This window comes from Euprymna scolopes, chromosome 7 (assembly GCF_053919585.1).
Source record: "Euprymna scolopes isolate OS-2025 chromosome 7, ASM5391958v1, whole genome shotgun sequence".
Taxonomy (NCBI): domain Eukaryota; kingdom Metazoa; phylum Mollusca; class Cephalopoda; order Sepiida; family Sepiolidae; genus Euprymna; species Euprymna scolopes.
In genome coordinates this window covers 116,786,195-116,858,283 of record NC_136488.1, presented here as the reverse complement: position 1 = coordinate 116,858,283, position 72,089 = coordinate 116,786,195, and the positions used below count along the sequence as shown (strand labels likewise).

At 34.4% G+C, this 72,089-nt stretch overlaps 1 protein-coding gene across 2 annotated transcripts; it reads right to left on the bottom strand.

Moving 5' to 3' along the window:
• Positions 1-25,872: 25,872 nt before the first annotated feature.
• LOC145280243 (uncharacterized) lies at positions 25,873-63,967 on the bottom strand. Of its 2 annotated transcripts, none has more exons than XR_013868590.1 (5): positions 63,824-63,966; positions 60,253-60,327; positions 39,132-39,207; positions 37,587-37,602; positions 25,873-26,031 (listed from the first exon to the last, which is right to left on the bottom strand). XR_013868590.1 is itself a non-coding variant. In XM_080132021.1 (5 exons), the coding sequence occupies exons 3-5, from the start codon at positions 39,198-39,200 to the stop codon at positions 26,865-26,867; spliced, it is 603 nt and encodes a 200-aa protein (XP_079988147.1). In that variant the 5' UTR covers positions 39,201-39,207; positions 60,253-60,327; positions 63,824-63,967; the 3' UTR covers positions 26,045-26,864. The 2 variants fall into 2 exon arrangements, 1 of the variants encoding a protein (XP_079988147.1); XM_080132021.1 differs by lacking the exon at positions 25,873-26,031 and adding an exon at positions 26,045-27,382 and having other exon boundaries at positions 63,824-63,967.
• Between the last annotated feature and the right edge of the window lie 8,122 nt (positions 63,968-72,089).

The following is a 72,089-nucleotide window of genomic DNA, read 5'->3' as shown; positions in this document are numbered from 1 at the left end:
TACTATTATGTCTACTTCTGTTTAAAAATAAAAATATTCATTTTTCTTTTTCCATGTCACTTTTCTTCCTGATCTAGATTTATACATGCCACCAGCAATTTTACTCTCTACTTTATCGGTATCATGTGTTCTGACATCCTTATCATTAGTAGTCCCTATGTGTTCTTTCTCGGTCACTCTAGTTCTATTACTGCTAGTTGGCTCTGTAAACGGTTTTCCATGGATAAATCCTTTTCCATTGTTGAGTACGTCGATTTGGGACATCCATTCACACAAATTACGACATGTTAACTGGAGTTTCTTTTTCTACTCTCTGCTTGTGTATCAGCTGATGAGGAATCAATATTGATGCTCCAGTAACAGGGGTAAAAGGTGAAAAACCTGATTCATTAGGGGTGCTACGTATACCTAGTAGAATCACTGGTATCGCTTTCATCCAGGATTCTTTTCGCGCTATTATCGCTGCCTTAAGGGTACGATGTGCTCTTTAAATCATCCCATTACTTTGAGGATGATACGAAGTTGTTCTCAATTGGTAAAAACCTACTACCTTGGCCAACTCTTGAAACAATTCGCTCTCAAACTGACTATCTCTGTCAGTTACAACATGCAATGGAACTCCAAATCGAGATATCCAGGTATTGATAAATGCCTCTGCTACCGACTGCGCAGTTATTTCGATCATTGGTTGTACTTCGATCCAGCGAGTTGCACGATCGATACAGGTCAGCAAATATTTGTATGGACTGAGGTAAGGATCTGACTCATTGCATGTTAGGGGTAATGGGCCAACAATATCAATATGTACCGTTTGGAAACGTGCGGATGGTAAATCAAACTCTGGACTGCAGACTTCATGTGTATGTGAACTTTTGACTGTTGACATACAACACATTCTACACAGAATTGCTTGACTGTCTTATCTAAGTTAGGCCAGAAGTATCTAGACTTAATCAGTTCAATAAATGCTCCAGTTCCAGGGTGCACTAAACCGTGTAAACTGTCAAAGACAGACCTACGAAGTCTTTTGGGACAAACGGCCTGGGGTACTTGGTTGAAGTATCACACAGAACAGAGCCAATTTCACGTGACACGCAGTATTCTTTTAAATTAGCGTATGACTTTATTTCATCATCTCCTTTTTGTGCCTGGGCTATTTCAGCCAAATCACATGCATCTATTTGCACTGCTAAAGCAGTTCTAGACATACAGTCTGCTACTACATTCTTGTCTCCTTTAATATACACCACGTCAGCGATATATTCAGCAAGTACTGACAAGTGTTGTTGTTGTTGTCGATCTGACTTTGTGGGTGTCTGACTATAAAAGGCTCCACATAATGGCTTATGGTCAGTGAATAATGTCACGTGATGACCCTCTATGAGGTGACGGAAATGTATTACTGAAAAATAAACTGCCAGTAGCTCTCTGTCGAACGTAGAATACTTGGCCTGGGCTTGCGAAAATTTCTTGGTTTCTTATCTGTTAGCTGGTGTAATGCAGCACCAGCTGCGTATTGACTACTATCCGTAACCAGGTGGTACTCTGTGGCTGAAGACTGCGGATGAGCTAATGCCATAATTTCTGACAATTTGCTAATTATTGTTCTGAAGGCATGAGTTTCTTCTTCGTTTAGCTCAAATGTTGCTTTAGGGTCCAACCTCATTCGTTCGGATAGTGGTAGCACTATGGTTGCGTAATTAGGGTCTAACTTGCAATAAAAACTTGTCATTCCCAAAAATCTATGCAAGCTTTTCGAATCTTTGGGTACTAGAAAGGTTTTTAATTCTTTAATTTTTTTTGAAGTAGGCACCAAGCCTTCTTTGCTTACATGAAAACCTAAGAAGTCCAACTCTGGCACTCGGAATACACACTTAGCTAAGGAAATCTTTAAATTATTGTCACTAAGAATCCTGAATACCCTATCTAAGTCTTCCTTGTGCTGTTGTTCACTTTCGCAAAAACTAATATGTCGTCTAAATATACGAATACACAATTTAATTTTAGAAATATCTTATCCATAAAATGCTGAAATGTGGCTGCAGCATTCTTTAAACCAAATGGCATGTAATTAAATTCAAATAAGCCAAAAGGTGTTACGACTACCGTCTTAGGCACATCTTCAGGGTGTACTTTAATCTGGTGATATGCTGCAGTCAAATCGATTTTGGAAAAATATTGTCTACCAGCAAGTTGTGTACAGAATGAATTTATGTTCGGTATCGGGTATTTTTTTTGTTGTATTTATATATATTTTACAAAGTATCCACCGTCGGACTTCTCAGGCCAGGTCCTATTTAAATCATGTAAATTACTCGGTAGGAATCACATAATTTTTTTTTTTTGATAGGGTGAGTTGTGTCACGAAACAGTAAAAATATATTTTATCGGCACTTCTTTAGGCGGATTTATATATATTTACTTGTTTTTTTTTTTAGTTTTTTTTTGTGTTTGTCCTCGGACTTTGCTGTTACGTTGTCATCGTTTGTCCGTGTTCATATGGACGTCGGGCATTCACCAAATTATGGTGGTTACCATAATGTAGTTCTTGTTGGGTAGGTCACCATTTCGGCGGGTACCCCTTTTGGGGAGTCGTCGAAATTAATAAGACGGGAGTAGAAACCGACCTGGGAATATTAATAAAGAAACAACGGTTTTATATTCATTTCAGTGTACAAGTGGTATCGGGTTATAGAAAGTTTGTGATTTTCATTTTTGTCCCCTGACTCTGGAACCACTCGCGCCTCTTTTTTTTTGCTTTTAACATTTTTTTTGTATCTCTTTTTGTCTTTCCCACCAGAACTGTTCTCCGTCCTGATTGGTTACAACCTCTGGTCACATTTTGAGGAAAGGCGGAAGGAAGGAAGGGAGAAAGGGAAGAGTAGAGAGAAAGAGACATGTAATGGAGAAATAGTAGTCTTGGCTTCACTACAAATGCACGCTTAAGAGCAGAATTTTCTAAACGCATTTTCTTTGCGTTAGAAGACTCTCTAAAAGTGGTTGATGACGCTAAATAGAAGGGACAGTTTAGTAATATTCGAGGAATAGCACCATCCTTAAGATAGGGATTTTTTAATTTAATATTAATTGTCTTTCCAGTCCTTTCATCAAATGCTGATGCCTCTCGCTGTATGTCTTCAGGTCGAAAATGAAGTTCACATACCTAAACAAATAATTTAAAAGAAAATCGTACCATGTTTGACTTAATACAAAGAAAAAAAAAAAAAAATTACATGACAAAAAACGATAAAATAAAAAAAATAAGGTAAATGTGCAGAATTAGTCCACCCTCGAAAAATCCTTTTAAATTACCACTTGTATAGGTTTTCGGGGGTGCTGAAAACGAAAATAACGTTTAAAATTATGGAAAACTAGTAGTTTCCAAGATATAAAGAGATGTTAGTTAAAGAAAAGGGGGGGGGGTTAATTCAACCTAAAACGACCACCCACTTTATGGCCTACTTTTTTTTTTTTTACATGGACAACGAGCAATTTTTAAAAAAATTACATTTTCGCCTCAAACAAGGCGAAGTGCCTCTTTGATGTAGGAATGAACACAACTAAACGTAAAATGAGCACCTACTGTTGACCCCCTCTCCCCGACAAAAATTCTGTTTACACTTTTCGAAAGGGGGTGCTCATTTTACGTTAAACTGTGTTCATTGTACGTTGACTCCCAACCCCCAAGGTGGCCATACTCATTTTTCTTCACTTTTATTTGTTAAAAAGAAAGCGCCCTAAAAAATGATGGCCATAAAGTGGGTGCTCATTTTACGTTAAATTTTTATAGAAAAGTGATCCTCATTTTTTAAAACTAACATTTCTTCATATCTTGGAAACTACTCGTTTGCCATAATTTTAAACGTTATTTTCATTTACAGCGCCACTAGCAGTATCAGAATTTTGGGTGAATTTTTGACAACCCTAACACAAAACTGCGAATAACATATACAAAACTCGTAATTTCTCTGTTTAAAGTGGGTTGTTTATTTTCTTTATGGAATATACTTCCAAAATAAACTATTAAAATTGATTAAAAAATAATAGAAATACTATTTTTTTATTGCCGGCATTTTGTAAACACTTTTTTTTAAATAAAAAATATTTGTATTATTTTTTTAAACAATTTTAATAGTTTTTTTTTTTTTTTTTTTTTTTTGCAAGGAGGTCACAACTTATCAAGGCCCGGAAGCCACTCAGGGATAAGGGTTATTGCATGTACAATACGTTGTACGTTAGTGTTGAGATTTCATAGAGTGTCTACTTAATCAGGAATTTGTTTACGTTGAATTTGAAGACATCCAAGTTGTAGTCAGGTGGGAAACAGTCAGACGGAACAGAGTTCCACTGGCGTGCTGTTCTAAGAAAGAAGCTGTGTTCATGGAATCTACGTTTTGATTTAGGCACAGATAGAGAGTGGGGAAAATTTTTGACAGTGGCTTCAGCTAGACGGGTGTTTTTCGTAAAAGATTGGCGAGTGGGGACCAGAGATTAGAGCTCAGAGGAGCACTTGCCATGGAAATAATGGTAAAACAAAGACAGGCTCGCAACGTCTCTTCTGTGGGAGAGAGATTGCAGGGAAGAGAAAAGGGCCTCCCCCACTAAGCCACGAAGTCTATTTTGTACTCTGTCAAGGCAGGATAGGCTGTTTTTAGCAGCTCCTGCCCAGATATGGCAGCAGTATTCCATCCTTGAACGTACTTGGCTTTTATATAGATAGAGAATTGCATCAGTAGTGAGATATCTTCTGGAGTGGTAGAAGGAACCCACCATCTTTCCAGCGACCCTGGCAACAGACTTGATGTACGTGTTCCATTTCATATCAGGAGTAAAGGTCAAGCCCAGAAGCTTGTCAAAACATTGAGCTTCTCCTAGGCGAGAGCCATCCATTACAATTGATGCCAGATGGGAATCAGAGCGTTGATGGTGTAAAGATAGGAGCTTGGTTTTAGATGCATTAAAGGTAACCAACCACGTCTTCCCCCACTGAACTACACGCTCGAGATCAGAGGAGAGAGAATCAGAGAGAACTTTGTCATTTACAGCCTTTGATGTGTTGCCGTAGATGGTCGTGTCATCAGTCCTCCACCAATGAATGATTTAAATATGTGTTTAGGGAGATCATTGATGTAGATCAGGAAGAGAGTTGGGCCAAGGATGGACCCTTGAGGGACTCCAGCATTAATACTGCAGGCCTCTGATTTTTGTCCATCTACCACTACTCTTATGAGCCTATTAGAGAGAAATTATTTAATGATTGAGAAAACATTTCCAGTTATACCGCGGCTGGAAATCTTCTGAAGTAGGCCTTTATGCCATACCTTGTCGAAGGCCTTTGATATGTCAAGAGCAATTGCCCTAGAGAGGAAGCCTTTGTCAAGAGATTCTCTAATCCTATGAGATATAACCGTTAGCACAACTGCTGTAGATCTTGCAGAACGGAAACCATATTGCGTGTCACTAAGGAGGTTATTTCTGCTGAGGTGGTTGACTATTTCTCTATTTAGTATGGATTCCAGCAACTTACTCATGACACCCAGGAGACTTATAGGTCTGTACTGAGAGGAAGATGACTTATCACCTGAATTCTTAAATACAGGGCATACTGATGAGGTCTTCCAGGGTGTTGGAAACCACTTAACGCTTAAACAGTTGTTTAAATATGGGAGCAAGTTCAGGTTGAAGCTTTTTTAACACTATAATTGGGATGCTGTCAGGGCCAGTTGCTTTACTGGAATCAAGGTTCTTGATTAGCTTGGCGACCTCACGCACAGATATTTGTATATTTTCTAGCGTGTTTTGTGTTATAGGAGGAAATATGGGGAGTTGATGGCCTTCGTCGCATAGGGTAGAATTAGCTGCAAAGTTCTTTGCAAATAGTTTGGCCTTGTCTGATGCTGACGAGATGACATCTTGTCCATTGATAATGGTTGGGATAGAATGCACACTTCTGTTTTGGATCCTATTTGTTATTTGCCAAAACTGGTGGGAACCAAGCCGCTTATCAGCTACTTTGGATTTAACAGACTGGGCATATAGCTCTCTTGCATTTTTTATTACTCTTTTACAGTAGTTGCTGGCGTTCCTGAAAGCAGCTTTAGTCTCAGTGTATCTATTACGTTGGTAGTTATGGAAAAAGTGATTTCTGTGCACAATGGCAGCAGTACATTCTGGGGAAAACCATGGCTGGCTGTTAGGTTTTTGTTGGAATTTTTTGGATGGTATGAATCGGTCTATGCCTACAATTAACCATTCGGTTAGGTCGGATACTATAGAGGACACATCCTTTTTATACATTTTGTAAGTATATTCTCAAAAATTTTGACACCTACAGAGCCACGACATTTACCACAAATAATTATAAGCTTTCGGGATAACAAAAACGGTCATAAACTTAAAAAAATGTTTAATCGATTTCACGCTGATATAAATATTGCACAGAAAAATAGTTGAACTAAAAAGATAAATGATTTTTCTTATTTAGAATTATTTAAAAAAGAAATTCCGCTTTTACGATATCGCTTTTATTAAATTGTAAGGTGAAAGTATAACCCTAACGTCCTCTCTTGTCCGAGGGCCGAGCCGCATCCGTCGCTAACCTGGTTCACAGGAGCATACTTGTGATGTACTTCTGGCCGTGTTCGTCGCTCTCAGCTCACAGGAACATAGATGCAACCCAGCAGGGCTACATTCTTACTTGTCTAGTGGTGGACCCCTCAAGGGTGACCAGACTCCCATTGGTCACTGGAAAATATCTTTCTGCTGCTCAGGACATGCGAAATGTGCATGACCTTAAGTCCGTGTGGCAACATTGTCGATTTCGGCCGTCACTCTGGCTTCGTGCTGGATCCAGTCTATCTTTTTCATCATCTGACGTCAGAGCATACCTGAAATAAACTGCATCTTCATTCAGGCCGGCAATCAAGAAAGAAAGAAAAACTCTGGTTCATTTTCGTAAAAACCAACAAAATAATTATTCATAAATCGTTCTACACTTGTTTAAAGTCGAGTTCTTTGATCCGAGCTTCATGATGCAGGTTGTATAACTTAAGTTCCTCTAATTAATTTACCAGCTAAGAACAAGAGCTTTTCAACTTAGCTCTTATGAGGGTTTCGCCCCCCACCCCCACCCCAAGGCAGGGTGAGAGCGATGTGGATGCCAGCCAGTAAAAGGACTAACTCTAAAAAGCCAATCGTTTTTATAAAACTGGCCTCTTCTCCCCTCTGTCATATTGAAGATTACTTTTCTTTTTTTCTGAATCTCTTTTTTTCTCTATCCCATTATTTCATTCTTTTCACTTTCTATTTTCTTGTGACCCTCTTCTTCCTCTTTCATGACCATATCTCTCCCTAGGTTCGATTTATTTATTTATCTGTCCAACTAACTTATCACTGGCTAGGTGGTCTGGTAGTTAAATACAACAGGTGGACCCAAATGACAACATCTCCCAGACACCAAAGCAGACCTTTTGAACCCAAGTCATTGTACCTGTCTCACTCAATTAGTAGTTAAAATTCATGTTTTACCAAATCCAACTAGAAAAAAAATCTCTTGTACCACGAATCCTATTATCAGATTTTATATTCTCTTTTCATTGAAAAAGATACTATTTCTTCTCCGGTGGACAGAAATCTCATAAACATCTGTTTTTCCTCGACCAAGTGTCAACATGGCCCTCCCCTGACCATACCTCATCCTTTCCCATGGATTTTTATATTCGCCTACACATGCATTTTTTTTCAATTGATAAACTCCCTTTTTTTCACTTTACTAGTCCTTTTAAGGTGACTAAACCATGTACATGCAGAACAGTTTCTCTTTTCTTTCTTTTTGTTTCAGTCTTCTTTACAACTGCAACCCATTAGGCCATGTGCATGCAAAACATGTTTTTTTTTCTTTTCATTTTTTTTCATTTTCGGTCATTCTCTATGACTTAACCTATGTGCATGCAACTGAGGAAAGATAACCATGCTCAGTTCACTATCAAAGGAGGGCTCATACACCCTTTTTACAACTTGCTCATTTTCTCTTTCTCATGAATCATAAAACAATCAGAAAAATATTTGCGCTTTTGATATTTGTTTTTTTTTTTCATTCTTTTTCTTTTTTAATAATGGCCTAGGGACTGACTTTGGGGTCCCTGCTTGTAACCTTGGGTTTTGTTGATGGTTGCAGCTCATGCACACTATCCAGCTTTTGGTGGAGGGCACTCATTGGTATACCCACTCCGCCCAGGTGTGCTATTGTCAGTTGTCAGTGGTCTGTGGTTACCTGATTTCTTCTTACATTTAAAACTGGGGAATTCTTTCATTATTGACTCCCACATTTTTATCCAGCTATCTGCTAATTAAAAAAAAACAATCTCCAGATTTCTCTCACACTTCATTGAGTAAAAAAAAGGTCAGATCCTTTCCACATATCCATTTTTCTGATATTTCTCTTCTTTTCCAAATTTCGTTAGTCCTCAACTAAACTATTTCCTTTCAGTCAGAATTCCCAAATACAATTACAGAATTTCCAATACAATTAATTCTCTCTTCTATGAGATCGACAGAAGTTTCCAAGCACACTACCCACATACACATTTTCCAGTGCATCGAGCCAACTGATGGTAATAAGATCTTTCATCTCATAATTCACACGGACTCAAACAGAGATCTCTATTCATTTCTGGTGTGATTAACCCTCTTTAACTTTGTCTTCTTTCAAGCACTGTATCTCCGCATGACTAATTTATTGTTCATCCGCGGGTCTAGTTGCTCCCCTTCAAATCACTATCTTCAAAAAAATCTCACTTAATTCTCACGTGATTATCTGAAGCCAACAAAATGAAAATGGGTAAATGTGATATTCTGGTGACTGAAATAATTTCAACCAAACCTGGCACAGTCAAATCACATTTATGCCTCTATTTATTTATCTCTGCTTGCTCAATAGCAATCCATTCTTCAGCTATACAAAAATTCAAATTTACCATCAATACTGTCGGTTTTAAATCTGAGCGACATGTTCGGCACATAAAAATTATTAGCTCTACTTCAGTAGAGTGCTTGATTACAAAAATATCTAAAAATGAAGAATGCGATATCTTTACTCATAACATCATAAACCTTGAAGGTTTTTTTTTCTTTTCTTCAGACGCATCACTCCAGTCTACGGTATGTTCCCCGGATTTGCTGCTGCATTCGATATTCAACTTTTACAGATGGTCCAGTGGAGATATTTACACACTCTATTGTGTCGGGTTATATAGCAGTCATCACCCAGCAAAACCTTACAGTTGGATGTCAGGTGACTCACACTCTCTACTGGGGAGGTGCGAGCTGTTTTGATATGTTGTTAAAACATGTCAAAGTCACATCAAACTTGGTGACCGATCAATTGCACTGGAAGCTCTAAAAATAGCAGACTGGAAGTATGTGTATGTGATCACTTGTTCTAGTTAGCTGAAAAAATAGTCAGAGTTGGATTGAGGACGTCAACAGAAGAAGATGATCTGAAAGGGGTCTCTTCTCGAAAAGGGGGGGGGCGTTCCAAATGTGGGACATGTAAGAACCACCTAGGGAAAGATCAGCAATCGTTCCTCTGCTAGGCCATGCCTGGGACTGAATAAATTATATAAAAATACACTTAGTATTTCTGTTGAAACCTCTTCATTTACACAAAATCCTTCTTCCCAAGAATTGCTGAAAATCTTCCAGAGCCTAAGCAGCAGAACCAGGTATGCAACGTTTATGTATTCGTGTTATATGTCAACACACACTAAATGTGACACTATTAATGATCATAGCAGGGTTAAAAGAGCTGAAGAAAAGAGTTAATTATACACTAAGAAAATGTTAAGAACACACATGTTAACTTCAAACAGATAAGCTAGGGTTCAATTAGTGAAGAACCACCATAGACATTTAGTGACACGTACACACATTCAGATGAACCCTCCATCACAAGTACATATCTCTGTATGCCATGTTGGTACCCCATTATATAACAATAGTACCACTTTCAGAGGAAAGAAAGTTTACACCATTACTTACCTTTTACTGCTTGGTATATAAGCGGATTGAGTGACCCTTTTTATCCTTTGTGCTGGTCTGCCAGGATGCATATTTATTTATATTTATTTTTATTAGAAATTACTCATTAATTACTATACTGGCTGGCTTGAGGAGACAGTACACCATGTTTTATTTTAATGTGCCCCCTTCTGATTGGCTGTCATCCTGAAATTAAAATTATTTATTTATACTTTCAAAAATGACTAATGCAAGACAAAACTAATGGAAGAGAGAGATGGTTTATTTGACTTGGTCTTTGTTCCAAATCATTGACCAATAGAATGAGGTGGAGGGGTAAACAGAGAGTTATTAATAATTACTGTTTAATTATATCTTTCAATTTCTCAAGTTCACATATTGCATTATAACCAAACATTATATGGCTAACTGGAGATAACCCGTTATATGAGTTTGTTTTAGGTCTGATCACAGAACACCTGAAAAAGTTCAATGGTTATTCAGGTCACCCAGAACAATTCTCACAATATGACAGTTTAGCCCTGATCATCTGCACAGGGACAGAGTTTAATGAGGGTTTCTGGTTATTCTGTTTCAATAAGAAAAGCCCACGAATCCAGGAAGATAGGTGCAACCACATGCTATGTTGCGATTGCTTTTGTTGATCTGTGAGTCATAGCCCTCTCCCAGCGCTGAGGTTGGCATTTCTCTTCTGATAGATGTCCCCTGAAAAAAAACCCACCTCAAGTTGACTGTCTGGTTCGGTAGCAATATTAACAACCATGCAGAAGCAATAAGTAAAAACAACTACAGTCGTTAAATTTTCTTTTTTATAAAAAATTATGTTAACAGAAACTATATAACTACAAATCTATACCTATAAATTCGTTTTTCTTTTGTGTGTATTGATATTCATATTAAAAACCCTCTTTTCTATCTATTTAAAAAGAAAATACAATTTTCTTTTTAAATAGTTGAAGTTGTGGAATTGCATTCACAAGAAAAAGATCTAGCTAATTTGCATATTCTTTTAAACATTCATCTATATATTAATATGATAGCATGTGTGTTCTTTTATGTGTCATGTTTACATCCGGGTGGTTTAATTGTTATGAAATTCCTCCATTAAAAAAAAAAAAAATTGATGTCGCTGTTGAGGCAAAGCTAATAAAAATTATTTGTCCTTCTTGGCCAAGATCAAAGTGTGGTATATGTTCTTCAGACTCTACATTTCAATTTCTTCTCTCTCAGTGAAAGAGAAATCCTTTATGACTAAGACAATTTTTTGTTCTTTTTCTCTATGTTAAAAAAACGACCCTGGTGTCTAAATCTGTCCCGTGGGGAGGCATTCTAAATAGGTACTATATTTAATGTATCAAAGTTATAATATTACAAAAGTAACTGGAAAAAGTAATTTCTGATTTAATTACAAAATACCCTGATTAATTTTTTGTTGTTGTTTACTTGCCTACCTACAAGGGCAGAGTTAGACATGAGGTCGGTTAAAAATTGAGGGGGGGGCAGCTCCCCAAAAGGAGCACTCGGACCAGTAACAAACATAAAAATTGTATTAGTAATGAAGGATTTCTTCTCCATTAACCATGACCAAAATGTCACTGGAATGCTGAGACTGATACTACACTCAGAAATTCATGTTAAAGCAATGGTTGCCTAATCGCTAACCGTGTTAATGTTTTTATGTATTAAATTCGAAAAGCTGCTGAAGCAGTTTATGATTTAAGCATTACTTTATTTCATATATATTTTAAACAGTGGGTTTGGGGATATGAAGTCAGTCCCGGAAATGACTTAAACCGTTTGATTTAAACATTACTTTATTCCACGTATATTTTAACAGTAGTGTAGGGGATATAAAATCAGTCCCGGAAATGGCTGAAACTCAAACGAATCAAAGGAGATTACAATTGCATTCTTATGATGACTGAATTTAGGCATGGACATGTGTCAGAAGCAGAGATGCATCATTAAATTCCTGGCAGATGAGCATTGAGAATGGTGGTGACTATATAGAAAAATAAATTCTAGAGCAGAAAAGGTCACTCGTTTTGATGGTACCATTCCCATCTCCATAGCTCTTCAACTTTTTCAGTTAAAAAATAGGAGGCTTAACTTTTGGAACGACCCTCACATATATATTAGTATAAAAATATACTTATAGCAAGTAAGCTTTAAAGAAATTGTAGCAGCCGCTACAAACAAGCAGAGACTACTTCTCACAACTTTGAGATTTGAAATCCATTTCTCCCTGGCTTGTCCAATCACAAGCTAGCTCTCAGTCACATGACCGAGTACATAAAAGGCAAAATCACAAACCCTTTTTCCTTTTCTCGCTAGTCTGCCCAACAGCAAACATCGCTGGGGGGCTTCGGTCCCCAGACTGACCGTGAGTGCTATGAGCTAGCTATGGATCTTTTCAAGCTCCCATCTGTTTCCACATGCGGTACTCAAACGAACATTCTTTATTACGCTAAAGAACATACATCAGTACAACTCACGCACGACAACGCACTGAGTACAAAACAAGCTTCTCTTCAAACTACTACTTGCTTCCATGTGCCATACTCAAACGAACATTCTTTGTCATGCTTAAGAACTGTGCTCGACGATACCACTCACAGACACCCATGACAACATGTCAACGCACTGAAGATTTTGTCCTTTCTTTCTCTTTCTCCCCAACGACTACTAGCTATAAACACATGCGTGCATGAACACTGAATTATTCTCTCCTTCAACCAGCCAACATGATATTAAATCTATCTTTAAACACATTGAACACTTTTCTCTCTCTTTCAATGAACTCTCTTACTAATACGTTTCTCTCTTCTACCAAAGCTACTAACAAAAATGACAAATAAAGTTTGTTTATTAAATGTTAAAATGAGACTTCCTTTCGTTGTCCTCATATTTAACTAAAAAATGTTTAGGTTTGTAATTGCAGAAGTCAGTAGGGACATTATAAACTTGTAACATGGAGACTAGAGTTCAATCAAAAACTACTGTAGTCAACTGACCCTGGCTTCTATTTATAGTTGTAAGCCAAACAAAAGTGGCTTAGAAACGAATTCTTCTTGGTTTAGGATGAATTATTTTGATTGGTTGGACAATAATATACTTTTGTATTATTAAATTTTCAAAATAAACTGGAAATAATTTGTTGAGCTAAGTGTACATTGGTGTTTGGGCATTAAATGACCTAAAAAAATATCAATATTGTGTAAAACAGACATAGCTACCTATCCTCCCAAAAGTCAACAATAAAAAATAATGTTCAACTTCATATTAAATATTAAACGGGCAATTACCAGTCGGCTATTATTGATTACTTATGTATAAGGAAGCCAAATAACAAAACTATATTCTGCTTGTCATGTGATACCATTAGGAAACTTTTAATGCAGACTAATTTCAGAGATTGATTTTTTTTTTCAAGATTTTTTAGCACAGAATTGCAAACAATCAAAATATGCTGACATTTTCGACAGATTTGTCTTTCATCCAATCGTCATGGAAACGAGTGCAGTTGCCATGCCCCACTTCATGCAAATTTCTCAACAGTTTGGGACTATTAATGATGATTTGTGAGCGCCCACTCCATCACCACTATTCGTGGAAATGTCTTGAGCCTTCTCTCAGTCGGCCATGCCACCAGGACATCTGATGAAACTTCCTGATACTTGCATGGTGGCTTCAGGAAAGGTCATTTTATTAATTATTTGCCCCCATTCAATAAATAAATAAATAAATAAAATAAAAATTATAATTAGCTCTAACCTCAAAATCACTTTTAAAATATGACAGTATTGAACATTTTGTTCTATTAATCTCTATTGATAAAGATCTATCAAACAAATTATTTTATCAAATTATAAGTTTTAATCCTAGCATCCATTTGCGTTAACTCTAAATATACATGAAATTGGTTCTTAAGTACTTAACAAAACTGAAATTCAGAGTATCAGGATCTAAAACATAGCACTCCAAATAAAATATCAAACCAAACTAACCAAAGAATAAAAAGAAAAAGAGAGCTGATATTAACCCTCTTCCAACCCCTTTAAGTGGGATGCAAGATATGTTCATTTTAGTGTAAAGAGTTCAGCACATTTTGACAGTGAACGTCATTTAAAAATTTCTATCACCTCTCCAGCATTTGCTTCATTTTATGAATTGTCAGAAGAGACGGGACAAATATAAGCACAGATACTACACTTTGAAATATTTATTTGTACAAAATATTAAAAAAAATCAACATTTTAGGCATGAAGCTATTCAAAATGTGGGTATATGAGTGTTATTTGTCATCCTTTGTCAACATGACTCGGAAATGTCTATTGTTCTCTTAACTAGAATCATCAATCACCATAATACCACATTTACTCTAAGGACCTTCCAACTTAAAATTTCTCAAATCATTTAAAAACTTGTCCCACAGCGGCCTGTCATTATCCATTATGTAGGATACATACCATCGCAGGTTAAATAGAGTTTATTGCAATAATATCTATTCTTTTTTAGTGTTAAATGTTAACACAAATCTAATAACTTAATGAGTGAAAGATGGAATAATAACACAAAAGTTAAGAATATAGGCTGGAGCCGTGAGTGGGAGGTAGCAGGGTGGCTTTTTTAAAAAAATTTTTTTTAACCTTTATGGTCTGTGAAGTAAAAATGTTTTAGCAAATTTTGACTAGAAAAAACCTCACATAGAATGTATTTGTATAAAGTTAGATATATGCATATATTTATATATTTGTATGTGTAGCGTTCATTCCTAAACTAATTAACTGACCATTATGAATTTTGCTACTGATGGAGCTTGCAACTAAATCAATTTCTTTCCATTTCACAAATACTGCCAAATTGATGTTATATTCACGAGTAACCCTTTTGTTTCTAAAATTACCGAGTATTTTAGATGTTCTGTTGATAACACTTTTACTCGTTTTCTGCCAGGAGATGAGGCCAAAGAGTTTTTTTAAGTTCTCTGCTGCATATATCATTGCAATTTACTGTAGAAATTGAGGATGACGGTTCTCTCTAGTCACTTGATGCTTTAGTGCCCAAGATGGATCCAAAGTTTGAAACCTCTATACAGAAAGACAACCTTTACAGTATTATATTTTTAATGTCCCTCATACGAGAAAAAAAGTAACATTAATTGAAATTAATTTTAGCAAATTTACAGCCTTTTATCACCTTGAGGGACATCTGGCACCTCTCTGAAATCAATTAAAACTTGTATAGAACCATGCCGTCCCTCTTGACTATCACCTACCCCAAAATTGTGTGCTGTGGTTTTCTTCTATTTTAGTTGTGTTTACAAGTATAAAAAAGTTGACTGCCAAACTAAACTAGCTCTGCCCAGGTTTTTATTCATGTATGTTTTCCCTGGTCTTTCTCGACCAACTCACCCTGATACTTCAACTATTCTACATCTGTTATACATAAGCACTTTCATCTATTTTTTGTAATGTGATCAAACCAGCAAACTAATTTGTTTTGTACACTATACTGTCCAAATTTAATCTTCCTCTGAAACTAAGCATATCTTTAAGACTCACATTACACACCCATCTTATCATTCTCAGTATTATGTCGCTCCATGTAACACATATCCTAAACCTTTACTGATCTATCAGTAGAGGTCCTGCTAATCAGGGTTGCGAAGTCGGATGGTAAATGTCCGACTCCGACTCCTAGAATTCCTAGGATGCCGACTCTGACTCCTTTGATATCTACGACTCCAACTATGTGGAAATATATTCTGCAGATCCATATACTCACATGAATTCAGAATGCATTTTATAATTACTTTTCATGTATATTATTTTTGATGTCTAAAATTCATTTGTATGATAAATATACTCACATATACCAGTTTCATTTATTTCTTTTTTACTAATCTTAACAAGGCATATCACCACTTTGACATAAAACGATACTATTTGGGATCATGTCTAGGAAAGATCACCAAGATGTTGGTTTATGTAAGATTTTAACTTCTGCATATCAGTACAACCAGGAAAGCCGGTAGCAGGAAGGGAATTCCAAAGTCTAGCTGTTCGAGCGAAAAAACTATTAGAATAGAAAAACTTTCTAGCATCTAAGGACCTCAACAGTGAAGGAGTGAGATCTTATTGCTAAGCGGGTTTGTTGGTGATATGTATAGCGAGGGGGCACAAGTGCAACAAGTTCATCAGAACACTTTCCATTAAAATATTTGTAAAATAGGAACAGAGATGCAACATTGCGGAGATGGGACAAGGGCTGGATCTTAGTTGATAGTGGGACCAAATAGATTGACAACTCTTTTTTGAACCCTATTCAAGAGGGAGAGGCTAGTGATAGATGCACCAGCCCAGATGTGACAACAATACTCCATGCATGGGCGAATAGTGGCCTTGTAGGATACTTTTAGGTATGAATAGTCTTCTAGCTCAATAGAGGGAACCCACCTTCTTTGCAGCAGATTTTGTAATGTCCTCTATGTATTTGTTCCTGTTTATATTATATTAATTATATTATATATATATTATTATATATTATACTATTATTATATTATATTAATAAATTATTTATATTATTTAAATGTTAAGCCGAGGAGTTTGAAGGTAAAATTCTCAGATAGGGGGTTATTTGTCATTGATATAGGCGGTTGGAGAGGTGTCTTGTAATTATTAAAGGAGAGCAGCTTAATTTTACTAGCATTAAATGTTATCATCCATTTGCGTCCCCATTCCATAATGGTCTGGAGGTCATTTTCCAACGATACTGCCATTTTCTTAGATTTATGTACATCCGTTCTCCCATCATGCATGTGAGGGCGTTGTATCATCAGCAAATATACACAATATTATCAGGGAGGTCGTTTATAAATATCAGGAATAATAATGGTCCAAAGATCGACCCCTGAGACACTCCCGCATTAATGTTATGCTGCTTGGATGTGCCTCCGTCAATGACAACCTGTATGCTTCTATTGTCTAAGATGGATCTAATTATATTTAGTATACATTCAGTTATAACGTACAATTTAATTTTCATTAACAGCTCTTTGTGCCAGACTTTGCCACCTTATCCAGTACATGGTAAATGCATTCAGAGATGAATGTTAAAATATCTGCAGTAGAACGATATTGCCTGAATCCATACTGTTTGTCAAAGATTTGCTTTTTGGAGGTAGTGAACTAGGTCTCAAAGATTTTAGCGAAGACGGGGAAGAGACTAATGGGGCGATAACTGAGAGGGTCTGTTCTTTCACTAGAATTCCTGTACACTGGTATCACAGAGGCTATCTTCCACCTATTAGAGAAGCAAGATTCAGCAAGGCATTTATTGTAGAGCTTGGAAAGTATAGGGGCTAGCTCAGCGGAATATTTTTTAATTAGTATAGTAGGGATGAGATCAGGCCTTTAAGGTGTCTAAATTCTTCTTATGATATTGCGGACATGAGAAGGGGTGACTTTTACATCATCTAATGTGGCTTCAGTCCACATAATGAAATTTGGGAGGCAGTTGTTTGTTGACTCTAAGGTGGAGTTGGAGATGAATCGGCGGGCAAGCAGTTCCACCTTCTTCATTGCCGTGCATGCAACCTTCTTGTTGTTGCTCAGTGGGGGAATTACTGATTGCTCTTTATTCATTACACTATTACAGATTTTTTAAAAATCACAAGTTCTTATCTTTTGCGATTCTATGCATTCCCTAATTATTTCAGCATGTTTTCTTTTGGTGGTTGCTATTTCTCTATTACAATGATTTCTAGCATCTATGAATTTTTGCCTATTTGTATTTGACTTATGATGTACAAACCAGTGGAATGCATGCTGTCTTTGTGCAATGGCAGCTGCCCAATCTGTAGTGAACCATGAGGGTGAGTGGGGCTTGTTATATTACTTCTGTGTGGAAACATGTGCTTCAATGCCTGCTTTGCATCATTCAGTTGTCTCATTGGCACACTGTTCAGCAGGAAGCCAGAAGATATCAGTCCATGTCAACTGATACCACTAAGTGTTCTGCGTTTCCAAGTGGGCATTAGTCACACAATACTCAGGTACTGTGGTGAGGAATAGGTCTAGAAGTGAAGCCTGCTGAGGTTCACGATCTGGTAGGCCAGTTGGAAACATTACTATGTGAGGGAATGGGCTATAGAGAAGCTATTAGTAGAGCGTCCAGCTTCATCTGTGTAACCTGAGAAACGAAGCCAATTTTTATGGTAGACATTAAAGTCACCAAACACATGTACTTGAGCATTACTATCCAAGGAGAGTGCTGCATTTATACTATCAGCAGCATGACAGATTAGGGTACAATCCTGACTTGAAAAACGGTAGAGAAAATATAAGTAACTAAATGTTAGTTGAAAGCACATAAAAGCCTGGTCATCCGAGTCAAGATGTTTTGTCTAGTTTAAGGGAGGGTGCTATGAAAACAGACTCCAAGTCCTTACAGCAAAGAGGGAGGTATCCTGTCATGATAAAGTAGTTAGAGGGGATTGAAGAGTGTAAGTTTGTTTCACTTAATGCTAAGATATCCTGGGAGTTTACTAAAAAGGTAAGACTTTGCATTTGTGAAAGCAAGCCTTAAGGGCGGAGGCGAATTAGTTTTGTTTGGGTGATTATTTGGTTTTATTGTGATATTTGTTTGGGTTATCATTTCATTATGTTTTTGTTTAATGTCAGGTTACAAAGTGGGCAAGTTTGACACCAAGTATACACACAGTGGTCCATTAGCTGAGTCCTGTCTAGAAATTGTGGTTTCGTGAAAGCTCACCAGATATAGCAGCAGGGTCTCTTTCTGTGCGCAACATAGCACTACAACTATCCTGATATTATACAACTGATGACAGAGCAGTCAGTCTAAGCATTACCAAAGAGTTAGGATTCTTGTACTGTCAGTTGGAAACAGCAGCCAGACAAACTGTCAATCAGTTACCCTCAACCTCTCAGACAAGACCGGCCTAAATAAGTCATGTGAGCACAAGTGGTAAGCAAGCAAATCCAATTTTCTCAGTTTCTGAGAGAAAGAGTGAAATTTTAAATAGGGATTAGGGGAACAGCGTTCAATGTCCTAGTCAGAAAACAAGGCCAAACACAAGGTAGCTCTGGCAAGTCCCTGGTATTGTACCTCTGGTCTGGCTAATAGACAAAGAAAAAGTGTGAAAGCTGTCGATAGGCAGAGCCTATCTACTCCTTAAACAAGTTAAGTTTGCAAACCAGGGATTTGTTTGAATCACCAGCTCTAGGAAGGTTGCCGACCATGACTGAGGAGGCACTTCTCCGCTAGTTTTATTATCAGTTTTCTTTCTCTTAGATGGATGATCTGACAAGATCTACAGGTCCATCACACCGAGAGCGGTAACCATGCGCCTGGTTTCTACACCAAGTATTTTTGCGCCCCCTACATAAATGAAGATATTGTGTATTTTACTTTCAAGGTTTTCTCTATTCTACATAAATAAGTGTAGGATTAGAGATAGATTCCCTTCTAACATTTACAAGAAATTGTATCTTTCAAATACTGTGAGAGAATTAATTGGATCTAATTACTTGCTTATGTAAGGGAATATAAAGCAAAGAAAATAAAAGAAATGGTGGGACTAGATCTACATAAAGAGGTTACACACCATATGGATAGATAGATGCACTTTACTTGGTATTCTTCAAGTGACCCATGTTGGTCTAGCTAAAAGACCAGTGCTTGCACGTGATATGAATTGAGGTGCAAAGATTAGCGTTTATTTGAGAGCAGTAAAAGGGAGGGAGAGAGTATCTGCCTTAAGAGCCAAATGTGTGCTTTGATTTTAATACTTCCTTCTTTTATTTAATTGAAACGATATAATTTTCGATTTCTGTATTAATAATTTAAAACATACAAACTCATTTACCAAAGGTGATGAATACTAGAAGAGAGATGAATATTTCCACTTTTTCTATTGTGTCTATACATATATTGCTAACTATTACTAATGTATTACAAACAAATGACATGCGAGAAAAATCTGGGAAAATAGTTTCAAGTGGATAGATAGCCTGGAATATAGAAATGGATAAAATAATAAAATAAAATAAATTAATTTTTTGGTAATATCTATTTTAAAGGCAGATTAAGGAACGGTTAAAATTTTAAATAGATATAAAGTTTTTTGTTTTTTTTTAATGCAAGTCCCCCTTAAAAATTTGATTATCATATTTTATTGTATAACATGGGGCATACACTCGCCAGTTAAAATCAATTCACATAAGGAGTTAAATGTGGTTAGAAATACAATCTAAATACATTTAAAAATACAAAGTAATTTTATAGAATAAGTTAAAATAACAAAAGGATAAAAAATTTACAATTCAATTTTATTATCCTATCAGTTCAAAAGGGACTACAATATTTCGGTATAGGGAAACCTTTTTAGGCCATGGCATTTCAAAGCCAAATCTTCTAATCAGAAAAGGGGAGTAAAGACACATATTATACAGAGAAGAAAGGTTTTAAATGATAGTATTGCCTTTATGGAAAGAGGATCAAAGGAAAAACATGAAGCTGTACTAAGACTGAAGCCGATTTTTGGACTGCCCAGCAACCACCGTAAAAGAGTAATAAAGAATGCGAGAGAGTTGAATGCTCAGTTCATTAAGTCCAAAGTAGCTGAGCAGCAGCTTGGTTCCTACTAGTTTTGGCAAATAGCAAACAGGATCCTGAACAGAAGCGTGAGCTCAATTCCAACCATCATCAATGGAGCTGACGTAATCCCGTCAACATCAGACAAAGCCAAACTCTTTGCAACTAATTATACCCTATGCGACCAAGGTCATCAATCCTCCATATTTCCTCTTGTATCAGAAAACACGCTATGCAATATACAAATATTTGTGCGTGATGTTGCCAAGCTAATTAAAAACATTGAATCCAGTAATTCCAATTATAGTGCTGAAAAAGCTCCAACCAGAACAAGTTCTCCTACTTACAAGACTGTTTAAGGAGAATTGCTTCCCAACACCCCAGAACACTTCATCAGTATGTCCTGTATTTAAGAATGTGATTGGGCATCTTCATCTCACTACAGACCAATAAGTCTCCTGTGCGTCATGAGTAAGTTGTTGAAATCCATGTTAAATGGAGTAGTAGTAAACCACCTCAGCAAAAAAAACCTTAGTAACATGCAATATGGTTTCCATTCTGCTAGATCTACAGCAGATGTGCTTATGGTTATATCTCATAGGATTAACGAATCTTAACAGAGCCTTCTTTACTAAGGCGATTGCTCTTGACATATCAAAGACCTTTAATAGCGTATGGCATAAAGGCCTACTTCACAAGATCTCCAGCTATGGTATAGCTGGAAAGTTTTCTTGATTATTAAATCATTTCTCTCCAAAGTAGTGGTTGATGGACAGAAATAAGAAGCTCACAGTATTAATTCCGGAGTCCCTCAGAGGCCCATCTTGGGGCCAACTCTCTTCCTGATCTACATCAAAGATCTCCCAAATCACATCCTAAGATCATTCATAGACATTTATGCTGATGACACTACCATCTATGGCAACACATCAAAGGCCGAAAATGTCCAAGTTTACTCTGATTCTCTCTCCTCTGATCTGGAGCATGTAGTGCAATGGGGAAAAGTCGCTTGTTACTTTTAATGCATTTAAAACCAAGCTTTTATCTTCACATCATCAATGCCCTGATCCCCTATCTGGCATCAATTGAAATGAATGGCTCTCGTCTTGCATATTTGTAGCACTTTCCTTTGAGACTAGTGCCCAAATACATGTATTTGGTGACTAATGCCCACCACAGAAATTGGTTTGGCTTCTTTAACTACACTGACACAGTTGGCATCCATAACTTTGCTATATTCCATTCCTTGACACAGACAGTAACATTCCCAGCCCGTCTCCCAGATCATCAGGACCAGCAAGTCTCACTTCTGGATCTATTTCTGACAACAGTTCCTGAGGACTGTGTAACAAATACTCATTGCCACTAGGGAATGCTGATCATGCTGTGATAATGATAGACATCACTCTAAACTCTCGATCCCAAGTTGAAGAGCCATTGCTCCAAACGACAAAGTGTTACAATAAAGCTGATTAGGATGCCATTAGAGATCACATCAGAGACGCCTGATGGGGAAATATCTTTTCTCTTCCTGCAGAACAATGCGTAAATGAGACTACTGAATGGTTCAAAGCGGCAATTGAAGCACATGCTCATACACGGAAGTTCTATAGCAACCCCCACTCTCCCCAATGGTTTACTTCTATTTGCACAGTTGCCGTTGCTCAAAGGAACATGCATACCGTAGATTTATCCGGTATTAGTCCTGTACAAACAGACAAAAGTTTATAGAAGCTAGAAGTAATTGTAAGAAAGAAGTAGCGACAATCAAGAGTGAATATACTGAAACCATCAGGAAACGCATTGAAGTGCAGAAATTAGGAACTCGTCATTTCTGGAAAATCTATAGTGTAGTAAATAATGGGCAATCAACAATACCTCTACTATCCAACAATCATGAGGTTGTTTGCACAGCAACTGAGAAAGCTAATATGCTTGCCCATCAGTTTGCCTCAAACTCTACCTTGGACTCAACAAATCATTCCCTCCCTGATCTTCCTCGGCAGCCAGAAACCACACAAGATGATCTGAAAATCACCCCTTCTCAAATACATATCATAAAAAACTTAGACACCTCAAAAGCATGTGAACCCGATCTCATCCTGGCTGTGCTATTAAACAAATGCTCCACTGATGTTGCTCCAGTTCTCTCTTAACTCTTTAACAAATGCCTTAACGAATCTCGCTTTCCTGACAGCTGGAAAACTGCTTCTGTGGTACCAGTTGACAAGAACACTGGTGAACAAACTGATCCATTAAATTCTCACCCAATTAGCGTCTTCCCTTCTTTCGCCAAAATATTTGAATCCTTAATTAATCAAGCTCTAGTTCACCACCTTACAGCTGCTCAACTTCTGTCTGACACTCAATATGGATTTAGACAAGCCCATTCTACTGCAGATATTCTAACTATAATCTCTGAACATATATACTAAGCACTGGATAAAGCAGAGTAGTCCTAGATATATCTAAGGCTTTTGAAAGGGTATGGCACAGTAGTTTTCTCATGAAAATAAAATCCTATGGTATTACTGGATGAATACTTAACATAATTAAATCCTTCTTTAATAAGAGAAGAATCCTCCATGGGCGTACGTCCAAACAATATGATATAAATGCGGGTGTACCTCAGGGATCGATCCTTGGTCCTTTATTAATTTGATATTAATAAATGACTTATCTCAGAAACTAGTTTATCAGGTGAGTATATTTACAGATAACACCACGCTCTATAGAAGGCACATGGGAAAAACTAATGAGCACATATCTAGGGTAATGGCAGAAATCCTTGAAGACTTTCAGTCTGTAGTGGAATACGGTCAAAAATGGATAGTAACGTTCAACAGTGCCAAGACAAAGCTCATTTCCTTTAATAATTACATGAAAACTTACCAATCACCAATAGCTATGGCTAAAGATTCATTACCTGAAAGTACTTCCTTCAAACTCCTTGGCTTAATGTCACAGGGAACATGTTGGAATAGATACATTGAGATCATTGCCAAGGCTGCTGCAAAAGAAGGTGGGCTCTCTCTCCCTTACTAGAAAGTTACTTACGCCTGAAAGTATCCTGTACCTCTACAAAGCCACCATTCGCCCATGTATGGAGTACTGCTGTCACATTTGGGTTAGTGTATCTGCTGCTAGTTTCTCGCTCCTGGACAGGGTTCAGAAGAGAATTGCCCACCTGATAGGTTCTGAACTGTCATCCAAGCTTCAGCCCCTGTCCCATCGATGAAATGTTGCATCCCTCTGCCTGTTTGCAAGTATTTTAATGGTACACGTTCTGACAAACTACAAGCCATTGTACCCCTCTCAACAAAAATACCCCCAACAAGTACTGAAGTTTCACACCTTCACAGTAGAGATCTCTAAATGTAAGAAAGCTTTCTACTCTAATAGTTTCTTCCCTAGAACTGCTAAACTTTTGAATTCTCTTCCGAGTACCTGCTTCCCCAACTGTACTGACATGCAGGAGTTCAAGTTTAATATGAACCTTGCTGCTAAACTCTCAACATAGTACCCCCACAACTTAGGTCCCTGATAGTAGCCTAGTACATCAAAGTGGCAATGTTCCTTGTTTGGGGTGAAAATGTAATAAAAAAACAAAAAAAAAAAAAAAACAAAAAAAAAAAAAACAAACAGGAAAACCATGCAAAAAAAATAAATAAAAATAAATTAAATAAATAAATAAATTGATTGGACTTAAGGAGTCGGATAAAAAATTTCGTATCCGACTTCTCGTACTTTTGGAAATCCGTCTCCGATTCCAAGTAAAACCTCCGACTCCTCCCAACTCCGACTCTGCAACCCTGCTGCTAACAAATGTTCTTGATAATGTAAAAAAATAAAATAAAAATAAATAAATAAATGAATAAAAAAAATAAAACTAGGATGATAGTAAAAAAAAAAAGTAGAGTAGCGAGGTTTAGGAAGATTTAAACAATCACGACCCCCCCCTTATTTTTAAATGGACAATTTTGTATTTGTCCTCATTCTAAAACAGGATTAATTTTGAAAGAAAAAATTTTTTTTTAATCCAATTCCGTATTTTATGAAATATCCTTTGTCAATTTTTGCAATATTATGGGGTAAACTTCAGTAATATTTTGTAATGTTAGCTCTTAATCCGTTCCAATTTTTGATAATAGACATGATCTTATTTTAGTATTTTTTGAAATTGTGAGTACTTTTATAAGATATTTGGAACTTTTCACACATTATCTAGTCTTTTCAGGCTGATATATTCTGGCAGTAAGAGGCGTTTTGTCAAAAACAAAGATTGACTAGAAAACAAAGAAAAACAAAGTTCAAATGAAAAAATAAACATTGAAAAGAAAGACAAAGACATCTCAATCAATCTTTCTTAGATTTAGACTTAATTTTAAATAAATTTAGATTATAAAAAATAATATATCTGCACATTTACTCTTTGCCAGATGAATTCAAATTATACAACTTTTGTCCATTAATCCTTTTATTCAATTTGATAATACTCCTGATGTGTTTTAAAGTTTTCAAAAGAATAAAAATTATTTACACACTACACACTTTCAAATATCAACTTCGGGTCATCATCATTATCATCATATTTAGCTTAAAATGTTTTAGAAATTAACCTCCAAAATAACGATCTTGAGTTAGGTCTTTATTAACCCCATCCTTCCTTTCAAATCAATACTTACCATTTTTCCCCATGTTTTCTATTACATTTTTCCATCATCTCACCTATTCTATGTATAACCCAAGCACTCACATGCATTCTTTCCATGTAATTGAACCAAGTAAATCTATTCTGCACACATCTCCCTATACTATTGAGATGTAATCTTCCTCTGAGGACATTAGATCCTTAAGACTTTACACATACATCATATGATTTCTCTACATGCAATATATGTCCTCAATTTTCACTGGCTACATTTTACTTCCATACATCATAACAGTAACAAAACTCTGCTTGTTAGGAATGACAGAATTTCTCTAAACTTACTGTCTCCACTCCTAAATTTTGCCATCACAAGCACCTTCCAGTTCTCAAAGACGTAACAAAACTTTTGGGCAATCTCAATATCCTCACCATTCACAGATATTTTTTTCTCACATTTGAGTTTTCATTATTTTACACTTTTTTTACATACAAACTGATTATCATCTTTCAACCTAACAAAAATTTCACTGCAGGCTAATAATACAAATATAAGCAAAGACAAAAACAAATTGAACATTTTTTTATTTTCTTCCATGATTCATAACATTATTAATTGTAAAGAAAGCTCATATATCACAGTGTTCAAATAGAAGTAAATTTAAAAAGAGCCTTTTTGATAAATTTCACAGCCTTTTTTATCACGATGATTTTAAAATATCACTGACCTGTAGAAAAAGGAACAACACAATGAAGTAAAGTAAAACAAAAATAACTAATATTGAAAAATGGAATAAAAAAATATAGAAAAAGGAATAAGAATATCACAATCACAAAGAAAAAGAAAATTGAATTGTTAAAATACCATCCTTATAAATTGCTTGAGGCCTTATGCTCCACAGCAAAATAATGACTTAAGATGAATTGAAAGAGAGAAAGAAAAAGAAAAAAAAATATTAAAAAAAGCAAAATTCCATTAAAAAGTGGAGAAATCATATCACTGCTACATAAAGGAAAGCATAGACTAGATTAACTGGAACGTTTTCTTTCACCCTGAACCTTTGTATTCTAATAAAATAGTAAGAAATATTGTCATAATAATAAAAAAAAAAAAAAAAAAAAAAAAAACCTTATTTGTTTTTAGAGTCATTAGAACAATTCACTAAAATTAAGCAACACTGAGTTAAGTTAGTTAATAGATGGGCAAATGCTTTGAAATACATGTTAAACAGATATTCAATTCAGATATATAAATATTAGACTAGTAAAGGAGGGGAAGTAGATTAGTCTATTGTATTAGAGAGGATGGTAAAATAATGCGGATGTAAATATATGAGAAGTGATGTCACCAGTAAAAAAGGACTATAAAAAATTCAAATCTTGCGTGAGATGAGATAACATTCAAGATCTTGTGAGAGACATGGAGAATGACGAGAAAATAAATGTTGTACCTAGGCCATCCCATAAACCTTCAAAGTACCTTGATAATGAGCTTTACTATTATTTCTATTAACTTGGCCAAAGTTTTGGTCAGGTTTTAGCTACACTGGGTTTTATGATATTAATTGCTCCTATAGTAAAAGTAATCCACTGGTGAGCAGCAAACACAAGCATACACACAAGCATACGAGTGATCTACATAAAAGTTATTAGATGCATAGTTTTCATCTTCATCTTCGTTTTCTGAGATTTCTTCATCACTACTTCCTTCCGAAATGTCTGCCATTAAGTATGTGTCATCCTCAACATCGTCATTCTGTGTTACAATTTCAATTTCATGTACCATCAATTCATCCACTTCAAAGACATCACTTTCATGGTTGCTGTTATGTTGCTCGAGGGAAACTTCAGAATTCATCGGTTCATCGGATACAAAACTAACATCTTCTTCAACCGAGCTATCACCAGTGTCCATTAAGTCATCATTCCTCGCCTGTTCATTGATGCTAATGATAGCACATCTATCACTGCTATCCACCTCCTCCTCTTCATTGACAATAGCAATTCTATTACCATTGCTTTCAAAAAGGCTAAATATTTGTGAATTATTCAACAAAATTAACCTATCTGTTTCAATACCTAGATAAAAAAAAAAAAAGAAAAATTATTTTTTTTTAAAGAAACAGAAAATTTTTTTTCATTCCTGAAAATTAAAAGTTATATCCATTGTTTTTGGATTTATTACCATTTGTTACTACTTACCTGCATTTATTTACCACGTGTTAGAATTTAAAATTATCAGTGATATTTCTTTTTTCTCTGTATTTGTAATCATACTATGATATCATTGTACCGGTGTCTGTTCTTTAAAAGATTATATATATATATATATATATATATATATATATATATAGTCATGTCATATGTTACTGGTACCATGTAACCCAGTACTACCTGCCTCATGGTCGGGTCACCGGCGACTAAACTGGTTCCCCCACCAGACTTGTTTGGTGAGGAGGGTGGTTAGTCTCCCTGAAGGATTAAAAACAAAACCTTCCAAAAGGGCGAATGAACCCTTTTTTGGAATCAACGGCCAACTAGCACTGTGCATATTTGTGTTTATATATATGTGTGTGTGTGTTGGGGTAACATAAGCCACGGTGAAGACAACCTTCCTAGGAGAAGCAAAACTCTGATTTAAAAAACCATAAAGCGAGAGACCAGTACCCGCATTAAGCTGGTCTGCAGTTTAACTTGTTGCTGGCTATCCTGCTTTTGCTTGTTGCTGGATCTCAACATTTTGAACCGAGAGAGAGAGACTTAGCTTTCGTACAAAGCTAAAACTCTGTAACATCATCTTTGTATAGATACCCCCTCAGGTATTTGGGATCATGAACATTGTGTCTGAGGGAGTGGCACTCGTCTGACAAGACGTTGCACTCATCATCATCATATATATATATATATATATATATATATTTAAAATAAAGGAAAAAATAAAATCTGAATAGTATTTTCAAGGAATGATTAGAACCATGACCACTTTGATGAGGGGCCAGTATTCTAATCCACTATCCCCCATGGACTGATCATTTATAAAATTTAAGTTACTTAAATAAAATCTACCATTCAGATTATCTATCCATGTAATAAACTCTTAAGCAAACATTGTTAAAAGAAACAAATAATTCATAATTTTTTTAAATTCTTGATATAAAGTATACAGGAAAAATAAGATAAGAATTGATAATTGTCTATGCCCAAGTTTTTGACATATAAGTCATCCTCAATATATAGAGGACTAGCAGGCCACCCAGCATTGCCTGGTCATAAAATTCACTTAAATATATTTTAATTTATGCTGATTTTGTATTTTTTTTTATTATTATTATAAATTTTGTTTTTGTGTTTTTTACTAACTCGCACTTTAATTTAACAAAACGTTTTTTCAGAAACTTGGAAAAGTTGGCATAATTAAAAATCACCTCCATCATTCTCCATTTTTTATTCTTTTGGTGAAAATTTTAAGATATATTCATTTTAAATTTATAGTTGGGATCAAATACATATTCAGTACTCTAATTATACAGGCAGCTAGAAGGAACACTGTCTGCATGATGACATCATTTTTAAGTTCATTTAAATGCCATGTATTAAAAAACAAACAAAATAATCGAAAATATTTAGAGAAGTGTTAGAAGACTATCATAATGCAAAGAATGGAAAGTTGTCAGTGCTGAGGAAAGAAAACAAAAACAAGTGATATTATATAAATCTTTCTCTCATATATATATATATAATATATATATATGCTTCTGACTCTGCAGAGGTTACGGATTTAGTGGGACTCTTCTTACTAAAAGAACTTAAATATTATTTTAAACATATCCAAGGGGGCCTTTATAGAGATGATGCCCTATTCACTATACCAGCCAGGCCAAGAGAGTACAACAAAACAATTAAAAAATTACATAACTTTTTTAACAACTTTGGCCTTTCTATAATTATCGAACCAAACAAAAAACTTCAAATTTTCTAGACATTACACTTAATCAACACCGAGACTTATAGCCCCTATCATAAACCCAACCCATATGTTAAATGTGATATTCGTTTTCAGCACACCCAGAACCCCTTTCACCTAACAATTTAATAAATAAATAAACTTGGGATGGGAAATTGATACTCTCACCAGAACATATATACTGATAAAATTCAACATGTCAAGAATTTTTTTTAGAACATCGATTTTTAAAGTTTTTCATTGAAAAGTACCCATAAACAACATAAATTGCCCTTTTGTAGATTTAGAATTATAGAGAAAAAATTGTTCACCATTGAGATCACATATGTTTTATGTTATAATTTAATTAACTCTCAACACCTTTCAAAATTCTTTCTTATTATGACTTTTTTCCATAACAAAATCTGTGTTGCATTAAAAAACAGAAAAAAAAACAAAAAAAAAACAAATGAAGAAAATTCAGTTTCAGCAACATAAAATTTTTTATATGGATTTTGTGACCATGATATTTATGTATATATTAATCAGCATTAAAATAGCTTTACAAAGATATCAGACGTGACCATATTGTGAAATATCAATGTTCTTATATGAAGTAACAGGTACTACATTCCGCCATTTTGAATTTAGCCTACTTCTTTAGGAATGGTTCTAGTGAAAAACCCACCATGAAATTGGGAATATATACTGTCATAAGATAGACAAATCTTTTGTCAAAATTACAAAAAATTAAAATGACTCTTTTTGAGATAATTCAGGTAAAAGGTCAAGGTCAACTTTTTTTTTTTCAGGGCCAACAGCGTCCAAAAAGCAATGGACGTTTGGTCAATGTCAGTGAAAACCATCATATCAGACAATTGCTTTGATTCAGACACTTCCCTAATAAAGGGGGAGCTGGTTTTCCCCAATACGTTGGGAAACAAAACCAGACAAAGTTGGGTAAAAAACAAACCCAAAAGAACTATCCCACAGTTAAAATTAAGTGCGGAATTTCATTTCTTTGACTTAATTAAATTCGCTGCACATTTGCCACTTGTGCGTTTAAAACGTTAAATTGAAATTCGCTTCAGTTACTTTCCTTTTGTGGCCGAGCAGTAACTAATCAAGTTTTTCGCCTCAACATTCTGGGTTCAATCCTACCTACCTACCAAAACTTTCTTTTTATTTTACTTTTTGTTCTTTTTACATCATGTTTGCTGTTTTTTTTTGTTTTTTTTTCCGATTTTTTATAAGAAGTTTAACATAGGGTTTGGATCCCCCCCCCCAACACACACCTACAAACACCAGGTATGAATATTTGATCTACAGACTTGAAATTTGATATATAGGGTATTCAGACATGTGGAAAACGTTTTAATCTGTTTTCATCCAGAAAAAAAGGGGCTGCTAATGAGATCAAAATTGAAAAATTGCTACTTGAGAGTCAACAGATTTTTATCTGTTTGTCAAGTGTTTCACAAATGCACATGCATGAATTGTTCACATGACAGCTTTCTTATGTTAAAAATAAGTAGGTTTGAAAACATTTTTTAAAGATTGCAGCAAGCTGGCCTAATCATTATTGTACTTGGCTCACTGTATTTAGGTTTTGGTTTCAATCTCAGCTCAAGTATTTTTTTTTTACTAACAATAAGTGAATTGTTTATTGCTATGTTCAATACCGGGCAATGCTAGGTATGTCTGCTAGTATCTATATAAAAGTCAACGTGTGTGTGTGTGTGTGTGTGTGTGTGTGTGTGTGTGTGTGTGTGTGTGTGTGTGTGAAAAGTCTCTTCCAAACTACACTCTGAATACTTGGTCTATAGAATTAAAATTTAATATATAGGCTATTTGAACCTGTAGCACATTTTCAATTAAGTTTTTAGCCAGTTGAATAGCTGCTAAGGGGTCAAAATTGAAAAAAGACATTGGTCTGATGTAAGTCAACTATAACAATTTTTTTCTGCACATAAGCTAATTAAAAGTAATAGATTAAACAATGTATTTTTGTTGCAGTTTTTTCGATGTATATATTTAAATCATACTAGCGAATAAGGTTGAAGAGCTATGTTTAAGTTTTGATTCTAGCTGATGACACACAAATCATTTTTTTACTTTTTAAATCACTACTATATATTAGGTACAATATAATGATTGATAGAGAATTGGTTCTATAATAATAAACACAAAATCTACATGAATTAAAATATAATATATAAGTGTATTTACAACCAGGCAAAGCTGAGCAGCTAAGTATGTCTGCTAGTATCTATATAAAAGTCAATGTGTGTGTGTGTGTGTGTGTGGTCGATCAACTGAACATCAAACACCAGAACACATAGATACAACACATAGATACAACACATAGATACAACACATAGATACAACACATAGATAAAACATGCACAAAACAATTTAAATTTTTCATTTCTTATATCTTCAATTGTGGCATCCGCCTCTGCATGTATGATTTGGCATTTAAAACAAAAGGGCTAATTTGATTGGATAGAGGTTTCATTACCATATTGAAATTCTAAAACACACCTTAGACCTGCATCCCACAAGTCTAGACATGGTGATCATTGGGTCATTTGGTGGCGCCTGGGACATGAACATTGCGTAAGCACTTGGGCTTGTTTCCAGTAGTTAAGGATTTGGTTTTATAATTTTTTTCAAATGGACTTCTTGTCAAATTCACATTTATCAGAACTATTAAAAGAAAGACCAATTTTACACAATTTAATATCAAATTTGTCTGTATTAATAGTTAAAAAAAAAAAAAAAAAAAAAAAAGAAAAAAGTGTCCTTGAGTACCACCATCATATTTGCTGTAAGATGTTCAATCCAAAATAATAGTAGGGTATATGTTTTTGGGAATTTCTTTTCTGTTAATGTATTCTGACTTGTAGCAACACCCATCATCTGCCACCATTTTATCGTTTCTTCACACACATTGATAATATTACTTCCCATGTTGGTTTAGTTTACATTTAACACTGATCTGACCTTATGTTTTGTTGCTGGTTTGCCATCAACAACAATATTCAACTCTTGATGTCATTCTTTGATGCTATTATGATGCCTTCCTCAATTGACAAACTCAATCCTCGCCTCTTTCGGCATAGTACTTTTGTAGATGCCCTATTAAGAATTGGTGACCAGTTTGCCCAGCACCATTCCATTGTCCATTTTTCGCCATCAAATAAAGCACAAAAGTTCTTCAACTTTTAAACAAACTGGTCTGGCAGTACACATCTCAAATTGCACCTTATCTACTGACAAGTTCAGTGATAACGGCCACCTGCATTTACTTTATGTAAATTCCCTCTATGAATGTTCCTCGACACTAACTTTTCACCAACCTACAATTGTATACATGAATACTTTTGCTTTCCTTTCTTCTCCCACAACCTCTACAAACTATAATTTTTAATGTTGCACCCTTGCTGCTCCAACGGAGTAGCCAACTTTCTGGCCCATTTATTTGCTGTAGACAAAATCTAATCACATCTATACCAAGTCTCTCTGCCCATCAAAGAATCAAATCATATCATTAGACCAACACAATTATTCACTTTCTATGAAAATACCAAAATAGCTTGTTGAGATTTTAAGAATTTTTTTTTTTTTTAAATATCTCTTCAGTTTCTTTTCTTCTGCCTCTTTCTTTCTTTCTCCTCTGTCCTTCCACTATGTTCCTACTAAATATACTAACACCAATTTAGTGAAAGGAGGTTGCCACTTCCTCTCTAATTTCCTGAATTGTTTCTTCATGTAAGCATACAGCATAATACATTTTACATTTTTACACCATAAAACACAATGAACAAAAGACAAGACACAAGTCTACACAAATAAAAGCAACTAAATACACTAAAATTCCAATCTCAATGTTAAGAAATAAACATATCTGATAAGTTATTAGGTTAGTGGTTCAAGAGAAATGAATAAATAGTAAAGGTTATTTGGTTCAACCTGAAGTATAAAAGTATAATTTTCAAAAATCAACACATAGAAATTGGAATAAAGATTGAAATTGGAAAGCATACAAAGAAGAATGACAAAACTAACAGTGAAAGGTTAGAGCTATTAAGAAATATTACAAACCATTAGGATTAACTATTTTAATATGGAAAAAGATGAGGTGATTTAATGGAAACTGTCAATATAATGGCATCTCCAACTATGGTAGACATTTACTAGTTTGTAACTCAATCTGAAAGGCAGATTTAAAAAAAACCTGCAATAAAATTTATTTTCTAATAATCGAGTAATATAGTTTGGAAACAAGTTGCAAAATCAGATAAAAACAATAGCAGAGAAAATTTTTAAATAGAATTGGAATTGGATAAATTTAGAAATTAGAAAAAAAAAAAATGATTTAAGATGGCACTGTGAGCACCGAGCAATATCTAATGAGCTCCCAAAATCCAAATCTCAAAATCAACATGACGAAATAAGAGCCAGCAGAACCTTTGTCACAAAAATGGCCAAAGATTTGGGACAAGACTTTATTACAAACTAGCGGGGGTACCCGGCGTTGCCCGAGTGTTTGTTTCCGGGACGGGGGGGGGGGGGTTTAAAAAATGTTATGGTAGGTAAGTAGGAAGGATCAAACCCGGAGTCATGAGTAAAAGTAGGAAAATAAAGTGTGAAAAAAAAACAAAAAAAAAACAACATCTGCAACGTTAACAGTTCGGCCACCAAGAAAAGTCCATTCCAGTTGTTTAGGAAAAAAAAAAAAAACGACTATGGTAGGTCGGCGCGAACGTGAAAATATAATGTGAATTGTCCAGCACGCTAACCACTACGCCACAGAGCACTGCAGCTTAGTTTAGTGATTTTAAATAACTTCACATGAAAGAACTACGAAGCCAAACCGGTGTTCTCTTCTCAACTGTTCCTTGTGAACGATCCCCAAACGGTGTTGAGTGGTGGCAGGGGGAGGAGGAATTTATTAGAGAGAAAATATTTTACCACTTCCATTGATCTTAACCGATTTTGGCCGTGACTTCTCAGCAGAAAAAGTATAGAAATCTAAGATTATCGAGGAATTTGAGAAATAATAAGCCTATAACACACCTCAGATATTGTTCTGCCGTTTGTGCATATTATATTTGCATGAAATATCTTGATTTTTAATCCTATTAATGTCAAAATCAGACGGGAAAAAATGAGTTCATTTTATTTATATTACAAATGAGACAAAATCAGATAACAAGCCTGCTACAGAAATAGCCCAAAAGAGTTGCCAAAATACACCAAGAACTTTCATTTAAAAAAAACTGGAAGAATGGGCAAACCAACATCATGCCAAGTATTTTCTGGGTGAATTCGTGCAGGACTATAGGCTAAAACAGGCTAAAAAGAGGATAGCTCCACTCTGATCAGGAGAGAATTATGATGTCTGCTCAAGATCAAGGATTGATAATAAAAAAGATGAGTGGTCTCAGCAATGACAGCAAGTGCAGGTTCTGTAGTAGAGAGAGAGAGTGTGAGCCACCTGACATTTAGCTGTAAGGTTCTTCTGGGGGATGCCTACTATATGATGCAACACTATGGAGTGTGTAACTATCTCTACTTAGCCATCTGTAAAAAGTTAAATATTAAATGCAGCAGCAAGTCCTGGGGGCATATACCAGAATGAACAGTTGGAAATAAGTTATATACCATCAATTATGGCTATGCAATTTCTACAGCTTTGTACTTTGAAAATGGACCTATTAAACCTGCCATAGTGATATGAGATAAAGTGAAAGAATCCATCTTAGTAGAAGGTAGCGTTTTCAATGATGCTGAGTTGAATAGAGCTGAGAAGGAAAGACAAAACACCAAGGTTTTATTTCATGACATGAAAAGAAACTGAAATCTTAGGAAAATCTATCATTCCAGTAATTATAGGAGCAACTGAATTCATGAAAAAGAATTTCAAAAACTACCTGGCAAATCTACCCAGTGAACCAAGTGCAAGAGACATTCAAACAATTGCACTTAAAAGGACAATCAGAATCTGAAAAAGATCTCTCAGTTGGAATATATAAGATAGCAGGTGAATATTTGGCATCCATTAGGATGCCCCATCCCCAACTTGAACAAACCAATAAAAAAAAATTAAATTAAATAGATAAAATGAAATTATTAACAGAATTTGATCAGTAAATTAATTTTAATTAGTAAATGAATGCTTAATATTTTTAAGGATTAAAATGGAGAATATGGTTGAAAAGTTTGATAGCCAAAAAGGCCCAACAAATAAAAAATATGTACGTGTTTACAATTACTATAAACAATATTAAATAATGACACCATTTTTTTAATATATAAATTCTTATACAGAGCAATGTTAAAAAGTTAATGAAATTGAAAAAAAAAATAAGTCAGCATTTATAAGCAGAGTACAATGCAAAAAGGTTTCATAAGCATAGAATCAAGTGAACAAAAGTTTAATGGGTGCAAATGTGCTTAAAAAGATATAAACATAACAGAAAAAAACAGTGGGAAAATTTACAGTTTAATGGTTGATAGGTACTTAGAATTAAATAAAAGAAAGAGTAAAAAAGCAAAAATTTATAGTTTAACATGTAAACAAATGTGGTGCAAAAACAATATCGTTTTCTCATATTACTTTTATATATGATTTCTGAATTAATTCAATGATATATATAGCCATGTTATATATCATTTTGAAGCATGTTTTTGCTCTATCAAATTGTGTTATTCATTACCATTCTCAATCTCTTCATTCATTTTTTGTAGGGTTTTCGACAGCATGGACATAATTCAAATCTGCACGATTTTCTTGTTCGAGTTCAAACTAGGTTGAAAAGCTGGCGAGACAGCTCCTGATATCAATGATGCATTTGGCCCAGGAACCATTAACGAATGTGTGGCAGAATGATGGTTCAAGGAATTTCATAATGGTGATGAGAACCTCAAAGATGAAGACCTTTGTGGCCAGCTAACTGCGGTTGATAATGAACATTTGAAAGCCTTAATTGAAGCCGATCCTCGCAAAACCAGTCGTTCACCATTTAAAGCAAATAGGAAAGTCAAAAAAGTTAGATAAATGGGTGCCACATGAATTGAATGAAATTGTCGTTTTGAGGTGTCCTATGCTCCTTCTGTACAACAAAAATGACCACTTTCGAGTGGAGGGGGACGTGTGATGAGAAGTGGATTTTCTATGACAACCGGTGATGTTCAGCACTGGTTGGATGCCGGAGAAGCTCCACAACATTTCCTGAAGCCAAAATTGCACCAAAAAAAGGTCATGGTGACTGTTTGGTGGTCTGTGGCAGGTCACATCTATCACAGCTTCTTGAATCCGGGTGAAATGATTACGGAAGAAAAGCACTGCCAACAAATTGACGAAATGCACCAAAAGCTTCAACGTAGGTGTCTGAAATGTGTCAATATGAACGAACCAATTCTCCTCCATAACAACACTCGCCCACATGTTGCTCATCTAACCCTGCAGAAGCTAAACGAATTGGGCTACAAGACCCTGTCTCATTCGCCATATTCACTGGACTTCTCACCACCAATTATCACTTTTTCAAGCATCTCAACAACTTCCTGTGCGAAAATATTTCAAAAGCCGAGATGATGCCATATCGGCCTTCAATGACTTTATTGCTTCCAGAACTCCGGATTTCTATGCTAATGGAATGAATAAACTTTTTTCTCATTGGCAAAAATGTGTCAACTCTAATGGTTCTTATTTTGATTAAGAAAAGTTTATTATGAAAGGAGTTATTTTTTTTTTTAATTTGAACATCAAAAACAACATTATTTTTTCACCAACCTAATAACATGCATTCAATTGTGAGTATCAATCATCATAAAACAGTGCAAAAATGAAGACGCATGGAAACTCAAACATTTTTATAATAGACAAAGAAAGAAGAAAAATCTGCCATACGTAACAAATTAACCCATTCTAGACACATTGTACAAAATATATTAATAAATTAATGATACTAACAAATGATTATATTAACGAATAACTTAAAGAGTTTATTTAAATTAAGAACTGCCTCTTGTATAATTTGTTTCAAGTTTAAAAAGTATTTATTTATAAATAATATAAATTACTATTTCTTAGGCTGAGTTATTTTAGAATTTCAGGACTTGGTGAGGAGAATACTAGGTGTTAGGTAGATTGTTTGAAAAAAATGAAAGTTCAGTCTGGAAAGGGTTAATTTGTCATTAAAGCCATTTAAGTGGATTATTTCTAACATGATTTTTGTTAGAAATAATTTGAAATAAAATTTCAAGCACCAGCAACCATCATTTAAATGCAATAAAACAACATGGATGCAAGAATAAGTTTAATCTCACCAATTGGAAATGTTTTCTGAAAACAGATATACAAAAAAAAACATCCTTTATCATGGTGATTGATTGACATGATGATAATAAAGATGCCAAAAACCTACAAATTTTTATTATGCAGATGAAAAGATAAGTTTATATGATATGGATTCATGAGAAAATTAATGCTTTAATAGCACAAATAAACCATAATACTTGATTATTTGGTTCTAAACATTAATTCAAGCATTTTAATGTTTCAAAATTATTTTCAAATTTAAAAGTGTGATGTCAGTCATTTTTTAATCTATAATACAGGGCGAGTCACAAAAAACTGAATTAAAAAAAAATGTGAATCATCAAATGGTTAGTGATGAGATGTACACCCCAATGTTCCACAACTCTGAAAACAAGCAATTGGAGGAGATGTATAGACCTGAGAACAAGATGAAACAAAGCCCTGTACACCTAAAGAGTCAATACTCTGAACTTGTTTGAATCAACAATCAACAAGAATTCTTTAACAGGATAGATATGTCAAGACCACATGTCGAATTAATTCAGTCATATTTAGCAGAAGCTTTAAGGAACTCAAAGCTACTGCTATTAAATCCTAAGATGGGATCTGTATAAATATTTCCATTTGGAAAAAAATATTTAGACCTAATTTTGCATTCAACTTGCTGCAATAATTAAATTGTGATTCTTCAAGGTTCAAACTTTCTTTCTTTTTAAGTCTAGAAGAACCTTGATATTTCTCTTTTGGATGATACCCACTTACCAAAAATTTATTAAACTTTTCAGCTTTCTTTAATAAGAGAAATCTCTAAACTACAGAAGTTTCAACTTGCCACAGTTGAAGGAATAACTACCAGTGACCCCTTACAGATCTAAAAGCTTGCTTAAACTTGCAAATGTTTTTGTAAATACAGAATTTGAACTATTCAACTATCAAGGCAAGTATTTGGGTTTGTGAATTTTCAAGCTTTCAACATTTTTTTAGATGTATGAAATAATCTCCACAAAATAAATTACATTCAAAACGTTCAGATCTCAATGTAATGCATTTTACCATTTGGAGTTTATTGTGATATTAATTTCAATTGCAAAGGAGAAAGGTCAGATATAAAATTCTTTAAAAATCTATTGGTGGAAACATGAAAGTGTATCCTGTTTAGCGTAATCTAAAAACCAACTCAACTTGGTTGGACCATCTACATTGTTGTGTAGTTGTTCACGAAAAGCACACATTGAACATTTCATCTGCCAGAATTTTCTTTTGTTTTAATACTTGTATTGCGTGATTTATTAATTGTGCTAAATTTCATGTTATTTTCTGAAGTACCTGTGAATTAAATTGGCTGACTCATGTTTTCCATATAATCACACTTGAAAAGTACTTTTAAATCAGTAAAACATTTATTCAATAGAAATTTCTTAAAATTTAAAAAAGGCAAAAGTCAAGCATTAAGGTTCATTTGTGCTACTAGACTAAATAAAAAAAAAAAACATTCATTTTTTTATGCATTTCTGTAATGTCAAAAAATAATCAACAAATTATAATAAACTTACTTTGAGAAAATGCAGTATCAATGTCAATTTCTTCAAGGTTAGGAAGGATTTCCTCATTATTGATAACATTACTCATCTAAACAAGAAAAAAAATACATTTGGAAAATTTGCATATAAATAAAGTATTGTATACGACATATCACATAAATTGATCAAATAGTTTTATTTTTAAATGAGAAAATCATATTTTATCTCTAAATGATGACAAGCAAACTTATTTTTTAAGTGAAATTATCGTGCTTTGTTAGATATAAATCTAGTTTCAAAACAAAATACACAAAAATATTAAAAACTTTATGATGTATGTACCCATCACAATACAAAGATGTCATATTCCAAAAATCACATAAATTGATTAAGTATATTTTAACTAAGAAAATCAAATTTTATGACTAAGCGAAATGTTTTGATCAGCCATTTTTAATAAATAGGGGGGAGACAACTCGAACTATAGAGATCAAAATTAACTGTGTAATTTATTATTAAAATTGCTAAAGACTGTAAAAAAAATATTTTCTTTATAAAAAAAACTACTTGATAAAAATACTGTTGCAGTCAGAAATCACTGCTCCTTTGTTATTGTTAACAGCATATGCTGGTCAGCAGAGAAAAACATGAAACCTGACACTGCTGGAAATATGCCACGACCACGTGTGCTAAAAATAACAATGCTTGTTTTCAAACAACAAAGAGAAAACACAAAAACTTCATTTTTAACAAACTAAACAAAAACAAATTATCATTTCAAGCCTTGATTAAAATAAATGCAGTTAATAAACACCAAAGACACTTAACTGTAAGTCATATGGAATAAAATTAATTATAGTCAGTCATTGTTTAGCAACACCATTAGTGGCCATGGAGCTAGTAAGACCAACGGCTCTTCATAAAATTAGCTGCTATCACAGCAAATCTTCAGTTTAGCTCGGGAGATAAGAGCGCTCTCATATGGACTTGGTGAGAGTCAAGTTGACATTTCAAGTCGCTGTGAGGACCAGGAGGGCAGAATACAATACACACTCCATTCTACTGCTGCCTGCGTCCTGGAACTCCCTCTTACAGCTTGCCACACCAGTTTCTGCAGCTTCCAGCAACTCAAGCTTACTCCTGCAGCACCTCCAGCTCACTCTTGCTTCCAGTGACTCTAGCTTACTTTGCAGCAACTCCTGCAACTCCGGTGCATTCAGCCACCAGCTCCTGGGCTCCACTGAAGTCCAGCTACTCATTCCAGTGCCCACTAACATTTAGCTACATGCCCCAGTGCTCACTGATATCCAGCTCCATTCTCCAGCACTCACTGATGTCCAACTACCTTTTCAAGTGCCCCCTGAAGTCCAACTACTTTTTTAAATGATTACTGACGTTTAGTTACCTGCTCCAGAGCCCACCGATGTCCAGTTATCTTTTTCAGTGCCCACTAACTACTAGCTATCTTTTCCAGAGCCTACCGACATTCAGCTATCTATTCTAGAGCCCACCGACATCCAGCTAGCTGTTCCTGAGTCCACTAATGTCCGACTATTTTTGCTAGTGCCTGCTGATGTCTAACCATGTTTCAGGGCCCACCTATGTCTAGCTACCTGTTATAGATTCCACTGACATCCAGTTACTTGCTCCAAACTCACTAATGTCCGATTATTCTTTCCAGTATCTGCTGACATCTAGCCATCTGTTTCAGGGGCCCACCAACATCCAGCTACCCATTCTAGAGCCCACTGACGTCCAGTTACCTTTTACCAGTGACTGATCCTGTCTCAATCGGACTGATCCTGATTACGATCTTCATTTCCTACAAATTTACCACTTACATTTTACATTTCTTTAAAAAAATTTAGTTTTAACAATAAATTAAAAAACTGTTAGTGTTTTGTTGTAAAACAAGAAGTGTTAAAACTAAATTAATTTTGGTAAATGTTTATTTTAAGTGTAACACAACGTCGACCATTCCAGCTGAAAACAAATCTGGCATTTAAACCCGTTGCAAATTTACCGTTTGCATGATATTAACCACTGGACCTTGGGACTATTTTGCGCCATTTCACCAACTTCGTTAAAGTTTTTCTTACATGATGCATGCACGCACATAGTAAAGTGACTTGTCACATCGTGGAGGAATCGTTAGCAGACATTTGAAATAAAGTTTTCAAACATTGTTTTATGTTCCACAGTTTTTAATGCTTTTTAATTGACCTAAAAGATTGATTTTTCATGAGCAGTTTACAAAAACATTTTCATGTTTTTCATTCTTTTTTTGGAGGGAGGGTTCAATTATAGAACATATAGTTTTTAACAGGTGTGGCCGCTACAGCACCCCCCCTCTCCATCCCTAATGTAAACAGAATTTTTGTGAAATATTAAATGGTTCTTCTGCTCGGTTAATGTTGGCGTGTTACTTACAGAAAAACAGTTAATTAAAGTGCAGAAGCACCTGTTAAAAATTATACAAGTTCTATTATCATATATACTGTGATAGTCATTAAAGAAGCAAGTGGTCATGTGTTTGTGCCTTGTGTGGCTGTACGTAAAAAACAATAACAAACTTACCTTCAGGTGGGATCTGATTTTGTTTAAGCTAGGAAGCAATTATTGGAATAACAAATTTATTTTTTGGAAAAGGAAAACTTGGTAACTGAAGTTACTTCAAGCTATTTCAGCTATTATTTAATCATTTTTAGCTGACTGTTGTTAAAAGCACCATTTTCTTTCCCCGGTGAAATTTTTGCAGTCAGTTTATTTTTTTTCACTTTATTTACCGTAAGAAGACAATGGCTGAATCAAAGTTTGACTTGAAGCTGATACCCGAATTTGACGGGTCCACATCTGTTGCTGACTGGGTCAAAAGGGCTGAGTTGATGTACAACCTTTGTGAAGTAAAGAGGATACACACAGTGATTTCCTTGAGATTGGTTGGAGGTGCCTTGAGTGTATATCATTAACTTAGTGCTGCCGAGAAGATTGACTCGACAGCAATTAAAAATGCACTGTACAAAGCATTTGCCATGGATCCATGTACAGCTTATAAGAAATTCGCTTCAAGGAGACTCGTGCCATGAGAAAGTGTGAATGTTTTTTTGCAGAGCTGAACAAACTTGCAATCCTGTTGGGTGGTGGAGTAATCAAACGGATATATGCATTTGTGGCTGGCCTTCCAACTTGTGTAAAGCAACTGCTGAGAGCCTCCACCAGCTTTATAGGAACACGAGCCATCATCAGAGATGAGGAGGACCTAAGGGAACCAGTTGTGACAACAACGCAGACAGCCCAGAATAGTACAGGGAAGACTCCTTGTTTGAGCCCCATGACTAATAGGAAATGTTTCCACTGCGGCTGGCGGGATCATTTTTTGAAAAGTTGCATTGACAGGGGACGCGCGCACTGTTTCCAATGCGGAGGTATTGGACACCTTGTGGTGCTACCGCTCCCCGGGAGGGTTCCTTGGTTGAGGAAGGTCTTGGGAACGCAACCAGCTCCACGGGGAATGAACGATATTCAACAATATCTAAACGATAGACACACGCTGGAAACATCAACGAAAACGGTTCGATCTGTCGTCTGCTATAACTGTCTGCCATGGGTCGCATTATGTATGATCGTTGCAGGCATCTTCCCATTGTTGTTTCTTGTGTAGTTATTGTGTCGTTACAGGCAGCTTTCTGTCGTCGGCATTAATGGTATGCTGAAATCGAACACTTGTATGAAAACAGTGAACGAATGCATTTTTATAAAAATATGTATAATTTATTAAACAGTTAACGAGTAGGAAACATTTAGTCGACCCATCACGTATAGCAACCAAGCCTCAACTGTTTTAAAACAATGAAATTCTATTTCATTTCTCCATTGTAACATGTACGACATGAAAAGAAACTGGAATCTAAAGGTATCAATCATACCAGCAACCGCGCTAATGAAAAAGAATTTCAAAGACTATCTGGCGAATATACCAGGTGAACCAAGTGCAAGAGAAATATAAACAATAGCACTTAAAGGGGCGGTTAGAATCTTAAAAAGATCTCTAGATTAGTTGTTTTTGTTTTACTGCAATCAACCCTTTTCAGGTTATTTAATGCTAAATCCAGTTACTTTGAAGAACAATTTTTTAATAGAATATATATTTTTTTCAAGTTGGTTTCTATTTAACCCATAGTTGGGTTCCTAACAGGTACTACCACTCCGGGTCTGGGAGTAATGGTAATTAAAGGGTGGCTCCACTCCCCAAAGCCCGCAAGCTGAGGCCTCACCATCGGATATAGTTTAAGGTCATATCCAGGACTATCTCTCAGTTGGAGTAACTAAACTAGGTACGGGCAAAAATAAACGAATAAGGACAGGGGGGACCTAGTTTTGAAAGTCGATTTATCATAATTTTTTGGTAGGTTTTCGGCTACTTTTTGATTGTATTTGAAAGATTAAGTACTAAACTTAATTTTTCAAAGGAAAAAAATATTTGTACACGTGAAAAAAAAAATGTTATGAAAAATGTTTTCACAACTAGCTAACCAATTTAGCTAAATTTTGAAGCTAAATTTTTTTTTTTTTTTTTTTTTTTTTTTTTTTTTTACAAAGACATCACCACATTATCAAGGCCCAGAGGCCACTCAAGGATAAGGGTTAAAGAGTGTACAGTAGAAGTTGGTACATATAGTAATCATTAGTAATGAAAATTTGGTAAATTTAATAACTTATATGGAACGGCTCATCAAGAACTTATTTACTTTAGACTTGAACAAAACCATATTGTAGTCAGCCGGAAAGCAGGAAAACGGAAGACAATTCCACAGGCGTGCAGTTCTAAGAAAGAAGCTTTGTTCATGGAATCTACGTTTAGGTTTAGGCACAGATAAAGAGTGGGGGAAATTATTGATAGTGTTTACAGCTAGACGAGTGTTTCTTGTGAAAGTTTGGCGAGGGGGGACCATAGATTGAAGCTCAGTTGAACACTTTCCATGAAAATAACGATACATCAGAGACAAACTCGCAACATCTCTTCTGTGAGATAGAGGTCGCAAGGAGGAGAAAAGGACATCTCCTACGAGGCTACGAAGTCTATTTTGAACTCTATCAAGGCAGGACAAGTCCTTTCTAGCAGCTCCTGCCCAGATGTGGCAACAGTATTCCATCCTTGGACGTACCTGGCTCTTATATAGATAGAGAATAGCATCAGCAGTGAGATATCTACTGGATCGATAGAAAGATCCCACCATTTTTCCAGCGGCCTTGGCAACAGATTTGATATACGTGCTCCATTTAAGATCAGGAGTAATGGTCAAGCCCAGAAGCTTGTCAAAACTTGAGGCCTCCTGAAGACGAGAGCCATTCATTTCAATTGATGACAAATGTGGATTAGAATGTTGATGATGTAAAGAGAGAAGCTTGGTTTTAGATGCATTAAAAGTAACCAGCCACTCCTTTCCCCATTGTACTACGTGCTCAAGATCAGAGGAGAGAGAATTGGAGAGAACATGCTCGTTTACTGTCTTAGATGTGGTACCATAAATGGTAGTGTCGTCAGCATAAATGTCTACAAATGATGTAAGGATATGATTTGGAAGATCATTAATGTAGATCAGGAAAAGAGTTGGGCCCAGGATGGATCCCTGAGGGACACCGGCATTAATACTGTGAGCTTCTGATTTTTGTCCCTCAACTACTACTCTTATAAACCTATCAGAAAGAAATGATTTAATAATTGAGAAGACTTTTCCAGCTATACCATAGCTAGCGATCTTATGAAGTAAACCTTTATGCCATACCCTATCAAAGGCTTTAGATATGTCAAGAGCAATTGCCCTAGAAAGATTGCCACCGTCGAGAGATTTGCTAATCCTATGCGATATAACTGTAAGGACATCTGCTGTAGATCTAGCAGAACGGAAACCATATTGAGTGTCACTAAGAAGGTTATTTTTGTTGAGATGGTTGATTACTTCTGTATTTAATACAGATTCTAGCAACTTACTCATGACGCACAGGAGACTTATTGGCCTGTACTGAGAGGGGGATGAGCGATCACCTGAATTCTTAAATACAGGGCATACTGATTCATTGTAAAAATCCTTTTAGAGATAAATATTAGTTTTCTGGGTCTATTTCAAAGATAATTAGTAAAATAAAATCCTAAGATACTGAATCAAATAAAAAAAATACCTTGTTTGCACAAAAAAATAGCTGAATTAGACCCAAAACCGAGGGAGTTTGTTATCTGCAAAAGCGCAAAAACTGTAGACAGTTGAAAAGCTGTCTGAGAATGACGTCATGTAATTAAAAGGAAGGAGAAATGCTGGGTTTCTTTTTTTTCTTCCTCAGACGTGAATCCATACATTACTATTGTAAACGTTTGTATAATTTTTATCATTTTTAATTTAATTGTCTATGTTCCTGTTTTTAAATTAATTAAATTTTTTTTTAATTGTTAGGATGCTTTTTTTTTTTATAAAAAAGCAAAAATAAATTCCATTAATTTTTTTTATTACTGAAAACCATAACATTAGTAAAGGTATTTTTTGTTTAAACAAAAAATATTTCCACTAAGTTTTAAGTAAAAATAATGGGTTCAATATATTAATACTGAAAATTGTGTTGAAAATTGTGGGAACGCAGGCTTACCGCTTCAATGACATCAGTGTGCGCTTTGCTGACACAGCGTGATGATGCTGAAAAGGGTCCAAGATGGCACCTGCAGCCTTATATAACAATGCAGTTTCACAGAATCTCATGTAATCCTGTGCACATATGCAAATTTGGAGGACTGTCTTATAAAAACAGGCAACTGGAACAGATGGGGACAGACATGAAAACGAGTTTACGGAAAGTACCGACGGATGATGCTGCTGCAGTGAGCTGAGGTTTCGTGCACTCTTTTTTCTTTGCAACAACTAGCTATCTTGGCGTACCATGGACAGATTCGACCTGAAGCTGATACTAGAGTTTGACAGGTCCCTGGCTGGTACTTTGGTGGTTGAGTGGCTGAAGAAGGCCGAGCGCATTTGCCGGTTGTGCAAAATCAAGGATCCAGCTATGGTCATCTCATTGAGGCTCACTAAGGGGGCTTATGCCATGTACCAGCAGCTCGGGAATGAGCCAGCAATGGAGCAGATAAAACAAGCCTTGTATGGAGCATACGGTGCGGACCCTTTTGTTGCCTGGAGGCAATTTTCTTAACGTCAGCTTGGGTCAAGGGAGACTGTGGACGTCTACCTGGCCGACCTGAAGAAGCTTGCTGCTCCTTTCGGCAGTGCAAGCAACCAAATATTTGCATGCGCCTTTTTGTCTGGGCTCCTGGATGACGCCAGTCAGTTGTTGTGGGCGTCGTCAAAGCTCAATGAGCTTGGGTTGGAGGAGTTGTTGGCTAGAGCCTGAAACATCCTAAAGGATAATGTGGAGCAGGTCTCAGCAGTGGTTGACACACTGGAATCGCCTACAGAGAGCCTACGATGCTACAAATGTAGCGGCCCCAACCACTTCGCCAGAGACGGCAGAAGCAGTGCGAAACGCACCCCGCTTGTGAAAACTTAATTTTTTTAGATCAATTAAAAGGGGTTGATACCATGCAAACCGTAAATTTGCGACGGATTTGATTATCAGATTTGTGGCCAGTAGGTACGGGCAAAAATAGGGGGACCTAGTTTTGAAAGTTGACTTATAAATTTTTTGTTGGTTTCCGACTACTTTTTGATTGTATTTGAAAGATTAGAGACTACAGTTAATTTCCTATAAGGAAAAAAATATTTGTACACATGAAAAAAAAAAAGTTATGAAAAATGTTTTCATGGTGAGCTAACCAATTCAGCTAAATTTTGAAGTTAAATAAATTCATTATAAACATCCTTTAAAAGATAAACATTAGTTTTCTGGGTCTATTTAAAAGATAATTAGTAAAGTAAAATCCTAAGATATTGAATTAAATTTAAAAAAAAAAAAAAGAAAAAAAAAAAACACCTTGTTTTTGCAAAAAAAAAACTTTATTAATCCTTAAAAAGCAAGTAATTTACCGTTCGCCAAAAAATGCAACAAACTAAAAAAATGTAAATACGATTATAAGAAGGCCTAAAATTTCAGCAATCGAAAATCCTGTTTCAAAATGAAGTCATGATAGTAAAAGGAGGTAGGGGTGTCAGATTCCCCCCCCCCAAGACGTGCATCCATACGTTTCTATTCTGAACGTTTGTATCAATTTTTATCATTTTTAATTTAATTATTTTTTTATGTTCCTGTTTTTAAATAATTTTTTTTTAAATTATTGTTCGAGATTATATAAAAATTATGTTATGCCGAAAGTTTCACATTCTTGCAAGGAAAATATTAAAATTTTGCATATAAGAATCATGCGAAATCTGTAATTTAAAAAAAAGTAGAAATATTTTTGCTATTAGAATTTTTTTGTGTGTAAATATTAAATAAACAATGCTTAATTCAATGGTAATATCAGTAGTTCGAGAAATTCATTTTTCTTCGAGTTATATCGAATTCGTTAATATGGACTTTAGGGGCTTTTTTGTGATGTTCCCGTAAAAATTATTTTATTTTATTTTTTATTGTTACAAATTACGATGCTTTATTCATACAAAAAAGTGGTAAATGATTACTTTAACTACAACAGAACACCGACCAATAAAATTTGTTTTTTTTATTTGTTTTCGGGGTCGCTGACAATGAATCTGATATTCAAACTCGTCGCAAATTTACCGTTTGCATGGTATTAACCCCTGGACCTTCGCACTATTTTGTGCCAACTCATCGCTTATGCTATTCTTACATGATGCGTTCGTGCATGGACGCGCGTAGTAAGGTGACTTGTCACATCGCGGAAGAATTTTTTAGCAGACATTTGAAATAACAAGAAAGTTTTCAAAAACAAAAAAATGTGGTTCATTTTTCTGTATTACGTAGTTTTTGATGCTTTTTAATTGATCTAAAAAATTAAGTTTTCACGAGCACTTTACAAAAACATTTTTATTTTTTATTTTTTGGATGGGGGGTTATCAATTATAAAATTGTATAACATTTAGCAGGTACTTTTGCAGTTTAATTTACTGTTGAAATTTTTAATAAAGAAATAATTTTTATTTATATTTTTATTTACACACATTCAACATCTCAGCATTTGGGGAAAGGAAAGCATTCCTTGACTGGCCTTAGCAGGTCACTTCCATTATCATCATCGTTATAGTTGCCTTTCTAGCAATCGGCTACACTCCTACCCTCTGGAGGGGGGAGGAGGAGGAGGAGGAGGAGGAAAGAGCTTTTGCCCCATTAGTTCAAACCTAACTGGCCAAGAAGAAGGACGCTAAATTCGGCTCTAAAAAAGGATTTTTTATGTTAAATTCTTCTGGGTTTTTTTTCTCTCCTCCTTTGGAGAAAGACGTTTGTTTGGAACTCCATTGGGTGGTACTAAACTGTTAACGTTATTATATTCACAGTCATTATAAGACAACAAGGTCTTGCGACTGGAAAATTAATACCTGTTATTAAAGGCAAAATGACAGAATTTTGGGTTCGTCACCAAAATCCGTTTTTCATGGTAACAAAAATGAAAAAAAAGTATATAAGCCAAATTTGTAGGAAATGGGAAACATAGAAATGAGCTGAAGAAATACAGACCCGAATATGTTTAAAATGATCCAAGTTTATTAAAACAAACAGTTATTATTTGCCTTTATTTCTCTAACTCTTATGCGCTTACAAACAGCATAAGACAGTTTCTTTTAAACCTCGGCATTTTGCCTTTAGGATTCCAAGTCTTATGCGTTTACAAACAGCATAATATTGTTAGTCTACAACGTGGGAATTTGCCCCGGGACTTAGTGTTAATAATTAAATTTAAGTTGTAGTTTTCTTCTGACTTTGGTTGTGTCCTTGACTAGAAAAGAGAAATTTCTTTGCACTTTTTCAATTTGCATGATAGGGTTCTTTTACCTTTAGTTAAGAAATTGAAGAATCTATTGTTCCAAGTCATAATACGAAATTTCTTCTGTAGATTTCTATTTAGAAGAAAAATAAAGTTCTTCTGCCCATAGTGAAAGAAGAGAAAATACTGTATTTTTTCCGATAGAAAAAAAAATTCTATCCTTTCAGGAGAAATATATAGTTTCCTGTTAGAAGAAAAATTCTTCTGCATTTCTTAAAATAGAAAATAAATTCCTTCTGTCCTCAGCCAGAGAAGGAAAAATTAATAGTTTTCCTGTTAGAAGAAAAAATTAGAAAAATTTTGCTGCACTTTTGCAGTTAATATAAGAAATTTATTTCTGTCCTCAGACTTGAAGGATAAATTTCCTTCAGAGATTATTTATTTTGTTCCAATCCAAAATGCATCCTTGGAATTAGATTTTCTCCTTTGTTAAGCCCAACTTTGTGTCTACTTACACCTAAGAGTGAATAATTGATAATTTTATTTGTACAATTACATTGTTTAATATTATTACTAACGCAAACCTCAGTTTAATGCATATTTGTTTTAACTGTCTAGAAGAGACAATTTACTTTTAAAATTTAGTTAGAATTCTGTGTGACATTTATTGGGTTTTAGTTTATATTTATTTAATATTTTTCAAGGCCTAAGCATGTCCTCAAATTCTTACCGTACATTGGTAGAGGAAAGGTTATTTACTATGGATGCTATTGTTCTCAACCTCAGCTTTATCAGGTCAGACAAAAATTGTCTTAAAGTTATCTTTCGACAAAATATGACTGAGATTGAAGAGGGCTTGGACATGTTTCTTGACTTGACTGAGCAAGTCTATGCTTGTTTTTCTCCTGAGACTGTGGATATGGAATTTCTGGATACAAATGCTTCTTGGGTGGATACATTCCAGAATATTGTTAGAGAAGCCTTGCGTAGTTTAGCTAGTGGTAAGCTAGGTGTGTCAATTAGTATCCCAGTGCTCTTTCATACACCAACGATAATGCCGGTCAAAGTCTCCGATCCGGAACCAGAATGCCCGGTTGCTGAGACCAACTCTCTAAGTACTGACAAATTCGGCTTAGTGAGGGTCAGGCCGCAGTTAGAAAATTGTGCGGCAATTAAATTAAATCTGCCTAGATTGCAGTTTGCCGTAAATGTAGCTAGGAATAATTTAAATTTGTTAGAAATTTTTGAGTACTCCAGCTTGGTCCATAATTTGTTGAGCATGGATCCCTGGAATTTTATGCAGTTCATGGAGGAATTTAAGTGGGAATTGGTTAGAGGCATTGTGCCTATTATTAAAGGGAAACAGCTAGGGTTTTTTTAAGCAGTCCACTGATAGTCAAGGAAACTATTTAGATTTGGGCACTTGCCAAGATGGCCAAGCCCTGTTTTCTGCATGCGTTGATGCGCATGTTTAATCCTAATGGGTACATTACCGCTGACCATTTAACATACTCTTATTAGGGTGAAAGTAGTTTTGGACCTGATATGAGCCTATTGCACCAAGCAAATAACTCTGAAAAGGGTCAGTGGAAGGACAGGAGTTTGACTTGTTACAACTCTTTCCAAGGAAAGGTACTGGATAAACTCAGTATCTTTGTCTCATTAGAAGTACTTGCTTTCAGTACTTCATTTGATGTAAGTATGCACCTTAGGAGAGAAAATCCCTCCAAGGTTTTCAAGATCTCTGGTTCTATATCCCTTTGTCTCTGTGTGTGGATCATGGGGAGAGTTTTCAAACTTAAGCTTGACTGGATTTTTACAGTCGAGTGTCACCTGGTTGTAGAATCTAGAATGTATGTTAGCTGCATGATTTGTAGCGCAGCCCCTCTGAAGATCTGTGAGGGTGCAGATTTTAAGATGCTGTAAGACTGAGGTGAGGTTCCCGAGGTTAGAACCTGGACATCGGATTTTACTCTGGAAATTTCAAGTGCCAGGGGCTTGGATGTTTTTAAAAGACTTGTGAGTCTTGGTTTGTCGGGCTTGATGTGTGAAGCTCGGCAGACCTTTAGTGCTGCATTTTCTCTGCGCAGTTTATGCAGAAAATATACCTTGGTTTTATGTAAATTAAGAGCCTGTGGTAGCTTCTTTAATCAAAGGAAAAGCTACGTTCGCCCCGCTCCTATTTTCAGAGTAAATATGACTGGCTTGTTATGGATTAGGGAAATAATTCAGACTTGCCTGTTCTCATAATTTAAACTCCATAATCAAGGACAGCCATTTTCATTTTAAAAAAACTCCCAAAAACACATAGAAGATTTTTCAAAATTTTAATTATGCTTATATTTCGACGTTCCATAGATAAAAGTAAAAAATTAAGCTCCTTTAAATTTTAACCGTATCTAGGTTTTTAACTTTTTGTTATAAGAATTTTTTTCTTTCCTTGTCCGGAGAGTGTTGAAATTTTTAATAAAGAAATAATTTTTATTTATATTTTTATTTACACACATTCAACATCTCAGTATTTGGGGAAAGGAATGCATTTCTTGACCGGCCTTTGCAGGTCACCTCCATCATCATCATTGTTATAGTTCCCTTTCTAGCAGTCAGCTATACTCCTACCCTCTGGAGGAGGAGGAGGAGGAGGAAAGGGCTTTTGCCCGTTTTCATTAGTTCAAACCTAGCTAGCCAAGAAGAAGGACACTAAATTCGGCTCCATCTAAAAAGGATTTATGTTAAATTCTTGCATTTTTTTCTCTCCTCCTTTGGTGAAAGATGTTTGTTTAGAACTCCATAGGGAAGTACTAAACTGTTAACGTTATTTTATTTGCAGTCATTAAAAGACAACAAGGTTTTACGGCTGGAAAATTAATACCAGTTATTAAAAGGCAAACAAGAGTCTTACAACTGGTAAATTATTATTCTCAAAGTATTAACGAAGGGAACCGCCGTGTGTTGAGGATTTTGTTTCTGTAAAGATCAAAAATTAATTTCACCGACGAGACGAGCAAAATATCGGCCCTAGAAAGAAAATCCCCTCTTTGTTCTCGGAACTTAAAAGATTATTCAACCGAAGTTTCCTTCAGAAAAGAAATCTTCCATAATACAAGAATTTACTCTGTATTTGTACACATAAAGCCTACCAAAGCGGCTTTATGGTCTTCTGTTTCTCCCCTTTGAATTAAAGGTACCTGAGCCTCCACAAAGGGAAAATATTTTACTTCTTTCTCCCATTTTAGGTCAAAGAAACTTCGTTTGTGATTCCTTTTGGAAGAGAAAAAAAAAACATTTTGTCAAAGAAAGACTGAACATTTCGTTAAAAGGACTGAATTTAAAACAAGGACTTTTCTGTTTTTTATGTTTTCTTTCAGCCTTTCTTACAAGAATTGTTGTCTCTTTTGTTTTATTTTTTTGGTTTATGTATTTTTAAATGTTTCTTAAGGTTTTTTCTAACCCCAGGCTTGGGAAATAAAGGCAATTGATAACTTTTTGTTTTAATAAACTTGAATCATTTTAAACATATTCGGGTCTGTATTTCTTTTGCTCATTTCTATGTTTCCCATTTCCTACAAATTTGGCTTACATGTTTCTTTTTTTTTTTTTTTTTCTTTCATTTTGTTACCATGAAAAACGGATTTTGGTGGCAAACCCAAAATTCAGTCATTACCCGTTTTTCTGTAAGTAATGCCTCCTCCCCACCACCACCACCAACGCGCCGACAGAAGAACTTTAATTTTTCACAAAAATTCTGTTTAAATTAGGCGGGGGGGGGGGGAGGTTGGTTGGTGTTGCGTATAAAAAATTAGACAGTTCTTCTGCTCGGTGTATGTCAACACGTTATTTATGCTAAAACAGTAGATGAAACTGCAGAAGCACCTGTTAAATGTTGCACAAGTTCTATAATTGAATAAACCCCCTCCAAAAAAAGAAAAAGAAAAATGCTTTTGTAAACCGCTCGTGAAAGCTTAAATTTTTAGGCGGTGAGTTGGCACAAAATAGTGCGATGGTTCAGGGGTTAATACCATGCAAACGGTAAATTTGCGCTGGGTTTGAATATCAGATTCGTTGTCAGCGACCCCGAAAACCAATAAAAAAAACAAATTTTATTGGTTGGTTTTTTGTTGTAGTTAAAGTAAACATTTACCTTTTTTTTTTTTTTTTTTACAAGGAAACAATATGTTGCGACATATGCGGCAGAATATAGGAGAGAAACCGTAATCATAAAATGAAGCATCATATATGGTCAAGAAATAAAGTATTTTTCATGCATCATATATTGCAACAGACTCAGCACTATTTTTAAGTATTTATTTTTTTCTCTTGGTCAAGAAATAAAGTATTTTTCATGCATCATATATTGCAACAGACTCAGCACTATTTTTAAGTATTTATTTTTTTCTCTTCGTCAAGAAATAAAGTATTTTTCATGCATCATATATTGCAACAGACTCAGCACTATTTTTAAGTATTTATTTTTTTCTCTTGGTCAAGAAAAAGTATTTTTCATGCAAACATATACTTACAAAAAATAAGTGCAAACGTTTAAAAATATTTTTAAATGAAACAAAATAGATGAAATATTGTGCAGAACCTTTCCTTTGTTAGGAAATTTTAACATTCTTAAGAACATATCTGTAAAAATATCATTTTTCATGAGGAAAAGTGATAAGAAAATTAAGACAAAAAGTAAGAAAAGCGAAGCGTTAACGAAGGCAGTGAAATAGCACAAAATAGTCGGTTGAATCCAAGTTTAGCATTACAAATTCCAGAGAATTTTTTGAGGATGGGCACTAACAAATTATTTTGTGCTACATATTATTTTTGTTTAAAAAATTAACCATTGTAAGCATAGAACAAATTATCGAAGCTGGTGATTTTGTTTAATTTATCGCCTTCATCTAAATTGAAAATAAAAATGTCCGCTTGTCTTCTTCATAAAAGTCATCCTTTCATCTGATTGGTCGATTATTTACTTCGAGAGTGATCTGCCCTTTGTTTTTTTTTGGAGGGGGGGGGAATTTTCCCTTTATTTAAAATATAATTAAACAAACGAAAAAATTATTAAACAAGATTTCAACAAATTAAAATAACACAAACATTATTAAACATTTATTTTACATTTGAACGGAATAAAATTTATTTTACATCTGAACGGAATAAAATTTATTTTACATTTGAACGGAATAAAATAAATTTATTTTATATTTGAATGGAAGTAAATAAAGCAAAACAAACGAAAAAAAAATGTTTGCTTAATTATATTTTAAATAAAGGGAAAATTCTACCCCCCCCACCACCACCAAAAAAAGAAAGGGCAGGTCACTCTTAAAGAAAAAAAAAATCGACCAATCAGATTAAAAGATGACTTTCAGGGTCCCTAGATCTGGAGAGTTAGTTTGGAATCTAAAGGGTAAATTTTAGATCTGGCTAGTGGTTTTTTTCCTCTAAAATCTGAAGATTTCTTTTGAAGAAGGGGGGAGCAAACAAACATTAATTAGTTTATAAGATATATATAGCTAACAGTGGCCAGGTCCAGACAAGGCTAAAAAAGTTCAGTGTTTTAATATTCAATTGTAAATTTTGCCAAGTAGGTGTGAAGTGAACACTTCAAAATAGATAAGGGTTAAGGAGTGACATACCAATAAGAGAAAATACAAATTAAACTGGGAAAGTCAATGATAACAATCTGGAAATAGGATCCCTAACTTTCGGTCTTGTGGCCCTGTTTGTTTCATAATTCAGGCTTATATCATTTTTTAACTAGCATTTTTTATTCTTTATTTTTAGCTAAATTATTTTTTTAAAATAGGATTTTAAAAGTTAAATTAAGTTTGTTTTACTATACACATAGATTCGAAAAAGTTGTTAAAAAACAAACATAACAAATAAATGTTATCAAAGGATAATCATTTGGAAAAAAAAAGAAAACAAATGATTAAAATAAATCGTTCATGAATTACATTGCTTATTTTTTAACATTTGAATAATTAAATATAAAGAACAATAATGTGACAAATAATTTAAATAACATTGATTAAGTGTAGGTATACTGAAGCGGTTTACTGCCCAATATTATCCAACTAATTTTGTCTTTTTTCCGTTCATGATGATGCAGCGAATTAATCAACTTGATATTTTGTTGTCTGATTTTTGCAATTTCTTAAAATTGTTTATTTTTCAAATGTTAATTTGTTTTCTGGGGGTTTGTGGATGTGATCCTTCTGCATTATAATTGGATACAAAAATGCATTTTAAGTAAAAAGATCACTATTGTCTAATTGCCTGTCGAAATTAATAAAAATAAATTCAACAAGTCTGAAAAATGATGAGTAGAAGATTACAATTACAAGAAAAAAAAATTAAATCTGTCGAAAAATGCAGTTTTATGTTTTTTTTTATAGCAGTCAACAACCACTGATTTTTTTTGTTTGTTTGTTTTAGTAAAAAAAAAGAAAGATCTAAAACTTTTAAGCATTTTTTTTTTTTTTGTCATTTTTACTAATTTCGATATGACATGTAATTTGGTAATAATATTTTTACTTAAAATGTATTTATGAGTTTTATTCGTTAATTTTTTTGTTGTTATTTTTATTATGCAAATATTTATTTGAATTGTATTTTGCAGCAATTTCTTCAGTGATATTGTGTTCTTAAATTTGTAATTTAATTTTTTATAAAAATTGTGATTTCATAATTTGTTTCTTACACAAGCAAAACCTCCCATTCACCTTAACTCCAAATAGCAACACATTAATATTTGTGAAAAAGTAATATTTATTTGCAAAAGTCAGACACATTAATATTTGCAAAATGATAAACAAAACAGACAAATTCATATCTGCACATATTTCCATAATTAATATTTTATCCTGTTACTGCTGCGAAAAAAGTCATTGATAAAATCTGACAATCATTTTGGGAGCTAATTAAAAATTGAATTTTTTTATCTAAACTCTGTAAATTAGAATTTACAATTTATTATTCGACAAAGAATATAATTTGAAACTTATAATTTATTGAGTGTGTGTGTTAGGGAGTTTCTGTTCTGTCCCCACTTGGATCTTCTGAATGAAATGTAATAAGTCTTCAGACGTACCTCTCCATCGTACAGTATGTTGATACTCTATGCCAGACAGGGATAGCTTCCGTACATTTATATCAGATCTACCTCTGCGTTCCATGTTTAAAAAGGATGTGTCCTCTATAGTATCAGTCCTGATAGAATGGTTAATTGTAGGTATTGACTGTTTCATACCCTCGAAAAAGTTCCACCAAAAACCTAACAGCCAGCTGTGTTTCTCTTCAGAATGTGCTGCTGCCATTGTGCACAGAAATCACTTTTTCCATTGCTTCAAACATAATAGATGTACTGAGATTAAAGCTGCTTTCTGGACTGCCAGCAACCATTGTAAAAAAGTAATAAAGCACACAAAGAGTTGTATGCTCAGTCTGTCAAGTCCAAAGTAGCTGAGCAGTGGCTTGGTTCCTACTAGTTTTGGCAAATAGCAAACAGAATCCTGAACAGAAACGTGTGCTCTATCCCAAGAAGAAAAAAATTGTTTTCTTGTGGATTTCGGTGTGCTAAAAAAGAATCTGAAAACCGTATCCGTCACAAATTAATAGTTTCGGAGATATTAATATTTTTCCAATGGATTATTTTCTTTATAAAATCAGCTATAATGACGTAAGTCGGCTGATTGCGCATGCCCACAGAGACCATTTCACTGACTTCATTTACGCTACGCATGTGCGATAGTCACATGACATTTCACAAGGCACATGTATACATGGCGGACATTTTAAATTACAAGAAATATTTTCATAAAAATAAAAAAATAAAAAATTATCTCATTTTATAGTAAAAATAATGCTGTTAGTAAGTTTCACCAGTTTACAAAAAAACATCTTTGTTTTCATTCTTTTTTGTGGTGGTGGTGGGGGATAATCATATATAGAACTTGTATAGCTTAACAGGTGCTTCTGCAGTTTAATTAACCGTTTTTCCGTAAGTAACATGCCGAAACTTATTGAGTAGAGTAATGATTAACATTTCACAAAAATTCTGTGTTTACATTGGCAACACTGCCGCCTCCGGCCACGACCACCGAGAGTAAGAAGAAGGCCTGTTAACTGAAAAATGTCTGCAGGCAATGTAGGTAAGATTTGTCAGACTGTCAGTACTATATGAGGGCTGTCAGTACTATATGAGGGCCATTTGAAAAAGAGCAATAAAACATTTTTAAAAAGAAATAGGAACACAGTTCGATTAATACTTAAACTGAACTTTATTCAATATAAAATATAAACATTATCTATGTAAAATTAAGTAATTTTAAAGCAATATACAATTTAATACTGATAAAACTGAATTATGAATTTGGGGAACAAACAATTAAAGAAACATTAAACAAATATTTTTTGTCCTTCGGTACAAGATCAGTGTAGTATCTGTTTTGATTAGGCACCGCCAAAACTGGGGTGGGGGGCAGGTAAGTAATTTTTGACGGACCGTCTTTTTAAAAATCTACCAAAAATCAGGTAATTATCCAATCAATACGAAATTTACAGCGATTATTAAGAGAAGAATGAACTTTATAACAGTGTACTTATTTTTCATAAACAATATTTATATATATATATATATATATATATATATATATATATATATATATATATATATATTTATTTTTGCTTACAACCCCCTTGTTTTGAGGGGGTTCCAAATATGCTTAAGATAATCATCTGAAACTGAACAAAACATATGTTGTTGTAAGGGACGGGATTATAGATTAAAAAAAAAACAAAAAAAAAACTTGTTTGCATACCTTATTTTGATGTCTGAATATCAGAACTTCGATTGTGTTTAATTATCCCGCTTTTGAGTTTTGAAGTGTGAAATTCGGTGAATATGTTAAGTAAAATAATTAATTTAAGTTAAGCAAAACAAAAACAATTTTTTTTTTAATATTTATATGAAAAAAGCCATTTTAAAATCTTTGATAAATAAATTAACAATTTCTTTTTAGCGAGCCGAATAATGCATGACCATTATTAAACAGGGCATGCTTGTAAGAATCGATACAAAAAAAAAAAAAAAAAAAAAAAAAAAAAAAAAAAAAAAATTGATAAATATTGATATCATCATTTTTTCAATCAAGTTTGGAAACATTTGCTGCCTTTCGACTCCGGTGGACCTAACGCACTGAAATAATTTTTTTTTATTCTACTTTAAATTGCCCCCCTCCCCATTTTGGAGAGCCTGGCCCCCACACACATACACATTAAAAACCAAACTCATACAAATGGTCACCCATACAAACTCATACAAATGGTCACCCTCAGCGTTAATAATACATTGAAATTTTCGTCACTGAAAAATAAGTTTTTTTTTGGCTTTTTGGTCTTCCATAGTTTGCTTTTTATCAAGTACAAATATAAACAGTAATCAAATCGATTCGAAGTAACTGGTTGCCTATATGAATAAGTGGAATTATTTGAAGTCCAGGTACTTATAATATATTTGCATATTCTCATAGAAAATCACCCTAAATCTTAGTTAGACAAGAAATAAACAAATTCCTTCAAAAACAACTATTTATATACGTTTTTTGTGCAAAACAAAAAACACCAATTGTTAACTTTTGGGGAAAATTTAACATTTAAAATTTAATTAAAAATAGTAGAAAAAGTTTTACATTATTCTGCTTTCTATATGATAAAATTCAGGGTTTTAATTTTCAGGAAAAAAAAAGTTACTCAGAAATAATGGATTTTAATAAATGTAATTTCGTTTTAAAAAACAACTTGATTTTTCGGCCATTTTTGGCGGTGCCTAGTTTTGATGCCTCCCTATGGTACCAGATTTGAACTGCACACTTCCAGTGGAGATTTGGTCAGTACTCTCTCACCTCGGTCTTTCCATCCTCCTTGACCCTTCAACAACTAGTTGGTGTGGTGTGGCGCCAGTCGATGTCATCTACACCAGTTTTTTTTATTATTATTACTCTTGGTAAATTTTCAGATTAGGTCCACCACCTCCACAATTTTCTTTTAAATGAAGACTTTTAAAGGTTTTCGACCATGCTGAATACGAAAATCGCCTTGAAATTTTGCAGAAATAATTAGTTATCGAGATATAAAAAGTTGTATTATGCATGTATTATTTGGCGGCCATCTTTGTTACGCGCGTAGATTTGTTTATGGAGGGAGCGCGTGCGCGTAAAACGATGCCTGCCAAAGAATACAATGCATAATACAACTTTTTATATCTCGATAACTACTTATTTCTGCAAAATTTCAATGCGATTTCCGTATTCAGCATAGTAGAAAACTTTTAAAAGTCGTCATTTAAAAGAAAATTGCGGAGGTGAACCTAATCAATCTAAAAAAAAAAATACCCAATATATTTTAAAAAGAAAAATGTCGGCATGTTTGTAACTTATCTTGCCTTTGATAACATTTGTTATATATTTTTTTTTGACAACTTTTTCCAATCTATGTGTACAGTAAAACAAACTTGTTATGTAAATTATTTACAGTTAAAATGTTATAAAAAAAAAAGAAAAGAAAATTGAAGTTTTAAATATATTTCAAAGAAAATATTGATAATTCACCAATCGTAAAAAAAAAAACACTGCCGTGAAAAATGCTTACTTCAAAATATTTGAAAATACTCAGTGAAAAGTTTTATTTATTATTAAAAGAACGGACTGTTGTTTGTTTTGCAGTAAAAAAAAAAAAAAAAAAAAATGAAATATTCGACTTTCTCCAATAAAAAAAAGTTCAAACACGAATTCACTTACGATATTTTGATTAAAATTATCCCAAATGTGCAATTATAATAATTATTTTCCGAATGTAGAATTGTTTTTTTTCTTTAGAACGTACATGGACAATCGGTAACACATATTGGTAGCCATATTGATATTTTTTTATGCCTGTTAGCATGACCGCGTGGTTAAATACCTACAACTTAATTAGGAAGTGACGTTACGCTGTCGTATGCATATGCGGTATTTAACCACGTTATCAATTTTATCCATTAGTTCACGTTTTTTCTAAAATAATACTCCAAATAATTCGTTTGACAATAGTGCTCACCCTCAAACAATTCTCCAAGCGTCCAAGCGTTAATACAATAAAAACTGTAAACTCGCCAAATTTGTTTTCAGCGGACTTTATAACCCCCAAAACAGATCCTAGAATGGCCGGCGTTGTGTTACAGTTAAAATAAACATTTACCTTAATTTAAAAAAAAAAATAAAATAAAATATTTACATTTGAATATACTACGCCTTGCTTTTTCTGGTCCAATATAATGTGAATTTTCTGTTCTGGTCTGGTCTAACGGATCTACATATAAAAATGACAAAAAAAAAAAAAAAAAAAAAAAAAAAAAAAAAAAAAAAAAAAAAAAACAAGAATACATTTTAAGTAAAAATATTATTACCAAATTACACGTCATATCGAAATTAGTAAAAATTCCAAAAATGACAAAAAAACAAAAAAAAAAAAGAAATACTTAAAAAGAAGATAAAAAAACAAAACAAAAAAAACAAGACATACTTAAAAAGAAGATAAAAAAAACAAACAAAAAAAAACAAGAAATACTGAAAAAGAAGATCAAAAAAAAAAACAAAAAAAACAAAAAAAAAACAAGAAATACTTAAGATTAAAAAAAAAACAAGAAATACTTAAAAAGAAGATCAAAAAAAAAAAACAAAAAAGCAAGAAATACTTAAAAAGAAGATCAAAAAAAAAAAAAAAAAAAAAAGAAGATCTAAAAGTTGTAGATCTTCTATTTGAGCATTTTTTTTTTTACTAAAACAAACAAAAAACAAACAAACAAAAAACAAACAAAAAAACAAAAAAAAATCAGTGGTTGTTGACTGCTATAAAAAAAAACATAAAACTGCATTTTTCGATAGATTTAATTTTTTTTTCTTGTAATTGTAATCTTCTACTCGATCATTTTTCAGACTTGTTGAATTTATTTTTATTAATTTCGACAGGCAATTAGACAATAGTGATCTTTTTACTTAAAATGCACTTTTGTATCCAATTATAATGCACAAGGATTACATCCACAAACCTCCAGAAAACAAATTAACATTTGAAAAATAAACAGTTTTAAGAAATTGCAAAAATCAGACAAAATAATAAGTCGATTAATTCGCTGCATCATGACTGCGTCATTTGTCAAAGACAAATGACAGAAGTAAAAAGGAACAAAAATTATTGTTGGAGGTGTGGCCTTCCTTCACATAAAGAAAGGCACATTTCGATAAAACAAGGGAATTTTTTAGGAGTGTAGCTGCCACTGACGACATTTATCCAATTCTTATATTTTGGGGCATATACGACCCCTGCAACACAATGTGCCAAAATGTGCACAATAACAGACAAAATGGCCATTACGTGGTAATATGGCTACATTCAGAACATTTGTTCCAAGAAATTATTAACAACTGCAACAAAATTAGGGGGCCCCGGAATAATTGTGGAGATAGAAGAAAGTGTCGTAACGAAAAGAAAATACAAGCGAGGGCGCATACGACAGAAGTTGTTTTTTTTTTTTTTGTTTTTTTTATTCTAATTATTTGTACTGTTGAATTAAAAGAAATTCAGTACACCAAAAATTCTAATTATTTGTGGAATTTATAAGGCGGTAAAAAATACTAATTATTTGAACAGGTTTTTTTTTTTTTAATTCTAATTATTTGAAGTGTTAAAATAAAAAATTCTAATTATTTGAAGTTTTTTTTTCTTATGTTAACTCGGCACTTTATTGAAGGGGTAATTTTACGCCTCGACACCGCCTACGGCAAACAACTTTTCCCTGAACTCAGAACGAGTCGGGACCCTATCCGTACAGGTTAACCTTAATGTTATTTAAATTATTTGTCACATTATTATTTATATTCAAGAATTCAAATCTTTAAAAAAAAACAATGTAATTCATGAACAATTTGTTTTAATCATTTGTTTTTTTTCCCCCAAATGATTATCACAAGTTACAGTATTACTAAATTACTTTTTACCATTAAAATTTAAGATATTCTGATAAGTTGTCAGAATGATTTTCAGTTTCAACAGGACTAAAACTTGTCCATATAAGTAGAAAAGTAATTTATCTTGCCTTTGATAACATTTATTTGTTATGTTTGTTTTTTAACAACTTTTTCGAATCTATGTGTATAGTAAAACAAACCTAATTTAACTTTTAAAATCCTATTTAAAAAAATAATTTTGCTAAAAATAAAGAATTAAAAAAAATGCTAGTTAAAAAATAATATAAGCCTGAACTAACCTATCTTGGCGATAAAAAAATGAAACAAACGGGGCCACAAGACCCCAAGTTAGGGATTTCCGGATGTTTATCATTGACTCTTTCAGTTTAATTTGTATGTTCTCCTATTGGTACGTCCTGCCAGGACGTACCAATAAGAGAACATACAGGACCTGAACCCTTATCTATTTGGAAGTGTTCACTTCACACCTACTTGGCAAAATTTACAGTTGAATATTAAAACACTGAACTTTTTTTAGACTTGTTTTGACCTGGCCGCCGTTAGCAATGTGTATCTTACTAATTAATGTTTGCGTTTTTTTTTTTTTTTTTTTTCCGGTTTCAATTTCTTCAAAACGTAATCTCCAGATTTTAGAGGATAAAACCGCTAGCCGCTAGATCCAAAATTTACCCGCTAGATTTCAAACAAACTCTCCAGATCAAGCGGGAAGCCCGCTAAATTGGCAACCCTGGTGTCAGGTGAAAACCTCGAGTAACAAAAAAAATATAGTCCGAACTTCCGTCAGAATTTGTGAAACTTTTGCAAACAATTTATTTTTTTACGTATATTTTACTAAAATAATACTTTATTAAATTTTGCGTTAGTATTATGAAAATAAATTCCTATATAAAATATTTGGCAGATTTGCTGCTTAGTTGGTCAGAATTTTGGGGGAATTTTTGACTCCTGTAATACAAAACTGCGAATAAAATATAAAAAAAACTCGTAATTTCTCTTTTTAAAGTGGGTTGTTTATTTTCTTTATGGAATATACTTCCAAAATAAACTATTAAAGTTGTTTAAAAAATAATAACAATATTATTTTTTTATTTAAAAAAAAAAAAACAGTGTTTACAAAGTGCCTTTTTTTTTTTTTTTTCGTTAGTTGCCGGCATTTTGATTGTTTGTTTTCATCGTTCAGCTTTGTAGCAGGATGGGGGGGGACGGATAAGACGGAATACAGACAAAAAGACAGGAGAAATACAGACAAAATACATAAAACACGAAAAGTAAATTTAAAACAATGTAACAAAACATTTAGGATTAGTTTAGACAAAAAAATAAAAAATAAAAATACTTAACGTTTTTGCTTTAGAGATTCCGCCAGCGGTTTTTTTTATCAACTGTTAGCTAGCATATGGCTGACTAGATTGACAGGAGATTTCTATTTCCGGATGACTTGGTCGAGTGCCTATCTATAGAATAAAAGTCGTAACGTTTCTATGTGTAAACAATATCTAATTTACATTTTTTTTTTTTTGTTAAAAAAAAAAAAAAAATTCTAGCTTTTTTTTTTATATAAAGTCCTAAGTTTATCTACTCTAGAGAATAATTTCCGGCATTTTTTTTTTTTTCGTTAGTTTCCGGCATTTTGATTGTTTGTTTTCATCGTTCAGCTTTGTAGCAGGATGGGGGGGGGACGGATAAGACGGAATACAGACAAAAAGACAGGAGAAATACAGACAAAATACATAAAACACGAAAAGTAAATTTAAAACAATGTAACAAAACATTTAGGATTAGTTTAGACAAAAAAATAAAAAATAAAAATACTTAACGTTTTTGCTTTAGAGATTCCGCCAGCGGTTTTTTTATCAACTGTTAGCTAGCATATGGCTGACTAGATTGACAGGAGATTTCTATTTCCGGATGACTTGGTCGAGTGCCTATCTATAGAATAAAAGTCGTAACGTTTCTATGTGTAAACAATATCTAATTTACATTTTTTTTTTGTTAAAAAAAAAAAAAAAAAAATTCTAGCTTTTTTTTATATAAAGTTCTAAGTTTATCTACTCTAGAGAATAATTTCCGGCATTTTTTTTTTTTTTTCGTTAGTTGCCGGCATTTTGATTGTTTGTTTTCATCGTTCAGCTTTGTAGCAGGATGGGGGGGGGACGGATAAGACGGAATACAGACAAAAAGACAGGAGAAATACAGACAAAATACATAAAACACGAAAAGTAAATTTAAAACAATGTAACAAAACATTTAGGATTAGTTTAGACAAAAAAATAAAAAATAAAAATACTTAACGTTTTTGCTTTAGAGATTCCGCCAGCGGTTTTTTTATCAACTGTTAGCTAGCATATGGCTGACTAGATTGACAGGAGATTTCTATTTCCGGATGACTTGGTCGAGTGCCTATCTATAGAATAAAAGTCGTAACGTTTCTATGTGTAAACAATATCTAATTTACATTTTTTTTTTTTTTGTTAAAAAAAAAAAAAAAATTCTAGCTTTTTTTTTTATATAAAGTCCTAAGTTTATCTACTCTAGAGAATAATTTCCGGCATTTTTTTTTTTTTTCGTTAGTTTCCGGCATTTTGATTGTTTGTTTTCATCGTTCAGCTTTGTAGCAGGATGGGGGGGGACGGATAAGACGGAATACAGACAAAAAGACAGGAGAAATACAGACAAAATACATAAAACACGAAAAGTAAATTTAAAACAATGTAACAAAACATTTAGGATTAGTTTAGACAAAAAAATAAAAATAAAAATAAAAAATAAAAATACTTAACGTTTTTGCACTAGAGATTCCGCCAGCGGTTTTTTTATCAACTGTTAGCTAGCATATGGCTTACTAGAGTGACAGGAGATTTCTATTTCCGGATGACTTGGTCGAGTGCCTATCTATAGAATAAAAGTCTATGTGTAAACAATATCTAATTTACATTTTTTTTCTTTTGTTAAAAAAAAAAAAAATTCTAGCTTTTTTTTTTTTATAAAGTCCTAAGTTTATCTACTCTAGAGAATAATTTCCGGCATCAGTGGTGAGGGTAAAGAGTCCGGAGAAGTTGAGGAATGAGATGATTGGTGGTGAAGCAAGGCGTTTCTTAATTTTCTCGAAGGTTTTGTTGGCACTTTCGGTCCAGACGAATGTCCGTCCAGGCTTGTTTAGTTCGTTTATGGGGGGCCATCAGATTGGAGAACATATCCATTCGGATGCTCTTATATAAGCGTGTCTTGATGGATTGTCGAATCCATATGAGGCATCCAACGAGACTTTGTAACTCCTTTCTCGTTGTCGGGGATTTCATGTCGATGATGGCACATACGTATTCGGGGTCAGCCTTGAACTCGTCGCTATTCACGATGCGGCTGAGGAATTTTGCTTTGGATACAAGGAAAATGCATTTCTCCAGGTTTAGTTTTAATCCAAACTTGCAAAGAGTGATAAATAACTGTTCCAGCGTGGTTATATATTCCCCAAAGGTTTTGGCATGTACAAGATTATCATCGATATATGATGATATAATTGCGTGTGAAGCCACTGTGTCTAGAACATCGGCTATGCACCGGGAAAAGATTTGACCAGCGGATGTTAAACCGAAGGCTAGATGGGTGTATTGGAAACAACGTCCTTTCCAAGTAAAGGCTGTTTTATGGTGATCAAGTTCAAGGTCGAGCATCGAGAAGTACCTGTTACCTTCACTAATTTTGTTGAAAGTGGAGTGAATGGTAGGCATTGGATATGGGTCAAGATCGACTAATACCTTGTTGAGGGTTCTCTTAAAGTTCACAACCACTCGGATTTTTCCAGTTTTCTTATGAACAGCGAAACCGGGACTGTTGAATCTCTTAGGATTGTCGCTTGGGTTATAGGATGTTGTTTTTGGCTCCTGAACTGGCCGTTGGTTGGAATGCGTATGGGTCTGATGAAAGTGCCCCTTTTATTATCATCGGTGCCAAGGATGTCCGCATAGTTAATGAGTAAATCAGCGGTAGCTTCTAATTCACTACGGTTATGATGGTCCGGAAGTGATAGGCCCATAGTTTGTTTCAGCCAGTGGAGTTTTTCGTTGAGAGTCAACCCACATCTTGCTGTGACCTGTGGTTCCTCATTGGAAATAGCTTGGTTGCTGTGTGCGAGGATGTGATTCAGCTTCTTTGGATTGAAAGCTGTAGAGAGCGGAACAGTATGTGATAGAATCCAACATGCCCATATTGGAGGACATAATGCCATTGCTGCTGAGGTTGATCAGGACAAGGGGGGATCGGAGATCAGGTTGGATTTGGAGGTTAAATGTTTGATGATGCTTAGTGGAGTCGAGGACCTGGAAGCGAGCAATCACATCTCACTCGGTCCCAACTGAAAATCCAGTTCGTTGAAGAGTGTCACATGTTCACAGCTGTTCTGATCACTATCTGTTCCAGGTAAACCGGTGTCAGTGGTCGCTATGTGTGCTTCAGCATGGGGAGGGTGAAAATACGAACACCTGTCGCCCATGAAGCATGCACGACCTTGTAAAAAGTTTCTGCATACTGCCTGTTGGCCGGGTTCTTGCCGGGTTGTGCTTCATATTGGAGGAGGGGCCGGTCCGATCGTTCCTATTGCCAATGGATGGATTGTGCCCATGCGTTCGGCGCAGTTGCTTGTTCAACTCTAGTAACTGTAGCTTTACGTCGGCTAATATCTCGTCACTTTTGAGGCTATACGGTTTGTTGGAATGTATAGGGTGGCTCGCCATTAATGCATTGGTTTTATTGGTGGTGGTAATGTCCGTTTTGATGCCACGATCAAGATAGCATTGTGCATCGCTGGCTATACCGCCCGTAGTGTAGTGTCTGTCCATGGTTTTCACGAGGTGTGGGTAGATGTTAGGTGCCCATGCCTTGATCTTTTCGCTCATGAGCATGGCCCCCATTAGGGAAAAAGCTGTTTCAGCTGACATCTCAGCATTTTGATTGTTTGACTTGAATTTAGCCATGATGTGGACTGTAGCCTCTCGGATTGTGTTTTCCAGTCAGCCTGCAAAATCAGTGAACTTCTCTCCCTCATGGCGCTGAAGGTCCCACGCTCTGCTCAGATACTGAAAACTTGTCATTTGGCTACCATGGGTGGAGATGAGGTAAGCCTTTAGGTCCTTGAATGATGATGTGGACTGTCTTGAGTCCTCCATCTGCTGAAAGATACCTTCGTTAAGGAGCTGTTTTGCCAGTTTGACAAACTCCTTCTCCATTGCAGAATATTCCCTTAACTCCAGCTTAACATGTATGGTATAAGCCTTGTTAAGGTCACTAATAAAGCGGTTTACATCGTTACCTGGTTCAAAGGTCCAGATGGATTTTGTGGCATCCCGAAATGACTGCTGTCGTAGTAAAAGTTCATAGTAAGTGGTGTGTTGTGGCGACATGTGTGACCGGTCTCTCACATCACTCGAGACGACAACAACTTCCGTTTCTCACATCAGGGCAAGATCTCATCTTGTAACACCGAGAACACCATGAAGTATCATGGACCTTTTTGAAGGAAAACCACGCTACCATGCCAACAAAAGGAGTTAACTTCTGGTGAGGCAAAACTGACCCACCATTTTGCAAGGACTGTACCCGGACCAATAACCTTTCTTTGATGTTATAACTGAATAAATTTTGAGTTTAAAGGTGTGGTTTTGTAATTGTGGAATTATTTTTGCTTCAGCCAAGGAGTATTGAGTATGTGAGATTAATTTCTCACAGGATTTAATGCGTTTTATATAAAAATAAATAATTTTTATAAATTTTTGTCTGTCAAATAATTTACGCTGCTGAAATACACATTTGCTAATATCTTAATATTTCGCCTAAAAGTAATCAGTTTTAAAGAATAACAGAAATATTGTATTTATTTTGTGCTTCCATAACTCAATTGACATACCAGTCGCCATGTTTGAAACTTAGGGTCTGGTTTTATGCAACATTAGCCATTAACTTGTTTATTTTTTACAAATTGGAATACTTTTACATGCTACATCAGAAACCTAAACATTAATCATATCAACTTACCTTTAAAAATAGGGATAGAGATTACAAAATTATTTTTTAAAAATAAGAAAGCACAAGACCTATGTTTGTGAGAAAATGAAAAGGGAATTACGGACGTTAAATACTTCTGGCTCCTGGCAATCAGGGTGGCCAGATTAAAAAAAATAAATGTTTAAACCAAATTAAAAAAAAAAAAAGTCAAATTGGAAACTTTTAGGAACAAAAAGACCAAAAAAGGGGATCAAATGGAAAAATATCTTTATATAAAGAAAAAGAGATGGTATATTGGAGATGTTAGCTCCTAAATATTTGCATCGTTTTTTTTTTGTTTTTTTTAATTTCATATTGTTTTCTTAGCAGTAACTTAAAGACATTGTAGAATTGAAATCATTACCTTTTTATATATGCTTTTGGGGAAAATTATTATTTTTTTTAGATAAATGCACTTGCATTAAGGAACATTAATAATACATTTCTACAGTTTACATATTATTTTTGAAGGCATACCAGAGGGCTTTAAAGAATATTTGAAAATGTTATATTCAAATTAATTGTCAATAAGTTTATAGATGAGTACCCTCAGCTAGATCCCATTCACCCCAAAATGAAACTCTTCTTTTTTCAGGTGATTACCTATTGAAAAAAAAGCAAACAATATTCTGAAATTTAGAGTGAATGATTCATTTTGTATATAAATTTAATGTAAATTTATCACACATGTTAAGCCGGCCGTCTGTATAAATAGCCTTTTAAGAGTATATAACTAGATTTTTTTTAGCTAAGGGAGATAAATTTTGGGGGAGGAGCGTTTTAAAAAAATATTAATTCAACCACAAACACTTAACCCTATCATTAACCTCCACTAAAAAAATTAAGGAATAGTTTACTTCTCAGATTTAACTAGAATGATTAGATTTTTTCTTTTTTTACAATGAAGTCACCACTTATTAAGGCCCAGAGGCCACTCGAGGATAAGGGTTAATGAGTGTACAGTAGTCAATTGAACAATATCATAGTAATCGTTAAAAGTCTAAATTTGGTAAATTGGATTACTTAAGTGGACGACTCATCAAGAACTTGTTTACATTGGATTTGAAGATGGAAAGCAGGTAAATGGGACAGAGCATGCAATTCTAAGAAAGAAGCTTTGTTTATGGAATCCACGTTTAGGTTACGGCACAGATAAAGAGTGGGGGAAATTATTGATAGTAGTTTCAGTTGGACAAGTGTTTTTCATGGTTTTGCAAGGGAGGGCCAAAGACTGGAGCTCAGATGAGCACTTGCCATGAAAATAAAGATAGAGCAGAGACAGGCAGGCAATGTTTCTTCTGTGGGAAAGAGGTTGCAGGGAAGAGAAATGGCATCCCCTATTAGGCTACAAAATCTATTTTGAACTTAGTCAAGGCAGGATAAGATGCTTCTAGCAACTCCTGCCCAGATGAGGCAACTGCACTCCATCCTTGGACGTACTTGGTTCTTATCCAGTTAGAGAATTGCATTGGCAATGAGATATCTACTGGAGTGGTCAAATGATTCAAACATTTTTCCAGTAACCTTGACAATGGATGGATTTGATTGTGTTTCATTTCAGATCAGGTGTAAAGGTCAGACCCAGAAGCTTGTCAAAACAGAGCCTCCCCAAGACATTTCAACTGAAACTGAAAGAGTTTGGCTTTTTCCAATGCTGATGAGATTACATCGGGTCTATTGATGATGGTTGGGGTAAAGCACACGCTTCTGTTCAGGATTCTGTTATTTGCCAAATCTAGTGGATACCAAGCTGCTGTTTAGCTACTTTGGACTTGACAGACTGAGCATACAACTCTCTCACATTGTTTATTACTCTTTTAGAGTGGTTGTTGGCAGTCCTGAATGCGACTTTAGTCTCAGTACATCTATTTCATTAAAAGCAATAGAAAAAAGTGATTTCTTTGGGCAATGGCAGCAGCACATTCTGGAGAAAACCATGGCTGGCTGTTAGGTTTTTGCTGGAATTTTTGGAGGATATACAGCAGTCAATACTGACAATTAACCACTAGGTCTGATACTATGGATGACACATTCTTTTTTGAATATGGAATGCAGAGGTATATCTGATATAAATGTATGGAAGCTATCTCAGTCAGCTATAGAGTATCAATATAAGATATAAGATGTCATTCAAATGCTATCTGACGAGAAAGGGAGTAATTATTTTACTTACACGTTAAACTGATCCCTTAATCTAAATTCTAAAATGGTGTTTACTTTTAAAATAGTGTTCTTTACACAAGTTTTTCAGAATGTTCATACATAATGGCCTATAAAGGCATAATATTATTTTTTAAAGGTGTGAACATGCTTTAGCTGAGTATCTTCATCAACAATAATACCAAAAGTTAATAATCTTGAAATTAACATTTTATTTTACATAAATTTGATTTTTGTGAAAATGCTTGAAAATGTCTGAAAGTTAAAATGTGGAATGTCATTAATTTCATATAACGTTTTTATTTTATTTAAAAAGCAAATCGTCCAACTTTTTGGTTTGTAGAAAACATACATAGAACTAGTTAAAACAAATAATTATTTTGACAAGTTTCAAAGTTAGTTATTTAAAAAAATCATTTACATAAATTTATTTGTTTATTTATATCAGAAATTTTGTCAAGTTCATCAAAAAGCATTGAAAAATGCTAAACTATTTCTCATTGTATTAGTTATGTTGTTTGAAATACCTGCTACAATGAATATTGTTTTAGGTACTGATACCTAATGGGACAGAAACTTAAATCAGCAGTTTATTTATACCAATTAGCATATCACTCAATAAGTTTTAGGTTTAATTAATAAAACAACAAATTTTAGGCAAAATTCGGCTTTATATGTCAAATTAATCTCCTTCAAATGTGAGATACTCATTCAAACGTTTCTTTAACAATTTGATACCTTTTTTGTAGAATAAGTTGTCATTTATCTCAAAATATGCCTCAGTTTTCAATATCATTTAATTAGATCCAAATCTCTTTCCCTAGAGAATTCTTTTGAGGTCTGTAAAAACTGAAGGGAGGCAGAATTGGAAAATAGGTAGGTGTGAAAGCAATTCAATGTGCACTTAATTGCCATTATTGTAATCAAATTTTGACACAGTGTATTGTTTTCGTAATAGAGAACTTTTTCTTTATATGTGGTATTTTTGATAATTTCTTCCATCAAATATGCCAATGATATTATATAATAATTCGTTATTGATGATTTATCATTTTTTAAGGTGATCAATGAACAAAATAGCTTGCATCTCAAAACACAGACTACTGATGTTTGTGTCTTTGGACAGTTTTCACTTGCTGATTGGTGAATCAATGTTTCATCCTCATCACTTTATTGATGCAAGCAACACATTTTTTGTTGCATTGAAACAGTTACAAACAATGCTTTAAATCGTCAACACATTGCAAAAACAGCAGCCAATTTGAAGACAGCTTTCTTACTGATAAATTTGTATGTAAAATGGGAATATCTTCAACTCGTCTGCTATCTCATGGAACTTTAATTTATAATTGGCCAGAACGAATTTGTGGACTTTTTCATTGATTTTTTTAGGATAATAATTTGGTCAATCTGAGCATTCAGCATTATTTGTATCAGTATGAGCGTGATTAAATTCTAACCATTGTTTTTGACAGAGCAGAGTCAAAACAATACTTATCACGCCATTGCTTTCCTTGAACAGTACTTTTTTTCATCAGAAAGTTTGGTTGATAGGTTAGTTTGGAAGTTAGTTTGAGAAAGCAATCCTTTATAAAACACAGATTTAAATTTTTTCATTCTTCTAAAACTTACACAGTATCTTAACTTAAATAATAGTATTTGTAACGTAATAACCTGATTATATTTTGGCATGTGCTATTTGACAAAATATGAAGTTTTTACTAGTAGCTCCATTTATATGTCAAGCCCTTAACTTGTAATATGAAATACTAAGTCCCTAATTTGTGTGTATTCTACAAAAAACCTAGCAGCCTTTTTCTTTCTCTTTTATCTGTTTCTTTCATACAACCTACAATCAAAATAAATATGAGTTCTCAATTTCTTCTT

What these genes read in the sequence shown, in the direction of transcription:
- LOC145280243 (XM_080132021.1), bottom strand. Translation starts at nt 39,200, where the DNA reads ATGTTATCAATAATGAGGAAATCCTTCCTAACCTTGAAGAAATTGACA.